The 72,089-nt window shown below is 46.9% G+C and overlaps 1 long non-coding RNA gene across 1 annotated transcript; it reads left to right on the top strand.

Moving 5' to 3' along the window:
• The first annotated feature begins 23,316 nt into the window (after positions 1 to 23,316).
• LOC142295454 (uncharacterized) lies at positions 23,317 to 53,016 on the top strand. The gene is made up of 4 exons (XR_012751462.1): positions 23,317 to 23,404; positions 52,464 to 52,528; positions 52,605 to 52,680; positions 52,938 to 53,016. It is a non-coding gene; the product is annotated as an uncharacterized LOC142295454 (long non-coding RNA).
• The last annotated feature ends 19,073 nt before the right edge of the window (positions 53,017 to 72,089 follow it).

Raw genomic sequence — 72,089 nt, 5'->3', positions numbered from 1 at the left:
CAGCCAGCCCCACAGGCCTCCATGTGTCATGCAGCCAGCCCCCCAGGCCTCCATGTGTCATGCAGCCAGCCCCACCAGGTGTCATGCAGCCAGCCCCCCAGGCCTCCATGTGTCATGCAGCCAGCCCCACCAGGTGTCATGCAGCCAGCCCCCCAGGCCTCCATGTGTCATGCAGCCAGCCCCACCAGGTGTCATGCAGCCAGCCCCACAGGCCTCTATGTGTCATGCAGCCAGCCCCACCAGGTGTCATGCAGCCAGCCCCCCTAGGGCCTCTATGTGTCATGCAGCCAGCCCCACCAGGCCTCCATGTGTCATGCAGCCAGCCCCACCAGGTGTCATGCAGCCAGCCCCCCAGGCCTCCATGTGTCATGCAGCCAGCCCCACAGGCCTCTATGTGTCATGCAGCCAGCCCCACCAGGTGTCATGCAGCCAGACCCCCAGGCCTCTATGTGTCATGCAGCCAGCCCCACCAGGTGTCATGCAGCCAGACCCCCAGGGCCTCTATGTGTCATGCAGCCAGCTTGCCCCGGGGCCTCTACGTGTCATGCTGCCAGCCCCCCAGCCCCACCAGGTGTCATGCAGCCAGCCCCCCAGGCCTCCATGTGTCATGCAGCCAGCCCCCCAGGCCTCCATGTGTCATGCAGCCAGCCCCACAGGCCTCTATGTGTCATGCAGCCAGCCCCACCAGGTGTCATGCAGCCAGCCCCCCAGGCCTCCATGTGTCATGCAGCCAGCCCCCCAGGCCTCCATGTGTCATGCAGCCAGCCCCACAGGCCTCTATGTGTCATGCAGCCAGCCCCACCAGGTGTCATGCAGCCAGCCCCCCAGGCCTCCATGTGTCATGCAGCCAGCCCCACCAGGTGTCATGCAGCCAGCCCCCCAGGCCTCCATGTGTCATGCAGCCAGCCCCCCCAGGGCCTCTATGTGTCATGCAGCCAGCCCCACCAGGTGTCATGCAGCCAGACCCCCAGGCCTCTATGTGTCATGCAGCCAGCCCCACCAGGTGTCATGCAGCCAGCCCCCCAGGCCTCCATGTGTCATGCAACCAGCCCCCCCAGGCCTCCATGTGTCATGCAGCCAGTCCCACCAGGTGTCATGCAGCCAGCATCCCTCCATATCACTCACACACACACTACACCCCCATATGTCACACACCCTGCCCCACATAACTCACCCTGCCTGTACCCCAAATTACCCCTCTCAAACACTCTGCACCCCTTCACATGCTTCTGTCGCAGTCTGCACTCACCCTGCAGCCCCTCCCCCTCATGTTTCCTCTTTTCTCATTACCAGTCATGTGTCCAAAGTATCGTCTCCTGCTTTCTCCCCGGCAATCCTGTGTCTCCTCCCACAGTCACATGGGCATGACATCATCGCAGGTCCTGGTAGGGATGGTTTCCGTCTGCCGTGCAGGAGCAGTCCTGCTCTGCTGCAGGTCAGGAACGCCTGGTGGCCTCTCCAGGTCAGGGGCCCCTATGCCCCCTGCTGACACCGGGCTCCCCTGACTCACAGGCCGGCCCCCTAACAGTCGCGCAGTCGGCCACTACACAGCGGCACTACACATAGGGGCCCGGCAGCCGGCTCTGCAGAGCGGCTGCCGGGCCCCTTTAACCCCGCGGGCCCGGTCGCAGTGGCGACCTCTGCGACCGCGGTCGTTACGCCCCTGTGTACCACTGTTTCTACATGTGGCAGATGCAATCAGAGAGGACGTACCACATGCAATGTTTGTGGTATGGAGGGGCATGCATTCAGAAATTGCACTGCCAGTACAAATCTAACACCATATGCTGAGGTGGGACTTTTGTTGTACGAAAGCCAATAGAGGTGGCACCTAAGATGGCAGTCACTGTCCAGGTGGAGGTGATTGAGGAATCAGTTGAACTGTCCTTGGAGGAAGTGGTGGAGGAAGCTCTTGGGGTAAAGATACACACCTCCACATTTCAGGAGCATCCCGCTCTTTGCCCTGATGTATCTGGAGAGGGTGAAGATGATCTCCCATGCCTCTGTGCCGCAAAGCATTAAACTGAAGTAAAGTGTCTTCAGCAGCAGCGGCTCCTGCACCTTATATGATCACCGAGGACTCTATGTGCCTGTGGTCCACAAGAAGCCGGTAAGAGGACACCGCGGGAACGGAGGACTGGTGAGAATATTTTTTTGTGAGTATGTGAACAACGGCATAATAGAGTACAAAAAGGGGGCCGGAATGTGGACATTACTAAAGGATGGGGCAGATTACTAGAGGGCTCATTACTACAGGGGACAATATGGGCACATTACTGCAGGGGAAAATATGGGCACATTACTATAGGGGACAACATGGGCACATTATTACAGGGGACAATATGGGCACATTACTACAGGATACAATATGGGCTCATTATTACAGGAGACAATATGGGCTCATTACTACAGGGGACAAAATGGGCACATTACTACCAGTAGCTACTGCATTTCCCACCCTAGGCTTATACTCGAGTCAATAAATCTTCCCAATTTTTTGTGGTGAAATTAGGTGCCTTGGCTTATACTTGGGTCGGCATATACTCGAGTATACTGTATATGGTAAATAAAAAATATATATATTGTGGAATTACAGTTTTATTGTAATTTTAATACACTTGGAATTTTTTTTCACGTTTTCCAGTACACTATATGGTAAAATTAATGGTTTCATGCAAGTACAACTTGTCCCACAAAAAAAAAGCCCTCCTACAGCTATTTTAACAGAAAAATAAAGATATGTCTTTTGGAAAAGGGGAGGAAAAAAATGAAAACAAAAAAAAGAAAAATGGCAGGGTTATGAAAGGGTTAAAAGTGTATGTCAACTTTAATCCTTAAAAAAGCATGCAAGAAAAAATACATAATCAATCCATAGTTTGCAACAAATCGGTGTTTCATGTATCTTCTTGAGTGGAATTGAGCAAAGAGTTATTTAGGACCCTGGTCCAGCGGCCATGTTAGGAGTTTGTGGAAATGATCGTGGAGTGATACACGCATGATGTTACTTCAGGCTTACTAATTAGAAGAGGTGCTGACAATGTCGGCTTGTAGAAGAAGGTTTGCAAGGCTCTGGTTCGGTGGCTATGGACTACCGGCATGGCCACTTTACCAGGAAAATGTCAATCTTTTTGCTAAACTCCATTCCTTGTACTTAGTATATAAATAATGACAATTAAAAATTAGATAAGTCATTGGTTCTTTTTCTCTAAAAGGAAAGTATGGCATATATTTTAACTGGTAATTTCATTATCCTTTACACATTCTTGTAGGTTTCCAGAACCCAGTTCTAAATTAAAGGAAATGACAGTAGTGTTGCTAAGAAACATTGCTAGTTACTTCGCATGCGAGAGACTTTGATAGTCAGCCGGGGAGAATCTACTTACATTAAGATATTTCATCTAGGAGGCAATGAAAGGTATAACGACCAGCGCATGTGGTATTAAATCAAATAATCAATGATGACCTGTAGTCATCACATTACGCAGCCAGGGCAGTTCAGATGAATCAATCCTTAGAAATGAACGAATCGGGGAAATTAACTCTATAAATGCAATTTATAAATTAAATAATATGTACCACATATGAAACACCTTGTGTTGTGTATTAATAAAATCTAAAGTTTACTGCAACATTTGCATAATTCACCATTTTATAGAAATTATGTGAAAGGACATAACCAAGATTTTACTATACAACCTAAGAGCGATATAAAGTAGGAGCAGAAACCCTGATACCAATTATGTATTACTTACTGGTATGCTTGCTGTCAATTTTATAAAATCCCTGTTTCATCTGCTGCAAATTTGCCAGTTCTATAAATATTGAGGCCAGTATAACCCTGCAAACACTACTGATTAGCAGCTGTGCATAGGCAGAAAGTTGCTAATCAGTGGTGGGGATAGGGTTATACACAGTGGGAGGACTACATGAAATGAGACAACTAGTCCTCTAGTGATAACCTCCTGCCCATAAAAGACTGATTTTAGTTAAACAACAGCACAAAGCCCAGTAAGTAACACATTTGTGATGCCCTGGCCTATCAGGTCGTCACAGGGTGTTGTGCAATCTGCCCTTCTGCACAGTATCCACCTCCTCCTTGGTTACGGACCCCTAACCATTTGTGTTGCCAAGAACAGCTAATTAAAATCCTAGGAACACTCTGCACCACACCCACCAGACACACCAGTGGATGGCCTGAGTGGAATAGGACTCTCGAGAGGAGAGGTCACGGAGTGGTGTAGTGTTGGAGGAGAGATAGAGGAGAGAACAGGAGCTGAGCTCCTTGGGACTACTAGGTGGCAGACGTTGGTCTGGACCTGGTAGGATCTGGACCCCGGACGCAGGGGATCGTGACAAGGGGCACGGACTGTCGAGGAGTACAGCCGCCAGCCTTGTGCCATCACCAGGCAGGGGCCAGGGCATGGCGGGGTATGTGGACCCTAGGTCAGGAAGAAGCTTCAGGCGTCTTGACAATTCACCTGACGAGGACGGAGCCTTCAAGATCCGTTCTCCACCCGCTCCAAAATCGGGGTACTAGCGCAACGATTGGGATAGGACTTTCCACCTACATGGTCCGGAAAATCCCAAGCGTGAACCCTGAGAGCAAGCTCACCCAGTTAGCCATACTGGTGAGTGGTACCCGACTAGTTTCATACTATAGGGACCAACTAGAAGACAAAGTGCCAAGGAAAAGGTCACAGACTAACAGGCAACACCAATGGGCACGGGATCCAGGCGTGCTCCCTCCAAGTGGCAGCGGTTTCCAGAACTTTGGTTTACCACAGTTGTCGGTGTCAGTGTTATTGGACTGAGTGAGTACACAAACGACACTCCAACTTTCCCAACGGCACATTCCCGTCACCTACACTGAGTCCCGGGGCATTCCCCCTACCAGTGGAGGAGTTAAACATCTGTCTGCCGACAGCATTGCCACCGGGTACTCCCCATTGCAGCGGTGGTACTCCATCTCACCACGCACCACAGGTAGCGTCACAAACTGTCCATACAATCCCCTGTAAATAACCCCCCTTTAATTCTGAGTGGCCGCGCGACCCCGACCCCGGTTCCGGAGACGCCTCGAGCCACCGGGGATCCGGATCCGAGCATCGGCGGCAGGCTGCTGACGTGGGGGCAGCACACATTGCTAGATTGAGATTACATAGCAAAAATCTGGCATGGGACATTATATAGGGCAACTACAGTACAGACCAAAAGTTTGGAAAGACTTTCTCATTCAAAGAGTTTTCTTTATTTTCATGACTCTGAAAATTGTAGATTCACATTGAAGGAATCACAACTATGAATTAACACATATGGAATGAAATACTTAACAAAAACTGTGAAACAACTGAAAATATGTCTTATATTCTAGGTTCTTCAAAGTAGCCACCTTTTGCTTTGATTACTGCTTTGCACACTCTTGGCATTCTCTTGATGAGCTTCAAGAGGTAGTCACTGGAAATGGTCTTCCAACAGTCTTGAAGGAGTTCCCAGAGATGCTTAGCACTTGTTGGCCCTTTTGCCTTCACTCTGCGGTCCAGCTCACCCCAAACCATCTCGATTGGGTTCAGGTCTGGTGACTGTGGAGGCCAGGTCATCTGGCGTAGCACCCCATCACTCTCCTTCTAAGTGAAATAGCCCTTACACAGCCTGGAGGTGTGTTTGGGATCATTGTCCTGTTGAAAAATAAATGATGGTCCTACTAAACGCAAACCAGATGGAATAGCATGCCGCTGCAAGATGCTGTGGTAGTCATGCTGGTTCAGTATGCCTTCAATTTTGAATAAATCCCCAACAGTGTGACCAGCAAAGCATCCCCACACCATTACATGTCCTCCTGCATGCTTCACGGTGGGAACCAGGCATGTAGAGTCCATCCGTTCACCTTTTCTGCGTTGCACAAACACATGGTGATTGGATCCAAAGATCTCAAATTTGGACTCATCGGACCAAAGCACAGATTTCCACTGGTCTAATGTCCATTCCTTGTGTTCTTTAGCCCAAACAAGTCTCTTCTGCATGTTGCCTGTCCTTAGCAGTGGTTTCCTAGCAGCTATTTCACCATGAAGGCCTGCTGCACAAAGTCTCCTCTTAACAGTTGTTCTAGAGATGTGTCTGCTGCTAGAACTCTGTGTGGCATTGACCTGGTCTCTAATCTGAGTTGCTGTTAACCTGCGATTTCTGAGGCAGGTGACTCAGATAAACGTATCCTCCGCAGCAGAGGTGACTCTTGGTCTTCCTTTCCTGGGGCGGTCCTCATGTGAGCCAGTTTCTTTGTAGCATTTGATGGTTTTTGCCACTGCACTTGGGGACACTTTCAAAGTTTTCCCAATTTTTCGGACTGACTGACCTTCATTTCTTAAAGTAATGATGGCCACTCGTTTTTCTATACTTAGCTGTTTTTTTCTTGCCATAATACAAATTCTAACAGTCTATTCAGTAGGACTATCAGCTGTGTATCCACCAGACTTCTACACAATACAACTGATGGTCCCAACCCCATTTATAAGTCAAGAAATCCCACTTATTAAACCTGACAGGGCACACCTGTGAAGTGAAAACCATTTCCGGTGACTACCTTTTGAAGGTCATCAAGAAAATGCCAAGAGTGTGCAAAGCAGTACTCAAAGCAAAAGGTGGCTACTTTGAAGAACCTAGAATATAAGACATATTTTCAGTTGTTTCACCATTTTTTGTTAAGTATTTCATTCCACATGTTTATTCATAGTTTTTGGGGTTTTTTTTAAAACCTCTTTTTTATTCAAATTTTTAAACATAACAAAAAAATTAAACAGTCAATTCCATGGTCAAATAGTAAACATTAGCATACACGAGATTGATTTGTTCGTCAATGCAACTGTAAACCTTGCAAAGGAAGAAAATATAAAAGGTAGTATCACAAACAAAGAATAAGAATGTGAGTGTGAACCCTTCCACAATTATGTTCTTGCTATGGTGTCGACTACCATCTCCATATGGTACATGCTAAGTGTCTAATGATGGTCCCAAAACCCCCAACGTCCCTCCCAGGTCTTCCAGACAATACCATTCTGTATGGCGGAAAGAGCTAATTATTTGCAGGATTTCCTGAGGATTATAATGAAAACCAATGAATTTTTTCCACAGCGGAAAAACTTTTCCTGCTGACTTTTCTTTACTCCTTTCTGCTTCTATCAGTTCCAGTCCCAATAGATGTTTCATCTGAGATATTATTGCTCCCATCGATGGAGTGTTTGGTTTAAGCCACTCACTAAACAAAGCCCGAAGAGCCACCACTAAAAATGTGTGGATGTTTCTAAGAATCTTTACTTTGTCTACCATACTCTGAGATTCAGATTCGGGAGGGGCGTAATTGGTGGAAGAGCAGAGCCTGTGGTGTTTGTGGAAGTTTCGTTCCCCAACATGCTTGAATCTGGTCCCTTACTCGCTTCCAATATGTTGTTACTTCTGTGCAATCCCACACCCCATGCCACAGATTCGTAAAGGGCACCTCACACTTAGGACACGCTGTAATCCGGCCAGGGCAGCTATGGGAAGGCGGGATGTTAAAGCCATACAGCGCTGTGTGCATGAGCTTGAAATAAGTTTCCCTCCATCTCTCACACAAGATGGATTTTCTCACCCGTTCCCACCCTTGTAATATTGTCTTCGCTAACTCCTCATCTCCTGTCCACCTCTCCCATGTTCTGAACATTTTGCTCTGTTTTAATTTAACAAATTTGTGCCTCATGGTGCTGTACAATGAGGTGATACTCGCCATTTGGGTGCGCGGGCCTATACTGTCATCTAAGGCATGAGAGACAGATTCCCTCTCCAACTTTCTGAGTCTGGACTGACAAAAAGAATGAAGCTGCAGGACCTGTATGAAATGTTTCCCGTGTATCTTAAATTTGTCCATAATTTCTTGTGGAGACATCCACCGTTTTTCCTCCTGGCACATAATGGACCCCGCTGTCTGTAACTGATCACAGCTCTGATCAATGATCCTCTTAATTTCAGCTCCCTGGGGGAACTCGGGGTGACCAAATATTGGCATATGTTTGGAAACCAGAAAGGGAAGCTTATGGGCCTTCCTCACTATCTTCCAACGCACTATGGTGTCCCTTAGTAAAAAGGAGGATCTCACTATCTGTGGCAGTTTAGCTTGTCTAGTGTGGATAAGAGCGGTCAGATCCCAAGGAGCGGCTAACTGTCGTTCTAGATGGGTGTTTGAGTAGCAACTAGTGTCGTGTATCCAGTCCACTACATGTCTAAATAAAGAGGCGATATTATAAGCACGTATATTTGGAAAATTAACCCTGCCTTCACTTCTCAGTAGCATCAGTTTTTCTAGTGCAATTCTGGGTCTTTTACCTGTCCAAATAAAATGTGTAAATGCCTTCTTCAGTCTATTTATGTCTAAATGTTTTAAAATCAAGGGCAGGGTTTGCAAGGGGTAGAGGAGCCTGGCAAAGCTAACCATTTTTTCTTTTTTTTTTTTTTCTTGTTTTTCTTTCTTTCTTTGTCTCCCTTTCATTTGCTCAGCATATACAACTTATTTTTTCCCCTTATTTTCAGGAGGACATGCTTCTGCTAGTGAAGTGACCCGCCTGACAGATTATTAGTTTTGATTCTTTATTTTTTGTTTATCATTTGCATGGCTATAATGTCAATTGATGAATTTATTCTGCCGTTCTGAATGCTAAGAATGTCATGAATATTTCTTTTTGGAGAAAATATTTGTATGATTCTAAATATATCTTTTTTCTGTTATAGTGTTAAACTGATGAAGGTCGGAAGACCGAAACATTTTTGACAATAATTGACACAAAATTGCGTTCTATAAAAATCAAAATAAAAATTACCTTATTTCATGCTTTGAGTGCTGGATTTTTTGACATTTTAACCAGGTGACATCTACCCAAAAAAGATATTGGTAAGTGATGCCACCACTGTAGTTCCCCCAATATGTTACCTATAAGGGGGGTGTAGTTAAGTGAATAGAGTTGATCTGGTCTCCTCCCTATCTTTATCCCCAAATACGTTATGTATGACTCTGAGACACGTAGGTTCAGACCTAGCTTGACCCATTGCTCCTGAGGTATTTTGTCTCCTAATTCTAGAAGTTCACTTTTGTTGATGTTAATCCTGTACCCCGAATATTCACTGAATTTCTGAATAAAGTCAAAGATTCTCCTCAGCTGCCCTAGTGGTCTTGATAAAAAAAAGTATGATGTCATCCGCAAATAGAGCAATCTTAACTTTATCTTTGCCTACTCTGATTCCGTCAAATAGATCTGACTCCTCCATAAATCTAGCTAGGTTCCATAGCCAGGTTGAACAGCAATGGTGACATTGGACATCCCTGTCTGGTCCCCTTGTGCAAGTGAAAAGAATCAGAGAGGAATCCTGGTGTGTGTACTCTAGCTGTAGGGCTATTCTAGACCCCATCCAAAAATGTTCTAAATTTGCCTTTTAAATTGAACGAGTCCAACGTCACCTCCAGCCACTCCCAACTAACATTATCAAATGCTTTCTCTGCATCAAGAGTTAGGAGGACTAGTCTGTCTCCTAAATGCTGCTGTCGTCCTACCTCGTCCAGCACTGTCAAGACTTTTCTTATGTTTTTAACTGCAGCTCTTCCCTTAACAAACCCCACCTAAGCTGGCTTCACCAGTTGGGGAAACACCATTGCTAAGCGGTCAGCCATTATTTTGGATATAATCTTTAGGTCTAAGTCAATAAGTGAAATAGGTCTATAGGAACCAGCCTCCAAGGGGTCTTTGCTATGCTTTGGAATTACTTTGATATATGTCTCTGTTACATCTCGTGGCTCTCCTGAGGCAAGGACTGAGGCAGTCTCCCATTCCTTGACTGCCACGAGCACTCCGGCTCAGCAGCGCCGAAGGTCTGCCAGACTGCGCAGTGTGCAGGAGATACCTTCTCAGAGAGGCAGCAGAAGGGTGACACCTAGTGGTTCTCCTGTTACAAGGAGTGAAGCGGTCTCCCATTCCTGGCCTGCCGCAGACTCTCCTGCTCAGCGGCCCCTAAGGTCTGCGAGGCTGCGCAATGTGCAGAGGTTTACTGCTCAGGGAAGCAGTGAGATTCCCGTTATCTCTGCACATTGTGAGACCGAGGATCCCGCCTCTATTTCCCAGAGGCAGGAGGGTGAGCATGTGCAATGCGTGGTGGGTCCTGATTCGCTCACTGACGTCACACGCCTTGATGACAAAGCTGGTGACGTGGTGAATCCTGACTGGCCAGGCTGGGACGTCGTGGACCCTGATTGGGTCAAGTCCGTCATCTCCGCCTCGCGCCCGCCCTCGGGTGGAGCTGCACCTCCTTAAAAGCTCCCCCTGCCATCATGGCGGCGCGCGACCGTCCTTCTATGTTTGGATGTCTGGCAGCGTGCTGCCACGCCACTGCTCAGGCATTACTGTCTCTTGTGGGCTTGGCCCTTGCTGCTCCGGCAGTACCTCGTTTGCAGGCCGTGTCCCTGCCTTTCTGCTCCGGCAGTACCCCCGTCAACAGGCCGTGTTCCTGTCCCAGGTGAGCTCCTCAAGTCTCCATTGGACTCACCTGGTTATTGAAAGCACACGTGCGTGGGCACCTCTGTGCTACCCTCGTGCCATATTCTCGTGACTTCCACTGGCACACGTGCGTGGGCACCTCTGTGCTTCCCCGTGCAACAGGTACACCGAGCCGTGAGATCTGTGCCATACAACCCTCACGGGTTAGGGCAGATCGGTGTACATAGATCGTCTGTGACATTCCAGACGATCGCTAGCAGCAACCCGCTCACTCTTCACCCACCATAGCGGCGGTCCCTTACACCGCACAGTGGACCTTGACCGGCGGAAGCAGTCCATTTCCCATCTTGGCACGCTTCCCCGGGTCCCCCTCGTAACATTACGGTCGCGCCAAAGGTCTGGCTATGGCTGAAGAGCAGCAGCAGTTGCTGCGTTATGTGCAGCAGTTGGAGTCACGATTGGCAGCAGTGGAGCAGTCTTCCTCCGATAAGACTACTCTGACGACAGTCGCCACCCAGACGGCTACCCAGGCTGTGCTATTGGGCGGAAGGTCTCCTCGCCTTGCGCTTCCAGAGCGCTTTAGCGGCAACAGCTCTGAGTGCCGTGGTTTTATAAACCAGGTTACCACCTACTTAGAGCTGTCCGCGACTCTTTACGCTACCGAGAAGGCGAAGGTAGCCTTCGTCCAGTCCCTGCTCACAGGGAGAGCGCTGAAGTGGTCCACGCCGTTGTGGGAGCGCGGAGATCGTGTGGTGGATAACTTAGCAGCTTATCTTGGGGCCATGAGAATGGTGTTCCTCGGGCCTCAAGTCACCCACGATTCCGCGCTGCGCCTCCTACGACTTCGGCAAGGGTCTGCTTCAGTCGGGGACTTTGCTGTACACTTTAGGACACTGGCCGCAGAGCTGGACTGGCCGGATAAGGTCCTTGTCCCTGTGTTTTGGGAGGGCATGGCAGGGTTTGTCAAAGACGCACTGGCCACACGTGAGGTGCCTGCCACTTTAGAGTCCTTTATTCAGGTTGCCTCTCGCATAGACATCCGCCAGGCGGAGCGAAGGCTCGAGGTCTCTTCAGCACCCACGTCTTCTCGGCCTAAAAAGCGTCTGACTCCCGTCTTCCATCAGACAGGTCCCCCAGCCAGTCCTGTAGGCGACTCCGTGGAGTCAATGGAGGTGTCCAAGGTGGTCTCCTCTGCCCCAGGTTCTCGGTCTTGTGTCATCTGCTTTTCCTGTGGGCAGAGGGGACACATAGCTACCCGATGTCCCAAACCGTCGGGAAAAGACAGCGTCTAGTTTCCATCAGAGGGGGGACTCTAGACGCTACTTCTCCCTCTAGGTTGACTATCAGCGCCCAGTTGCAGTTCGGCACTACTCTCTTCTCTGCCCTGGCTTGCTTGGACTCAGGCGCTGAAGGCAATTTTATCTCGACCTCCCTGGCAACCCAATACTCAGTTCCCCTGGTTCTGTTGCCCAAGCCACTCAGGGTCCGGGTAGTCGACGGGTCCATACTACTCGATCCTATCACCCAGATCACCATCCCTCTCAGGATGGATGTACCACCGGGACACCATGAGCAGGTGTCCTTCCTGGTGCTTCCAGGGGGGACGGATGAGATCCTACTGGGCCTTCCCTGGTTGAGACAGCATGCTCCTATACTCAACTGGGCAACAGGGGAGATCTCATCCTGGGCAGGATCCTGTACAGAGCACCTCGTGACTACCGAACCACCCGCTACCATTAGGTCGGTTGGGTCCTCAGGGAATACTGAGGGGCCGGGTTTACCGACACCTTATGAGGCCTACAGGGATGTCTTTTCCAAAAGGGCCGCAGATACTCTTCCTCCCCACCGGCCATATGATTGCCGAATAGACCTGAAGCCAGGCTCCGAGCCCCCCAGGGGCAGAGTGTATCCACTCTCTGCTCCAGAGACGGAGGCTATGTCCAAATATATTCAGGACAGCCTGGCGAAGGGGTTCATTCGCAAGTCTATTTCACCGGCTGGTGCAGGGTTCTTTTTTGTGCAGAAGAAGGAAGGGGATCTGCGCCCCTGTATCGATTACAGGGGATTAAATGCAATCACAATCAAGAACAAATACCCTTTGCCCCTCATTACTGAGCTATTTGATCGATTCCGCGGGGCAAAGGTCTTCACAAAGCTGGATCTACGCGGGGCGTATAATCTAGTGCGAGTCCGAAAGGGCGATGAGTGGAAGACCGCCTTTAACACCAGGGACGGTCACTACGAGTATCTAGTAATGCCCTTCGGACTCTGCAATGCCCCCGCCGTATTTCAAGACTTTGTGAATGACATTTTCCGGGATTTGTATCTTTCCGTGGTTGCATACCTGGATGACATTCTTATCTTCTCCCCCGATCTTGCCACCCATCGGAGGGATGTCATCCGAGTACTTAAGAGGCTCCGCACCCATTCGTTATATGCTAAGCTGGAAAAGTGCGTTTTTGAACAGGAATCCTTGCCGTTCCTGGGGTACATAGTGTCCAGTCAGGGATTAGCAATGGATCCGGGGAAGTTGGAGACAGTGATGAACTGGCCTGAGCCCCGCTCGCTGAAGGCGATCCAGCGATTCTTGGGGTTTATCAATTATTATCGCCAGTTCATTCCCAACTTCTCGACGGTGGCAGCACCCATCATTGCCCTTACCCGCAAGGGCGCTAATCCCAAAGCATGGACACGGGAAACGGTAGAGGCATTTCACACTCTCAAAACTCACTTCTCCAGAGCTCCCATCCTTCATCGTCCAGACATCTCCAAACCCTTCCTACTGGAGGTAGACGCCTCTTCGGTCGGTGCAGGTGCAGTCCTGTACCAGAAAAACGAACGAGGAAGGAAACATCCGTGTTTCTTTTTCTCCAAGACCTTTTCTCCGGCCGAGAGGAACTACTCCATAGGGGATAGGGAGTTACTGGCGATGAAACTAGCATTCCAGGAATGGCGGCATCTCCTGGAGGGTGCGAAGCATCCATTTGAGGTTTTTTCTGACCACAAAAACCTCACATACCTCCAGACAGCACAACGCCTGAACCCAAGGCAGGCCCGTTGGTCTTTATTCTTCTCCCGGTTCCGCTTTATTATCCGCCACCTGGCCGGTGAGAAGAACGTACGGGCCGATGCCTTGTCATGTTGTATGGTTGTGTTGGAGGAGGACGAGGAGGAGCCTCGTCTTATACTACCCCCGGACAGCTTGAGGATGGTCACTCCCACTTCTTTGGACCAGGTGCCACCTGGCAAAACCCTCGTTCCCCCTGAACTACGGAATGAGGTGCTATCGTGGGCCCATGCCTCCAAGGTCGGGGGTCACTTCGGGGTCAAAAGGACCAGAGACCTGGTGACCAGGCATTATTGGTGGCCGAGACTACCCCAGGACATACAGGAATATGTGGGAGCCTGTATGTCGTGTGCTCGGAATAAGCCGTCCCGGCAGAAACCGGCAGGTCTTCTTCACCCACTGCCAGTGCCGGATCGTCCCTGGGAAGTGGTAGGGATGGACTTCCTGGGAGATCTGCCCAAGTCAGCAGGGCACAGGGTCGTATGGGTCATCACGGACCACTTCTCTAAAATGGTCCACTTGGTGCCTCTCCCACGACTCCCGACGTCACGTGCTCTCGCCACCTTGTTCATTCGGCATGTATTTAGGTTGCATGGCATGCCTGACAAGGTGGTGAGCGACCGGGGTCGACAGTTCGCGTCTCGCTTCTGGAGAGAGCTCTGTAAACTCCTGCAGATAGAGCTGAACATCTCCTCCGCATACCATCCCGAGACCAATGGACTAGTGGAAAGGACTAATCAGACCTTGGTAACTTACCTCCGCCATTTTATATCCGCGCACCACGACAACTGGGCTAACCTCCTTCCTTGGGCCGAATTTGCCATTAACAATTCGGTCCATGAATCATCTGGCCAGACTCCGTTCCTACTCAATAACGGACAACATCCCAGAATCCCGGTTCCGATGCCCATTACGTCACCCGATACTAGAGTGGAGGATTGGGCGACCAAGGCCCGGGAGATCTGGGATGACACCCAAGAGGCTCTTAAAAGGGCTAAAGACCGGATGGTGACAACGGCTGATGTTCGCCGCCGCCCTGCACCATCCTTTGCCCCTGGTGACCTAGTATGGCTGTCCTCTAAGAATGTTAACCTACGGGTACAGGCAGCCAAATTCGCCCCTAGGTATCTGGGTCCGTTTAAAGTACTACAGCAGGTAAACCCAGTGGCATATCGACTCCAGCTCCCTCCACGCTGGGCTATAGCCAACACCTTTCACGTGTCCCTCCTGAAACCCGTACGACTTAATAAATTCTCGGGGTCCCTGCCGGCTCAAACCGACTCCCTGTCCGACGACCCTGAGGTGGCAAAACTTGTGGAGACAAAAGTCATACAGGGCAAGAGGTACTACCTCGTGGAGTGGGCCGGCCGTGGTCTGGAGCATAGATCCTGGGAGTTGGAGGATCATATCCGCGCCCCGGGTTTGATAGCGGCCTTCGAGCACGGACAGGGGGGGGGCCTAGACGGGGGGGTAATGTTACATCTCGTGGCTCTCCTGAGGCAAGGACTGAGGCAGTCTCCCATTCCTTGCCTGCCATGAGCACTCCGGCTCAGCAGCGCCGAAGGTCTGCCAGACTGCGCAGTGTGCAGGAGATACCTTCTCAGAGAGGCAGCAGAAGGGTGACACCTAGTGGTTCTCCTGTTACAAGGAGTGAAGCGGTCTCCCATTCCTGGCCTGCCGCAGACTCTCCTGCTCAGCGGCCCCGAAGGTCTGCGAGGCTGCGCAATGTGCAGAGGTTTACTGCTCAGGGAAGCAGTGAGATTCCCGTTATCTCTGCACATTGTGAGACCGAGGATCCCGCCTCTATTTCCCAGAGGCAGGAGGGTGAGCATGTGCAATGCGTGGTGGGTCCTGATTCGCTCACTGACGTCACACGGCTTGATGACAAAGCTGGTGACGTGGTGAATCCTGACTGGCCAGGCTGGGACGTCGTGGACCCTGATTGGGTCAAGTCCGTCATCTCCGCCTCGCGCCCGCCCTCAGGTGGAGCTGCACCTCCTTAAAAGCTCCCCCTGCCATCATGGCGGCGCGCGACCGTCCTTCTATGTTTGGATGTCTGGCAGCGTGCTGCCACGCCACTGCTCAGGCATTACTGTCTCTTGTGGGCTTGGCCCTTGCTGCTCCGGCAGTACCTCGTTTGCAGGCCGTGTCCCTGCCTTGCTGCTCCGGCAGTACCCCCGTCAACAGGCCGTGTTCCTGTCCCAGGTGAGCTCCTCAAGTCTCCATTGGACTCACCTGGTTATTGAAAGCACACGTGCGTGGGCACCTCTGTGCTACCCTCGTGCCATATTCTCGTGACTTCCACTGGCACACGTGCGTGGGCACCTCTGTGCTTCCCCGTGCAACAGGTACACCGAGCCGTGAGATCTGTGCCATACAACCCTCACGGGTTAGGGCAGATCGGTGTACATAGATCGTCTGTGACATTCCAGACGATCGCTAGCAGCAACCCGCTCACTCTTCACCCACCATAGCGGCGGTCCCTTACACCGCACAGTGGACCTTGACCGGCGGAAGCAGTCCATTTCCCAACTTGGCACGCTTCCCCGGGTCCCCCTCGTAACATGTCTCCTTGGATCTACCTGGAATATCTCCTGTTGTCAAAATGTTGTTGTAGTAAGTAGTCAATACTGGGGAAACCTGTTCTTTGAGGGCTTTGTAAAATTCCCACTATACCCATCAGGACCGGGTGCCTTTCCATTTTGAAGATTTTGAAGATGACTTATAGTTTGCTTCACTTCTTCTTCCGATATACAGTTAGGTCCAGAAATATTTGGACAGTGACACAAGTTTTGTTATTTTATTTGTTTACAAAAACATGTTCAGAAATACAATTATATATATAATATGGGCTGAAAGTGCACACTCCCAGCTGCAATATGAGAGTTTTCACATCCAAATCGGAGAAAGGGTTTAGGAATCATAGCTCTGTAATGCATAGCCTCCTCTTTTTCAAGGGACCAAAAGTAATTGGACAAGGGACTCTAAGGGCTGCAATTAACTCTCAAGGCATCTCCCTCGTTAACCTGTAATCAATGAAGTAGTTAAAAGGTCTGGGGTTGATTACAGGTGTGTGGTTTTGCATTTGGAAGCTGTTGCTGTGACCAGACAACATGCGGTCTAAGGAACTCTCAATTGAGGTGAAGCAGAACATCCTGAGGCTGAAAAAAAAGAAAAAATCCATCAGAGAGATAGCAGACATGCTTGGAGTAGCAAAATCAACAGTCGGGTACATTCTGAGAAAAAAGGAATTGACTGGTGAGCTTGGGAACTCAAAAAGGTCTGGGCGTCCACGGATGACAACAGTGGTGGATGATCGCCGCATACTTTCTTTGGTGAAGAAGAACCCGTTCACAACATCAACTGAAGTCCAGAACACTCTCAGTGAAGTAGGTGTATCTGTCTCTAAGTCAACAGTAAAGAGAAGACTCCATGAAAGTAAATACAAAGGGTTCACATCTAGATGCAAACCATTCATCAATTCCAAAAATAGACAGGCCAGAGTTAAATTTGCTGAAAAACACCTCATGAAGCCAGCTCAGTTCTGGAAAAGTATTCTATGGACAGATGAGACAAAGATCAACCTGTACCAGAATGATGGGAAGAAAAAAGTTTGGAGAAGAAAGGGAACGGCACATGATCCAAGGCACACCACATCCTCTGTAAAACATGGTGGAGGCAACGTGATGGCATGGGCATGCATGGCTTTCAATGGCACTGGGTCACTTGTGTTTATTGATGACATAACAGCAGACAAGAGTAGCCGGATGAATTCTGAAGTGTACCGGGATATACTTTCAGCCCAGATTCAGCCAAATGCCGCAAAGTTGATCGGACGGCGCTTTATAGTACAGATGGACAATGACCCCAAGCATACAGCCAAAGCTACCCAGGAGTTCATGAGTGCAAAAAAGTGGAACATTCTGCAATGGCCAAGTCAATCACCAGATCTTAACCCAATTGAGCATGCATTTCACTTGCTCAAATCCAGACTTAAGACGGAAAGACCCACAAACAAGCAAGACCTGAAGGCTGCGGCTGTAAAGGCCTGGCAAAGCATTAAGAAGGAGGAAACCCAGCGTTTGGTGATGTCCATGGGTTCCAGACTTAAGGCAGTGATTTCCTCCAAAGGATTCGCAACAAAATATTGAAAATAAAAATATTTTGTTTGGGTTTGGTTTATTTGTCCAATTACTTTTGACCTCCTAAAATGTGGAGTGTTTGTAAAGAAATGTGTACAATTCCTACAATTTCTATCAGATATTTTTGTTCAAACCTTCAAATTAAACGTTACAATCTGCACTTGAATTCTGTTGTAGAGATTTCATTTCAAATCCAATGTGGTGGCATGCAGAGCCCAACTCGCCAAAATTGTGTCACTGTCCAAATATTTCTGGACCTAACTGTATCTGCATTAATTACATCCTGCTGCTCCTGCGTGAGTTTAGGGAGAGATAAGCTTTGGAGGAAGGCTTTATCCTCTGTCGTATTTGTGTTTGAGAGTTTGTATAGATCTTTATAAAAATTTTGTAGAGTGGAATTTATTTTTTTGGGATCAGAGGTTACCTTTTTTTGTCCATCTTTTATTCTGACTATGGGTGATACTTGTAAACGTCCCTTTGCCAATTTCGCCAGAAGCTTACCCGCTTTGTTGCCGTATCTAAGTAATTCGACCTCTTGCCTAGATCTATATACCTGCTCCCTCCAGTCTATCCAAGTCTCAAACTCTTGTTTGGTCAGTATCCAATGTTCTCTGTTTTGAGTTGAGGTGTTCTGCAGGAACTCTGTATAGGCATGTCTGAGTTTTGCACTCGATTCAGAATACCCCTCCTTCACTTTTTTCTTAAGGGAAGAGACGTACATTAACCCTAGAACGCGCAAGCATAACAATCTACCATAGAAAACAAATGACCTAGCAGGCCTGCGAGGCCCCAGGTATGTGTTCTAGGGTTAAAATTCTGCCTCTCAGCACCATCTTTGCCGTGTTCCAAAACAGAGCAGTTTCATCTACGTGTTCTCTGTTTTCAGATACAAACTCATCCCACCAGCAGCGCAATTTGTCATTGAATCCCTCATCCTTTGTCAGGAAGGCTGGAAACCTCCATATAAAGTCTGTTCCCCTGACCACCCTGTCCGTCAGTTCCATACCCACTGGGGCATGATCTGATATAACCAAATCAAAAATTTCGACTGACTTCAACCTGTTTAATAGACTCTCAGAGGTCAGGAGGTAGTCAATTCTCAACCAAGACTGGTGGACATGGGAAAAGTGAGTAAATTCTCTAGCATCAGGATGCAGCCAGCGCCAGACATCCCTCAGCCCAGTCTGATTAAGTAGAGAGGTGAGTGCGTTCTCCTCTCTTTGGGGGGTCCTACCCTGACTCCTTCTATCTTCCTCTATCCTATGTACCGAATTAAAGTCACCTCCAGTAATTATCAAGGGAGAATTATCCAGGACCATTTTTTTCTCTATATCTTCAAAAAAGGATTTGTTTGAACCGTTAGGGCCATAAATGTTATCTATAGAATAGGTTTATCCTCCATGGTCTATAGTGACCCGTACCCATCTCCCCTGGTCGTCACACTCCTGAGACAATAATTTAAAAACGAAGTTGCAGTGGAACAAAATCACTACCCCTGCATGTCTACCCTGTGCTGCCGATCCCACTTATATCCCCACCCAGAATCTATTAAGCCTGAAAAAATCCTCTTCCCTTAAGTGAGTCTCCTGAAGTAGGACAATGTCTGGGGAGAATCGTTTAAGGTGCCTCAGTATGTTAAGGTGGTGTTGTCACACACAGTGACGGCGACAACGACGTCGCTGCTCCGTCACCATTTTCTGTGACGTAGCAGCGACGTCCCGTCGCTGTCGCTGTGTGTAACATCCAGCAACGACCTGGCCCCTGCTGTGAGGTCGCCGCTCGTTGCTGAATGTCCTGCTTCATTTTTTGCTCGTCGCTCTCTCGCTGTGAAGCACACATCGCAGTGTGTGACAGCGAGAGAGCGACGAAATGAAGCGAGCAGGGAGCCAGCGTCTGGCAGTCTGCGGTAAGCTGTAACCACGGTAAACATCGGGTAACCAAGAAGCCCTTCCCTTGGGTACCCAATATTTACATTAGTTACTAGCGTCCGCCGCTCTCACGCTGCCAGTGCCGGCTCCCTGCTCCCTGCACACTGTCATGAATGGCAGTAATGCAGATTCCATTTTTCACATTTTCACTCTTACATATAGCTATTGGATTTTTCAAGTCAGTATTCACACAGCAGTTTCTGCTATTTCATGTATTCCCCTTACATAGTCACTGGTGTGCATACCTTATCTCCCCATAACTTCTTTGTTGCTGTCATTAGAGTGTTCGGCAGATTCACTCATAAAGGCATTGTGAAGCGGTTGAGATATATCAACAGAGACTTGTTCTTCCAGGGGGCTCGGTGCCATTTCTTCCTCCCCTTTGCTGCTGGCCCTGTCTCTTACGTGAAAGTAGTCCATTTTTTGTGCACTACGTAGGAGGTACCGCTCCATAAATCACAGGTCTGTAAGTTGCAAAAGCACCGTCCCTTTAACGAGGGGAAACAATAAATTGTAGTGTGAGGGTCTTAGTATATGAGTGGCTTACTGTCAGCTCCTTCAGAAGCCAGCAATCAATTTACAAGATGCAGTTCTGTATGATGGCCACTAGAGGGAGGCAGTATCTTGCAGATGGCTTTGTGTGAGATGCACTATATTGTTTCACCCACTAGATGTCTCACTTCCTGCTTCCCGGGGATCCAGCAGTCGGGCAGTTTTCAAAGAGAAAAAAAAAATAAAAAATGGAGGTTTCCCGCCCAGAAATCTCTCTCCAGCCTGTGTCAGTGCTCAGCATGCAGCTTTCTCTGCCCTCCCGACCTCCCGCAATCCTCTCTCTTCAGCACAGGTGAGGACACTACTTAGCACAGTCTAGGGGGACAGAGGGACACCAGTGGGGACCTCAACCAGCAGTTCAGTGATCCGTGCTACCCGAGGGGGGAGCGTGGACCACCCCGACCTACCCCTGATACAGTCTCTGTCCCTGGCCTCAGCTCTTAATGGCAGGCTCCAGCCCAGCACTGCTGTGTTCTGTCTTGCTCACTGTAATCTGGCCACAGCGAGGGATATCAGCGGCAGTCTCCACAGCAGGAGTCCTGGGTCAGGGGATCCTCCGGTCTCTACCCCAGTGCAGTGCGTCTGCCAGACCCTCAATCTGTCTCTCACCCAGCTTTTTCTCAGGGAGTCTCTTGCAGAGGCAGCTATCCCGCAGCAGCTGTGTCTTTGGGGTGTTGGATGGGCACAGATCCGTCCCTGATTCTTAGGGGCACTTTGAACACTACGACATCGCAGGTGCGATGTCAGTGGGATCAAATTGAAAGTGATGCACATCCGGCGTCACAGGCGATATCGTAATGTGTAAAGCCTTTTTGATACGATTAATGAGCGCAAAATCGTCGTAATCGTATCATCGGTGTAGCGTCTGTCATTTCCATAATTTGGAAATGACCAATGTTACGATGTTGTTCCTCGTTCCAGTGGCATCACACATCGCAGTGTGTGAAGCCGCAGGAGCGAGGAACATCTCCTACCTGCGTCCTGCGGCTCACGCCAGCTATGCGGAAGGAAGGAGGTGGGCGGGATGTTTACATCCCGCTCATCTCTGCCCCTCCGCTTCTATTGGCCGCCTGCCGTGTGATGTCGCTATGATGCCGCACGACCCGCCCCCTTAATAAGGAGGCGGGTCGCCGGCCAGAGCAACGTCGCAGGGCAGGTGAGTGCATGTGAAGCTGCCGTAGCGATAATGTTTGCTACGTCAGCTATCACCATAATATCGCAGCTGCGACGGGGGCGGGGACTATCGCGCTCGGCATCGCAAGCATCGGCTTGCGATGTCATAGTGTGCAAAGTGCCCCTTAGTATGATCTCTTGAAGGTGTAGGAGCTCCTCACCACATGTCATACATCCTCAGCGCCGGAACAGGAAGTCTCAATTCATAGTTTTGATGCCTTCAATGTGAACCTACAATTTTCAGAGTCATGAAAATAAAGAAAACTCTTTGAATGAGAAGGTGTGTCCAAACTTTTGGTCTGTACTGTATATTACCACTGGTGATTCTAAATCAATCACATGATTCCTGTTACCCTTGGTATGGAGGAACAATAAACGATCGGTGAAAAGAGAGCAAGAGGGACTAGTCCAAGGACGTCAGCGGTGGCGGGGGTCCGACTCCGTGACCCTGGCGGTGTCTTTTTAAGAAAGGGGATGATGATTATTTACAGTGGAATAAAGTTTGTGACGCCACCTGTAGTTTTTCAGCTATGTGGGCCGCTGCTGCGTTGTGGGTTCCCCGAGGCTGGTGATGATGCTGCAACTGAGGTGTTCTTCCTCCCCACAGGTGGAGCGGGACCCCGGGGCGACTGTTGGGATTTGAAATGTCTGTCAGGGCAGGCTGTGATGCAGGAGAAATGGAGACGACACCAGGGCTTTGCAATAAAAGTCTTTTACTCACTGAACCAGTTCTTCAGGTTGACAGCAAATTTATTCCATCATGGTATGCTGGGATCCCTGGTGATGGGCAAACGCCGATCCCGAGTAAGTCTGAGGCCAGTACCTTTTCTCCCTTTGTTTGCCTTCCCTGGCTGTCTCTCTGCGCTGACTTTCACCCTCCTGTTCTGAGCCTCTACACAAAGTGCCCTGAGCCAGGGGCTGCGGACCTGTAAAGGGACTTCTGCCTGCCTGGCTCCCTCTGGAGGCCTTCAAAGGGATTTCTGCCTGCATGGCTCCCTGGTCCTCTGTGGCCCCCTTCCAGCGGATTTGTGTGCTGCTTGTGGCCCAAAGGTGTGTACAGCCACCCTGGCCTCTGGTGTTACTAGGAAGTCCTGAAGTATCGTCCTAGCCTATGGTCTGGAACCCCATTTGCAACCAATCCCTTCACCTTGAGCTATTGTTGGTGAAACGTGACTATAGGGGTGTCTGACACACTTCCCCCAAGTCACTGGGATTCTTACTTCCATCTCCTCAGAGTTGAACAGGACCCCTGGGGTCCTCACCCCTAGTCGGTCTCCTCCCTCCTCTGACTGACTGAGTCTGTCAACGGTCAACTGTCAACTTTCAAACTTAGCTCCTCCCATTTTACCTCAGACTGCTCACCCACTAAGCTCCACTCTTTGGATGGTTTTAGAGACATTGCACGAGGCGTAAGTGCCATAACCAGACTACTGGTCACTACGCATTAATGGGACCTGCCTCGGCCCTGATCTAAAGTGTGAGCTAATAATTGGGTGTCCGCAGGTTTTTGGTGCATGAACCAATAGGTGGCCTCTTTCGTACCCAGGATGGGGCACCACACCTCTGACTGAGGTGCAGTATCTCTGTGGTGATGGTAGCCTCAGGGGCGCTACACTCTCATGCAGCCAGCCATAAACAGAGCACTTCCGGGGGCGAGGGAGGGCAGGATTTTTCAATTTTTTCTTTTTGGTGCACACTACATCAGATAACGCTTTTGTTATCCCCAGTGAGAGCCATTTAAAAACTGCAAGTGTCTTGTACTGGGCTAAGAACCAAGCGTACCCGAGCACAGCAATGCTTGAGCGAGTGGTTAGCATATGTAAAGCACCCGAAGTCCAAACTCGAACACTGGGTTTTTTTGTTTTTTGAAAAGTCTGTGTTCAGTACGAATAGCATACTTTACTTTTCAGGATTGCTAATCTCTAGTGACCACCCTTTTTCTTATAGGTTGAAATACAGTCATTAATTGAAACACAAACAGCTGTGTAGGAGGCTTAAAACACGGTGAGGAACAGCCAAATGCTGCTACAAAAGGTGAGGATGTAGAAGACAGTTACATGTAACAGATCATACACCATGGCAAGACTTAACCAAAAAGAAGGACCAAAGATCCATATCTGTTTACACTTTGAGCAATGCAGATTCCACCATATTACTCATATATGAAACCAAAAGGGGTGTTTCTGCACATAAGAATTCCATCCAATATTCATCATGGTTTAGAAAAAATATCAAATTTTATTTAGTCATAATTGAAGTACAACATTATATTATTATTTTATTATTCGCTGGTATACACAGAATTTAAAAAGACCCTACCCCATAAAAACAACCAAAGAAAAACTGGTGCGTTGTGGAACAAGACATAATATCAAAAAATTCATGTATCATACATATATAGATTCCTGGGTATGAGTAGGCAAGGGCACATCTAATGATTGCCCACAACTATATTAAGGTGCCAGTAAAGCTCAATGTGTTTTTAAACCTTAAACCTGCAGTTTACATTCCATGTTGTGGCCAAATCTATGATTCATAACTATATGGATGGAATAAGGCTATTTTTCAGTTGGCAGAGTTGATATATACATCATTTATAGGGGACACAATCTTCAAAGACAATATATATGTATATAGTACAATCCAATACACAAGGGCACAAGACTGCGTTATTACATAGGGTATATCCCAACATTTAAAGATGTTTTGTATTTTGTCAACCTGATATTTGCCTTATGTCATAAATGGATTATCCCCATCAAGGTTGAAATAATTCAGAGGGCCAAGGTTGATGTCCCCAACAGGTGAACCACAACGCCCAGCACCTCAATATAAACACTGGTACGTTATGGAATAACCATGATGACAGTGCTTCCCATATCACATATATAATTATGAGTTGCTAGATGTAATTATAAATAGGTGAGGACACCTCCAGAGATTTCCCACAAGATCTTATATCAGAGGCAAAAACACCTCCGTTAAGGTTTAGTACAAATCAAGGAGCCATAGTCTGTATACCCAGGTGACGAACCACAACGCCCAGCACCTCGACGCGCGTTTCGCCTCTCGCTTCGTCAGGAGGTGCTGGGGTAGCCGTGGAGTCACTCTTATATAGTGAAAGCCCACCTGGTGTCTTAGTACGGCGCGCGCCGCACAGCGGAGGTCGCATCGCCCACTTCCGCCGGCGTCCCGGAAGGCGCTCTGCGCATGCGCAAAGAACAACCCACAATTGGGCGCCGGCAGAGGGGGCGAGGCAGACCCCGATGTGCAGAGCGCGCTCTGACATCAGTGTGGCCGAGTGGCCATATTAGATGGGGGCAAAAGTACTGGCAACATTCAAACCAAATCCACATGCATGTTGTGGCTTTCAGGGCGGTGATTTTAGTTAACAATTGTATATAACATACAGCCTAAGCGCATATGAGAAGGAAAACCTTGGAAACCATGACGAATTCAATAAGAATTATCCGGGAAGCATAATTAAGCATGTTTATGAACATCTGACCTCTGGTGGAGAGACCCCTGTACAACATCAAAATATACCCAATGGTAAGTAGAAAAGGGGGTATGATACACAAATACCAGAACTCATATATTAGCAGATATTCACCCACCACATTAACATATATAGCAACATTCGCAATATAAATGAAATGGGATAATGATTTTTGCTTCCAGATGTGCAATCCCTCAAGATATAATTCTCATAATCCAAGGGAGCCTTCTCATGCAGTTGTCACTTCATTCCGTCCCTATGCAACATACATGTGGAACATTCTACATAAAAAGAAAACAAAAAGGTACAAAAAAACACATAATTAGAGTGACCAAAAAGTTATTAAAAAGTAAGATACAAGGCGGCAGGCAATCCGGTAACAGAATCAATAGTCAGTGCCAAATCAAAAATACATATTATATGTATATATTTGATCATAACAAGGGGGCCAGCAAGATGAGGACAAAGGTCAGCAAAACAGAGGATGAGGGCAGGGGGACCACATGGCGGAGAAGGAGCCAACGGAGGCAAAGTCTTATAAAAAAGGTTTAAAGGAGATAGAATCATTTAACCCCCTCGGTTTCTCCGTCTCCAAAACCGTGATCCACCTGACCTCCCTCTGTGCCAGGATTCTCTTAGGATCACCCCCCCTGGGACTCAGATATATTCTATCAATCCCCCGGAACTTAAGAAGCCGCCAATTGCAATTATGACTCTCCCTAAAATGCTTCGGGATGTTCTTCAATAGCTCAAGTTCCTCAGGTTTCACCACCCCAGCAGCCCTCTTTATGTCCCTAATGTGCTCCAAGATCCTTACTCTAAACTCGCGAGAGGTAAGCCCCACGTAAATGAGTCCGCAGGGACATTTTGCCCAGTACACCACATACGTCGTCCTACAGTTGATATTGTGGACGATTTTAAACTCTTTGTTGTTTGCAGAGTTATGGAAGGTAAAGGTCCTTTCCATTTGTGAGCAAGCCCCACAGTCTCCACAACTGAAGGAGCCCCATCTAGGACCCCCAGTCCTCTCCAAAAAATTTTTTTTTTTGAGGGTGGTGGTATGTAGTGACTCCTCACTATCATATCCCCCAATGTTTTGGATCTTCGAGGAGTGATTTGTGGTCTATCTGATAAGACAGATTTCAAGTCTTTATCAGACAATAAAATGGGCCAATACCTCTCTACAACTTCCTTCATTTTGCGCCGCTGGGAGTGATAAGGTGTAATTAACCTCACTTGGTCATCCGCTTTCTTCTTTTTTGATGGAACCAAGAGGTCATCCCTAGGGGTCGCTCTAGCCCTATCATATCCCTGTTGGATTGCCCTATTAGTATAATGCCTGTTCCTAAAGCGTTTTTTCAAATCCAGGGCTTGCCCCTCAAACAGGTCAACATTTGAGCATATGCGTCGAGCCCTAAGGAACTGACCTGTTGGAATTGAGTTGATGACTTGTGGCGGATGGGATGACTTGGCACTCAGGAGAGAGTTCACAGCTGTGCTCTTTCTGTAGATGTCCGTTCTTATTAAACCGCCCTCGTCCTTCACAACCCTTACGTCCAAAAACTCAATAGAATCCATGCTGGAATGGTAAGTCAAATTTATATTGAAAACATTATCATTCAATGCCAGCATGAATGAATCAAGCTTTTCCCGCTCACCCTGCCAGATAGCAAAGACATCGTCTATAAACCTCACCCACATCAGTACTGAGCCACAGTCCTCCTCAGGGAATTGTATCAGGCGCTCCCAATATCCCAGGAAGAGGCACGCATACGAGGGCGCACAAGACGCCCCCATAGCGGTGCCCCTCTCCTGGAGATAGTAGCGCCCCCTGAAGAGGAAGTAGTTGTGGGTGAGGATAAATCTAAGCAGGGTGAGGAGGAGATCAATCAACGACCTGTCAAGGGATGTGGTACATAGAAAAAATTCTACTGCCCTTAACCCATCTCTATGAGAGATGGACGTATAAAGAGACTCCACGTCTGCAGTGAACATTATAGTATCACTGTCCAGATGTAACTCCTGCAGACGGACCAAAAAGTCAGTGGAGTCTCTTATATACGAAGGCAGATCCATCATTAAGGGCTTCAAGTAATAATCCAGAAAGACACATATGGGTTCACATAGACCATTGATGCCCGAAACGATGGGTCTACCGGGCGGATTTTCAATGTCCTTGTGGACCTTTGGTAGAAAGTATATGGTCGGTGTTGTTGGAAGCCTGTTAATTAGTCCATCAAAGACTGATTGTGGTATGATATTATCTTCAAGGGCTTTTTTCAAAATCCCCTCCAATTCATTTAAGAATGAGACAGTTGGATTACTGTCCAATTTTCGGTAACATGATCGGTCATTCAGTTGCCTGAATGCCTCATGCTCATATTTAACAGTGGGCCAAACCACGACGTTGCCCCCTTTGTCGGCCTGTTTTACCACAATGTCCCTCATCCTAGATATTTCGTTAATTGCTTTTCGTTGGTTTGGATTCAAGTTGTCATGTGATCGTACCTCAGGAAGTTTTCGCAAATCCTGAACAACTAATCTAGTGAAGAGTTCTACTGTGGGACAGGACGACAAGGGAGGAAAGGCCGTGGATCGTTTTTTAGCTGTTTGTGGAAATTTTGTCCCAGTTGGTTCAACTTGTTCAGCCAGTAACGATTCCAAAAGGCTGACAATCTCCCTATCTTGTTCAGATAGGCCAGCCAAATCTCCTCCATCCCTACTTCTTGCGAAGTGTTTTTTATATAGGAGCTTACGGCTGAACAGTTGAACATCTTTAATAGCCATAAAGCTGTCAAATTTGGCCACTGGTGAAAATGAAAGTCCCAACTGTAACACTTCAAGTTGTTCTTGAGTGAGTAATCTATCTGAAAGGTTAATTACCTTAAGATTATCCTTAGGAGCAGAATCCTTCAAGCCTCCCATTGGGTAGTTTGCCTTCTTCTTAGAAGAGTTGCATGTCGTTACTCCTCCCATCCCAGATCTCTCAGGGGGGTCATTAGATGGTATATGATCTAAATTGGGATGTGGGCTCCTTGAGCGGTCATCAGAAGAAAGAGAACTATTTCTCTGTTGGGATCTTGATCTAGATCTTAAGCCGAATCTCCTCGTCTGATGCCATCTGAACACATTATTAGTTTCATGATCCGTGATGTCCCGCTGGAACTTTTTGAGTTTAAATTGTTTTATGTCATTCTCCCATTCTGCACTTTCTTTATGTATGTCCTTCTCAAGGGCATCAATCGCCTCCTTAGACATCTTAGATCTGATTTCATTATTTACTTGTTCAATTTCGGTTTCAAGGGATTCTATTTTTTTCTTATCTAGACCGATCAAAAGTTCAAGCATTGTACGAGAACAAAGACTACAGGCTTCCTCCCATCTTTTCTTAAAGACATCATCTGAAATTTCAAATGAGGGAAAAACCTGAATTCTGAGTCCCCTGGGCGTAATCCCTCGAGATAAATATTGTTCCAGGGATGCTTTATTCCACCAGGCCCTCATCCGCCTCCTCAGCAGATCTTTAATTTTTGTCTGTAACTCACGATTTGGCAATGAAAACTGAGCACTGCTCTGTCCGGTGCCGCCACCAAATATCTCACCGATCTGTGAGGCCCAGCAACCATCACGACTTTTATAGTCCATTTTGAGATCTAGATCCAAAAAAGAAAACACAATATTAACCAAAAAGAAGGACCAAAGATCCATATCTGTTTACACTTTGAGCAATGCAGATTCCACCATATTACTCATATATGAAACCAAAAGGGGTGTTTCTGCACATAAGAATTCCATCCAATATTCATCATGGTTTAGAAAAAATATCAAATTTTATTTAGTCATAATTGAAGTACAACATTATATTATTATTTTATTATTCGCTGGTATACACAGAATTTAAAAAGACCCTACCCCATAAAAACAACCAAAGAAAAACTGGTGCGTTGTGGAACAAGACATAATATCAAAAAATTCATGTATCATACATATATAGATTCCTGGGTATGAGTAGGCAAGGGCACATCTAATGATTGCCCACAACTATATTAAGGTGCCAGTAAAGCTCAATGTGTTTTTAAACCTTAAACCTGCAGTTTACATTCCATGTTGTGGCCAAATCTATGATTCATAACTATATGGATGGAATAAGGCTATTTTTCAGTTGGCAGAGTTGATATATACATCATTTATAGGGGACACAATCTTCAAAGACAATATATATGTATATAGTACAATCCAATACACAAGGGCACAAGACTGCGTTATTACATAGGGTATATCCCAACATTTAAAGATGTTTTGTATTTTGTCAACCTGATATTTGCCTTATGTCATAAATGGATTATCCCCATCAAGGTTGAAATAATTCAGAGGGCCAAGGTTGATGTCCCCAACAGGTGAACCACAACGCCCAGCACCTCAATATAAACACTGGTACGTTATGGAATAACCATGATGACAGTGCTTCCCATATCACATATATAATTATGAGTTGCTAGATGTAATTATAAATAGGTGAGGACACCTCCAGAGATTTCCCACAAGATCTTATATCAGAGGCAAAAACACCTCCGTTAAGGTTTAGTACAAATCAAGGAGCCATAGTCTGTATACCCAGGTGACGAACCACAACGCCCAGCACCTCGACGCGCGTTTCGCCTCTCGCTTCGTCAGGAGGTGCTGGGGTAGCCGTGGAGTCACTCTTATATAGTGAAAGCCCACCTGGTGTCTTAGTACGGCGCGCGCCGCACAGCGGAGGTCGCATCGCCCACTTCCGCCGGCGTCCCGGAAGGCGCTCTGCGCATGCGCAAAGAACAACCCACAATTGGGCGCCGGCAGAGGGGGCGAGGCAGACCCCGATGTGCAGAGCGCGCTCTGACATCAGTGTGGCCGAGTGGCCATATTAGATGGGGGCAAAAGTACTGGCAACATTCAAACCAAATCCACATGCATGTTGTGGCTTTCAGGGCGGTGATTTTAGTTAACAATTGTATATAACATACAGCCTAAGCGCATATGAGAAGGAAAACCTTGGAAACCATGACGAATTCAATAAGAATTATCCGGGAAGCATAATTAAGCATGTTTATGAACATCTGACCTCTGGTGGACAGACCCCTGTACAACATCAAAATATACCCAATGGTAAGTAGAAAAGGGGGTATGATACACAAATACCAGAACTCATATATTAGCAGATATTCACCCACCACATTAACATATATAGCAACATTCGCAATATAAATGAAATGGGATAATGATTTTTGCTTCCAGATGTGCAATCCCTCAAGATATAATTCTCATAATCCAAGGGAGCCTTCTCATGCAGTTGTCACTTCATTCCGTCCCTATGCAACATACATGTGGAACATTCTACATAAAAAGAAAACAAAAAGGTACAAAAAAACACATAATTAGAGTGACCAAAAAGTTATTAAAAAGTAAGATACAAGGCGGCAGGCAATCCGGTAACAGAATCAATAGTCAGTGCCAAATCAAAAATACATATTATATGTATATATTTGATCATAACAAGGGGGCCAGCAAGATGAGGACAAAGGTCAGCAAAACAGAGGATGAGGGCAGGGGGACCACATGGCGGAGAGGGAGCCAACGGAGGCAAAGTCTTATAAAAAAGGTTTAAAGGAGATAGAATCATTTAACCCCCTCGGTTTCTCCGTCTCCAAAACCGTGATCCACCTGACCTCCCTCTGTGCCAGGATTCTCTTAGGATCACCCCCCCTGGGACTCAGATATATTCTATCAATCCCCCGGAACTTAAGAAGCCGCCAATTGCAATTATGACTCTCCCTAAAATGCTTCGGGATGTTCTTCAATAGCTCAAGTTCCTCAGGTTTCACCACCCCAGCAGCCCTCTTTATGTCCCTAATGTGCTCCAAGATCCTTACTCTAAACTCGCGAGAGGTAAGCCCCACGTAAATGAGTCCGCAGGGACATTTTGCCCAGTACACCACATACGTCGTCCTACAGTTGATATTGTGGACGATTTTAAACTCTTTGTTGTTTGCAGAGTTATGGAAGGTAAAGGTCCTTTCCATTTGTGAGCAAGCCCCACAGTCTCCACAACTGAAGGAGCCCCATCTAGGACCCCCAGTCCTCTCCAAAAAATTTTTTTTTTTGAGGGTGGTGGTATGTAGTGACTCCTCACTATCATATCCCCCAATGTTTTGGATCTTCGAGGAGTGATTTGTGGTCTATCTGATAAGACAGATTTCAAGTCTTTATCAGACAATAAAATGGGCCAATACCTCTCTACAACTTCCTTCATTTTGCGCCACTGGGAGTGATAAGGTGTAATTAACCTCACTTGGTCATCCGCTTTCTTCTTTTTTGATGGAACCAAGAGGTCATCCCTAGGGGTCGCTCTAGCCCTATCATATCCCTGTTGGATTGCCCTATTAGTATAATGCCTGTTCCTAAAGCGTTTTTTCAAATCCAGGGCTTGCCCCTCAAACAGGTCAACATTTGAGCATATGCGTCGAGCCCTAAGGAACTGACCTGTTGGAATTGAGTTGATGACTTGTGGCGGATGGGATGACTTGGCACTCAGGAGAGAGTTCACAGCTGTGCTCTTTCTGTAGATGTCCGTTCTTATTAAACCGCCCTCGTCCTTCACAACCCTTACGTCCAAAAACTCAATAGAATCCATGCTGGAATGGTAAGTCAAATTTATATTGAAAACATTATCATTCAATGCCAGCATGAATGAATCAAGCTTTTCCCGCTCACCCTGCCAGATAGCAAAGACATCGTCTATAAACCTCACCCACATCAGTACTGAGCCACAGTCCTCCTCAGGGAATTGTATCAGGCGCTCCCAATATCCCAGGAAGAGGCACGCATACGAGGGCGCACAAGACGCCCCCATAGCGGTGCCCCTCTCCTGGAGATAGTAGCGCCCCCTGAAGAGGAAGTAGTTGTGGGTGAGGATAAATCTAAGCAGGGTGAGGAGGAGATCAATCAACGACCTGTCAAGGGATGTGGTACATAGAAAAAATTCTACTGCCCTTAACCCATCTCTATGAGAGATGGACGTATAAAGAGACTCCACGTCTGCAGTGAACATTATAGTATCACTGTCCAGATGTAACTCCTGCAGACGGACCAAAAAGTCAGTGGAGTCTCTTATATACGAAGGCAGATCCATCATTAAGGGCTTCAAGTAATAATCCAGAAAGACACATATGGGTTCACATAGACCATTGATGCCCGAAACGATGGGTCTACCGGGCGGATTTTCAATGTCCTTGTGGACCTTTGGTAGAAAGTATATGGTCGGTGTTGTTGGAAGCCTGTTAATTAGTCCATCAAAGACTGATTGTGGTATGATATTATCTTCAAGGGCTTTTTTCAAAATCCCCTCCAATTCATTTAAGAATGAGACAGTTGGATTACTGTCCAATTTTCGGTAACATGATCGGTCATTCAGTTGCCTGAATGCCTCATGCTCATATTTAACAGTGGGCCAAACCACGACGTTGCCCCCTTTGTCGGCCTGTTTTACCACAATGTCCCTCATCCTAGATATTTCGTTAATTGCTTTTCGTTGGTTTGGATTCAAGTTGTCATGTGATCGTACCTCAGGAAGTTTTCGCAAATCCTGAACAACTAATCTAGTGAAGAGTTCTACTGTGGGACAGGACGACAAGGGAGGAAAGGCCGTGGATCGTTTTTTAGCTGTTTGTGGAAATTTTGTCCCAGTTGGTTCAACTTGTTCAGCCAGTAACGATTCCAAAAGGCTGACAATCTCCCTATCTTGTTCAGATAGGCCAGCCAAATCTCCTCCATCCCTACTTCTTGCGAAGTGTTTTTTATATAGGAGCTTACGGCTGAACAGTTGAACATCTTTAATAGCCATAAAGCTGTCAAATTTGGCCACTGGTGAAAATGAAAGTCCCAACTGTAACACTTCAAGTTGTTCTTGAGTGAGTAATCTATCTGAAAGGTTAATTACCTTAAGATTATCCTTAGGAGCAGAATCCTTCAAGCCTCCCATTGGGTAGTTTGCCTTCTTCTTAGAAGAGTTGCGTGTCGTTACTCCTCCCATCCCAGATCTCTCAGGGGGGTCATTAGATGGTATATGATCTAAATTGGGATGTGGGCTCCTTGAGCGGTCATCAGAAGAAAGAGAACTATTTCTCTGTTGGGATCTTGATCTAGATCTTAAGCCGAATCTCCTCGTCTGATGCCATCTGAACACATTATTAGTTTCATGATCCGTGATGTCCCGCTGGAACTTTTTGAGTTTAAATTGTTTTATGTCATTCTCCCATTCTGCACTTTCTTTATGTATGTCCTTCTCAAGGGCATCAATCGCCTCCTTAGACATCTTAGATCTGATTTCATTATTTACTTGTTCAATTTCGGTTTCAAGGGATTCTATTTTTTTCTTATCTAGACCGATCAAAAGTTCAAGCATTGTACGAGAACAAAGACTACAGGCTTCCTCCCATCTTTTCTTAAAGACATCATCTGAAATTTCAAATGAGGGAAAAACCTGAATTCTGAGTCCCCTGGGCGTAATCCCTCGAGATAAATATTGTTCCAGGGATGCTTTATTCCACCAGGCCCTCATCCGCCTCCTCAGCAGATCTTTAATTTTTGTCTGTAACTCACGATTTGGCAATGAAAACTGAGCACTGCTCTGTCCGGTGCCGCCACCAAATATCTCACCGATCTGTGAGGCCCAGCAACCATCACGACTTTTATAGTCCATTTTGAGATCTAGATCCAAAAAAGAAAACACAATATTAACCAAAAAGAAGGACCAAAGATCCATATCTGTTTACACTTTGAGCAATGCAGATTCCACCATATTACTCATATATGAAACCAAAAGGGGTGTTTCTGCACATAAGAATTCCATCCAATATTCATCATGGTTTAGAAAAAATATCAAATTTTATTTAGTCATAATTGAAGTACAACATTATATTATTATTTTATTATTCGCTGGTATACACAGAATTTAAAAAGACCCTACCCCATAAAAACAACCAAAGAAAAACTGGTGCGTTGTGGAACAAGACATAATATCAAAAAATTCATGTATCATACATATATAGATTCCTGGGTATGAGTAGGCAAGGGCACATCTAATGATTGCCCACAACTATATTAAGGTGCCAGTAAAGCTCAATGTGTTTTTAAACCTTAAACCTGCAGTTTACATTCCATGTTGTGGCCAAATCTATGATTCATAACTATATGGATGGAATAAGGCTATTTTTCAGTTGGCAGAGTTGATATATACATCATTTATAGGGGACACAATCTTCAAAGACAATATATATGTATATAGTACAATCCAATACACAAGGGCACAAGACTGCGTTATTACATAGGGTATATCCCAACATTTAAAGATGTTTTGTATTTTGTCAACCTGATATTTGCCTTATGTCATAAATGGATTATCCCCATCAAGGTTGAAATAATTCAGAGGGCCAAGGTTGATGTCCCCAACAGGTGAACCACAACGCCCAGCACCTCAATATAAACACTGGTACGTTATGGAATAACCATGATGACAGTGCTTCCCATATCACATATATAATTATGAGTTGCTAGATGTAATTATAAATAGGTGAGGACACCTCCAGAGATTTCCCACAAGATCTTATATCAGAGGCAAAAACACCTCCGTTAAGGTTTAGTACAAATCAAGGAGCCATAGTCTGTATACCCAGGTGACGAACCACAACGCCCAGCACCTCGACGCGCGTTTCGCCTCTCGCTTCGTCAGGAGGTGCTGGGGTAGCCGTGGAGTCACTCTTATATAGTGAAAGCCCACCTGGTGTCTTAGTACGGCGCGCGCCGCACAGCGGAGGTCGCATCGCCCACTTCCGCCGGCGTCCCGGAAGGCGCTCTGCGCATGCGCAAAGAACAACCCACAATTGGGCGCCGGCAGAGGGGGCGAGGCAGACCCCGATGTGCAGAGCGCGCTCTGACATCAGTGTGGCCGAGTGGCCATATTAGATGGGGGCAAAAGTACTGGCAACATTCAAACCAAATCCACATGCATGTTGTGGCTTTCAGGGCGGTGATTTTAGTTAACAATTGTATATAACATACAGCCTAAGCGCATATGAGAAGGAAAACCTTGGAAACCATGACGAATTCAATAAGAATTATCCGGGAAGCATAATTAAGCATGTTTATGAACATCTGACCTCTGGTGGACAGACCCCTGTACAACATCAAAATATACCCAATGGTAAGTAGAAAAGGGGGTATGATACACAAATACCAGAACTCATATATTAGCAGATATTCACCCACCACATTAACATATATAGCAACATTCGCAATATAAATGAAATGGGATAATGATTTTTGCTTCCAGATGTGCAATCCCTCAAGATATAATTCTCATAATCCAAGGGAGCCTTCTCATGCAGTTGTCACTTCATTCCGTCCCTATGCAACATACATGTGGAACATTCTACATAAAAAGAAAACAAAAAGGTACAAAAAAACACATAATTAGAGTGACCAAAAAGTTATTAAAAAGTAAGATACAAGGCGGCAGGCAATCCGGTAACAGAATCAATAGTCAGTGCCAAATCAAAAATACATATTATATGTATATATTTGATCATAACAAGGGGGCCAGCAAGATGAGGACAAAGGTCAGCAAAACAGAGGATGAGGGCAGGGGGACCACATGGCGGAGAGGGAGCCAACGGAGGCAAAGTCTTATAAAAAAGGTTTAAAGGAGATAGAATCATTTAACCCCCTCGGTTTCTCCGTCTCCAAAACCGTGATCCACCTGACCTCCCTCTGTGCCAGGATTCTCTTAGGATCACCCCCCCTGGGACTCAGATATATTCTATCAATCCCCCGGAACTTAAGAAGCCGCCAATTGCAATTATGACTCTCCCTAAAATGCTTCGGGATGTTCTTCAATAGCTCAAGTTCCTCAGGTTTCACCACCCCAGCAGCCCTCTTTATGTCCCTAATGTGCTCCAAGATCCTTACTCTAAACTCGCGAGAGGTAAGCCCCACGTAAATGAGTCCGCAGGGACATTTTGCCCAGTACACCACATACGTCGTCCTACAGTTGATATTGTGGACGATTTTAAACTCTTTGTTGTTTGCAGAGTTATGGAAGGTAAAGGTCCTTTCCATTTGTGAGCAAGCCCCACAGTCTCCACAACTGAAGGAGCCCCATCTAGGACCCCCAGTCCTCTCCAAAAAATTTTTTTTTTTGAGGGTGGTGGTATGTAGTGACTCCTCACTATCATATCCCCCAATGTTTTGGATCTTCGAGGAGTGATTTGTGGTCTATCTGATAAGACAGATTTCAAGTCTTTATCAGACAATAAAATGGGCCAATACCTCTCTACAACTTCCTTCATTTTGCGCCACTGGGAGTGATAAGGTGTAATTAACCTCACTTGGTCATCCGCTTTCTTCTTTTTTGATGGAACCAAGAGGTCATCCCTAGGGGTCGCTCTAGCCCTATCATATCCCTGTTGGATTGCCCTATTAGTATAATGCCTGTTCCTAAAGCGTTTTTTCAAATCCAGGGCTTGCCCCTCAAACAGGTCAACATTTGAGCATATGCGTCGAGCCCTAAGGAACTGACCTGTTGGAATTGAGTTGATGACTTGTGGCGGATGGGATGACTTGGCACTCAGGAGAGAGTTCACAGCTGTGCTCTTTCTGTAGATGTCCGTTCTTATTAAACCGCCCTCGTCCTTCACAACCCTTACGTCCAAAAACTCAATAGAATCCATGCTGGAATGGTAAGTCAAATTTATATTGAAAACATTATCATTCAATGCCAGCATGAATGAATCAAGCTTTTCCCGCTCACCCTGCCAGATAGCAAAGACATCGTCTATAAACCTCACCCACATCAGTACTGAGCCACAGTCCTCCTCAGGGAATTGTATCAGGCGCTCCCAATATCCCAGGAAGAGGCACGCATACGAGGGCGCACAAGACGCCCCCATAGCGGTGCCCCTCTCCTGGAGATAGTAGCGCCCCCTGAAGAGGAAGTAGTTGTGGGTGAGGATAAATCTAAGCAGGGTGAGGAGGAGATCAATCAACGACCTGTCAAGGGATGTGGTACATAGAAAAAAATTCTACTGCCCTTAACCCATCTCTATGAGAGATGGACGTATAAAGAGACTCCACGTCTGCAGTGAACATTATAGTATCACTGTCCAGATGTAACTCCTGCAGACGGACCAAAAAGTCAGTGGAGTCTCTTATATACGAAGGCAGATCCATCATTAAGGGCTTCAAGTAATAATCCAGAAAGACACATATGGGTTCACATAGACCATTGATGCCCGAAACGATGGGTCTACCGGGCGGATTTTCAATGTCCTTGTGGACCTTTGGTAGAAAGTATATGGTCGGTGTTGTTGGAAGCCTGTTAATTAGTCCATCAAAGACTGATTGTGGTATGATATTATCTTCAAGGGCTTTTTTCAAAATCCCCTCCAATTCATTTAAGAATGAGACAGTTGGATTACTGTCCAATTTTCGGTAACATGATCGGTCATTCAGTTGCCTGAATGCCTCATGCTCATATTTAACAGTGGGCCAAACCACGACGTTGCCCCCTTTGTCGGCCTGTTTTACCACAATGTCCCTCATCCTAGATATTTCGTTAATTGCTTTTCGTTGGTTTGGATTCAAGTTGTCATGTGATCGTACCTCAGGAAGTTTTCGCAAATCCTGAACAACTAATCTAGTGAAGAGTTCTACTGTGGGACAGGACGACAAGGGAGGAAAGGCCGTGGATCGTTTTTTAGCTGTTTGTGGAAATTTTGTCCCAGTTGGTTCAACTTGTTCAGCCAGTAACGATTCCAAAAGGCTGACAATCTCCCTATCTTGTTCAGATAGGCCAGCCAAATCTCCTCCATCCCTACTTCTTGCGAAGTGTTTTTTATATAGGAGCTTACGGCTGAACAGTTGAACATCTTTAATAGCCATAAAGCTGTCAAATTTGGCCACTGGTGAAAATGAAAGTCCCAACTGTAACACTTCAAGTTGTTCTTGAGTGAGTAATCTATCTGAAAGGTTAATTACCTTAAGATTATCCTTAGGAGCAGAATCCTTCAAGCCTCCCATTGGGTAGTTTGCCTTCTTCTTAGAAGAGTTGCGTGTCGTTACTCCTCCCATCCCAGATCTCTCAGGGGGGTCATTAGATGGTATATGATCTAAATTGGGATGTGGGCTCCTTGAGCGGTCATCAGAAGAAAGAGAACTATTTCTCTGTTGGGATCTTGATCTAGATCTTAAGCCGAATCTCCTCGTCTGATGCCATCTGAACACATTATTAGTTTCATGATCCGTGATGTCCCGCTGGAACTTTTTGAGTTTAAATTGTTTTATGTCATTCTCCCATTCTGCACTTTCTTTATGTATGTCCTTCTCAAGGGCATCAATCGCCTCCTTAGACATCTTAGATCTGATTTCATTATTTACTTGTTCAATTTCGGTTTCAAGGGATTCTATTTTTTTCTTATCTAGACCGATCAAAAGTTCAAGCATTGTACGAGAACAAAGACTACAGGCTTCCTCCCATCTTTTCTTAAAGACATCATCTGAAATTTCAAATGAGGGAAAAACCTGAATTCTGAGTCCCCTGGGCGTAATCCCTCGAGATAAATATTGTTCCAGGGATGCTTTATTCCACCAGGCCCTCATCCGCCTCCTCAGCAGATCTTTAATTTTTGTCTGTAACTCACGATTTGGCAATGAAAACTGAGCACTGCTCTGTCCGGTGCCGCCACCAAATATCTCACCGATCTGTGAGGCCCAGCAACCATCACGACTTTTATAGTCCATTTTGAGATCTAGATCCAAAAAAGAAAACACAATATTAACCAAAAAGAAGGACCAAAGATCCATATCTGTTTACACTTTGAGCAATGCAGATTCCACCATATTACTCATATATGAAACCAAAAGGGGTGTTTCTGCACATAAGAATTCCATCCAATATTCATCATGGTTTAGAAAAAATATCAAATTTTATTTAGTCATAATTGAAGTACAACATTATATTATTATTTTATTATTCGCTGGTATACACAGAATTTAAAAAGACCCTACCCCATAAAAACAACCAAAGAAAAACTGGTGCGTTGTGGAACAAGACATAATATCAAAAAATTCATGTATCATACATATATAGATTCCTGGGTATGAGTAGGCAAGGGCACATCTAATGATTGCCCACAACTATATTAAGGTGCCAGTAAAGCTCAATGTGTTTTTAAACCTTAAACCTGCAGTTTACATTCCATGTTGTGGCCAAATCTATGATTCATAACTATATGGATGGAATAAGGCTATTTTTCAGTTGGCAGAGTTGATATATACATCATTTATAGGGGACACAATCTTCAAAGACAATATATATGTATATAGTACAATCCAATACACAAGGGCACAAGACTGCGTTATTACATAGGGTATATCCCAACATTTAAAGATGTTTTGTATTTTGTCAACCTGATATTTGCCTTATGTCATAAATGGATTATCCCCATCAAGGTTGAAATAATTCAGAGGGCCAAGGTTGATGTCCCCAACAGGTGAACCACAACGCCCAGCACCTCAATATAAACACTGGTACGTTATGGAATAACCATGATGACAGTGCTTCCCATATCACATATATAATTATGAGTTGCTAGATGTAATTATAAATAGGTGAGGACACCTCCAGAGATTTCCCACAAGATCTTATATCAGAGGCAAAAACACCTCCGTTAAGGTTTAGTACAAATCAAGGAGCCATAGTCTGTATACCCAGGTGACGAACCACAACGCCCAGCACCTCGACGCGCGTTTCGCCTCTCGCTTCGTCAGGAGGTGCTGGGGTAGCCGTGGAGTCACTCTTATATAGTGAAAGCCCACCTGGTGTCTTAGTACGGCGCGCGCCGCACAGCGGAGGTCGCATCGCCCACTTCCGCCGGCGTCCCGGAAGGCGCTCCGCGCATGCGCAAAGAACAACCCACAATTGGGCGCCGGCAGAGGGGGCGAGGCAGACCCCGATGTGCAGAGCGCGCTCTGACATCAGTGTGGCCGAGTGGCCATATTAGATGGGGGCAAAAGTACTGGCAACATTCAAACCAAATCCACATGCATGTTGTGGCTTTCAGGGCGGTGATTTTAGTTAACAATTGTATATAACATACAGCCTAAGCGCATATGAGAAGGAAAACCTTGGAAACCATGACGAATTCAATAAGAATTATCCGGGAAGCATAATTAAGCATGTTTATGAACATCTGACCTCTGGTGGACAGACCCCTGTACAACATCAAAATATACCCAATGGTAAGTAGAAAAGGGGGTATGATACACAAATACCAGAACTCATATATTAGCAGATATTCACCCACCACATTAACATATATAGCAACATTCGCAATATAAATGAAATGGGATAATGATTTTTGCTTCCAGATGTGCAATCCCTCAAGATATAATTCTCATAATCCAAGGGAGCCTTCTCATGCAGTTGTCACTTCATTCCGTCCCTATGCAACATACATGTGGAACATTCTACATAAAAAGAAAACAAAAAGGTACAAAAAAACACATAATTAGAGTGACCAAAAAGTTATTAAAAAGTAAGATACAAGGCGGCAGGCAATCCGGTAACAGAATCAATAGTCAGTGCCAAATCAAAAATACATATTATATGTATATATTTGATCATAACAAGGGGGCCAGCAAGATGAGGATATATATGTATGATACATGAATTTTTTGATATTATGTCTTGTTCCACAACGCACCAGTTTTTCTTTGGTTGTTTTTATGGGGTAGGGTCTTTTTAAATTCTGTGTATACCAGCGAATAATAAAATAATAATATAATGTTGTACTTCAATTATGACTAAATAAAATTTGATATTTTTTCTAAACCATGATGAATATTGGATGGAATTCTTATGTGCAGAAACACCCCTTTTGGTTTCAACCATGGCAAGACTGTACACAGCAACAATACACAAGGTAGTCATACTGCATCAGTAAGGTCTCTCTGGGGTTTCAGGATGTGTTGCTGAAGCTCTTTTGAAGAAGCACCGAGAAATCTTCAACATTGAGGACTATAGACACAGTGGTCGGCTAAGCAAACAGCAGCAGATGAAAAACAATCAGCTAAGAACTGTCAGGAAGCAGTGGGATCCTGCTACACTCATCTACTGTTTGAAGAAATATGGCCAAAAATGATTTTCATAGAAAAATTGTGTCCAAAAAGTCATAGTTTCTCCATGGAAACAAGGACAAGAAACTCAACTATGCATGAAAACATATCAACTTGGGTGCAGAAAAATGCCAGCAAATATTCAGGATCAATGATGGGTGGACCCCGACTGTCACAGTCTGGATCCGCATGGCTTCAAACTTACCCGAGTACCGGATCCGGCAACTCGGGAGATAAAAACATAAAGGAAAAATAAACAAAATAAGAATGAAGCAAGCACTTGATACTTACCGAAGCTTCATTACAGCTGTACACTGCTTCCGCAGTCACCCATTCATGTCCGGGGCCACTTATTAGCCTCATGCATATGCCCTGCTTTCTCTGCCCACCAACATCTGTGATTGGTTGCAGGCAGACGCGCCCCCAGCCTGTATGACTGCGTCTGCAAGCAACAAATCACAAGCACTGTCTGCGGGTCTATATCTTACAGAAAAAAATAATAGATAAAATATTTGGCGTAGAGTCCCGCCATTCAAACAGAATTTTATGATACCCAGCATAGATAAAGCATACGGCTACAGGCTGCAGTCCCCATTGTGCGCTTATTTTGGCTGTGTATCAAAATAAGAGGAACCGCATGTGACTTTTTTTTTTAAATTTTTAAATAAATCATTTAAAAAAACAGCGTGTGGTCCCACCAATTTTGGTACCCAGCTTTGATAAAGCCCGACAGCTGGGTTGCTGCAGGCTGCTATTTATAGGTAGGGAATCTGCCCAATAAGCATGAGTCTCCCCAGCCTGACAATACCAGCTCCCAGCTGTTGGGCTTTATCTTGGCTGGGTATCAAAATTTGGGGGACCGAACTTTTTCTTTTTAATCATTTATTTAAATTATTAAAAAAAAGCTGCATTTAGTTCCTCTTATTTTGATATGCTGCCAAGATAAGCGCATGGCTGGGAGCTGCAGCCTATAGCAATATGCTTTATCTGTGCTTGGTGTCATAATATGGAAGGGCCCTATGCCAATTTTTTTATTTATATGTTTATTTTTATACCACGATAGACGCACATTGCATCTGTAATTGGAAGGAGTCAGCTGACACACTGACGCTAAGGGTGGGGTGTGTCTTACTGCAACCAATCACAGACGCCGGTGGGCGGGGAAAGCAGTGCATATGCAATGAAGGATAATGTGCAGCCCTGGAAGTGAATGAGTGGCCTAGGAGTAAATACAGTCACAACAAAGACTTGGTAAGTACAGTGTGCTTGCTCCTATCCCCCTTTTCTTTCTGCTACCATTTTTAATCACCGGATTCTAGTCCCAATAGACTTATATGGAGACCGGATTTTGAAAACCAGATAACCGTGACCCTTGTTAGAGATGAGCAAACCTGAGGTTCGATGTTTTGCGTTTGTACCGAACACAGACTTTACAACAAAGATAGAGTTTGAGTTTGGATTCAGAGTCTAGGTGTGTAATACTATTGTATGTTTTGAGGATTTCGATAGCGTTAGGGCAATGACAGCCAGAGACGAGTTTGTGGTACAAGATGTTTTTATGATATGTAACCACGGTAGATACACAACGGAAATACACAGTATAACAAACACAAAAATAATACCTTTCTGAAACGGAGCGAAGGGGATTCCCGGGGCCACGCACCGGACTCCCCCAGGGAGACCACCAGAGCGAACCCCTATACAGGGACTGTCCGGCAATCAACCCCGGAAGGCCTAAATGCGCCGCAGCCGGGACACAAGGGGCAAGCGGTAAAGTCCAGAAGTGTCCGTACGGAATGAAAGTCCAGAATGGTTATGAACCGGAAGAAACCGGGCAGACGTGCTGACAAAAGACGGCAGACGGAGTCCGGGCACAGTTTGAAGAAACCGGGTATGGTCCAGAGTCGGTCGGTAGATTTCCAGGAGGATCCAAAGGTAATCAAGTAGCAGCAGCAGCAAAGCAGGAGCACACAGCAAGCAGTATACTCAGGCACTGGACTAAGCTTAGAGGCGGCCTTTTAAGCAGCTGGACAGGAAGTAGGGCAACAGAACACAAAACTCCATGTTAACCGAGGGCGAGCTTTTTCAAAAGAGGACTGGAAAACCCGGAAACCTGACATTACTCCCCCCCCAGAAACGGCCTCAGGACGGGTCAGGGCCCGGCTTGTCCGGGTACCGTCGATGAAACTGAGCGATCTTCCGTGGTGCTCGAATGTTACCCACCGGTTCCCAGGAATCGTCCTCGGGGGCGTACCCCTGCCAACGTACCAGATACTGAAGCCGACGACGATGAAGCCGGGAGTCAATAATGTCCTCAACCACAAACTGCTCCTCGCCGTCGACCATCACAGGCGGAGGAGGAGGCACGACACGACCATGAAACGTATTGGGAGAGACGGATTTGAGGAGAGAAACATGAAAGACCGGGTGTACCTTTAGATGGTGCGGTAACCGCAGCCGACAGGCCACAGGGCTCACGATCCCGGTGATCTTGAACGGACCGATGAATTTTTGTCCCAGTTTCTGCGAAGGAACACCCAATCTCAGGTTCTTGGTGGACAACCATACAGAGTCCCCTACCTTATACATGGGTGCCGGTCTCCGGTGAGCGTCTGCCGACCTCTTGTAACGCTCCTGAGCTGTAGCCACAGTGTCCTTCAGAACCTCCAGATTTTGTCGTAGCTCTGTTAATCTGTCCTCCACCGCAGGCACTGAGACCGCAACCGGTGACCTAGGCAAAATAGTCGGATGGTAACCCAAGTTAGCAAAGAAGGGCGTTACCTTAGTGGAGCTGCTCTGAGTGTTGTTATACGAGAACTCCGCCAACGGAAGCATCTTCAACCAATCGTCCTGCAGATGGCTGACATAACAGCGAAGGTATTGTTCCAGTGTTTGATTGGTCCGTTCGGTTTGCCCATTTGTCTGAGGATGGTATGCAGAAGACAAACAGACATCAATCTGGAGTGCCGTACAAAACCCCTTCCAGAACCTAGACGTGAACTGCACGCCCCGGTCAGAGATGATCTCGTCTGGTACCCCATGCAATCGGAATACGTTCTGGATAACCAGATCCACTGTCTCTGCGGCTGAGGGAAGACCGGCACACGGAATAAAGTGAGCAGCTTTAGTCAACCGATCCACCACCACTAAAATGGTATTGTGACCGTCTGAGACGGGCAACTCCACAATAAAATCCATTGAGATAGACCCCCAAGGGCAAGATGGCACGGGTAACGGTTGGAGGAGTCCTGTAGGAGCCACACGAGGGACCTTGCACCGGGCACAAACCACACATGAGTGGACATAGTCCTTTACGTCCTTTAAACAGGTAGGCCACCAGAAAAAACGGTTCAGAAATTCCTGCGTCTTCTGTACCCCCCTATGACCAGCCAACACGGAGTCATGGACCAACTTGAGAACCCGAAGTCTTACGGCCTCCGGGACATAAATGCGTCGCTCTCTCAACCACACACCATTCCGAAGAACAAGAGTTACATCATTCGGGGGGGCAGCAAGAAATACGTCACCATCATAGGCCAGCTTGATGTCCTTCCACAAGTCCTGGTCCTGGATTACTCCAACGAAATTGGCATCCGATAACACGGTCTGAGACGGGGTTCCAGGCACGGAGTCCACGGCGTGGATTCGGGACAAGGCATCGGCTTTCCCATTACGTGAACCTGGACGGTATGTAACGACAAAATTGAACTGGTTAAGGAATAGGCTCCAACGGGCTTGCCGTGGAGACAGGCACCTGGCAGACTTAAGAAATTCCAGATTACGATGATCTGTGAGTACTATCACTTGCTGCGCGGCTCCCTGTAAGTGATGTCTCCATTCCTTGAAAGCGGAAATAATCGCTAACAATTCCTTGTCCGCAATGTCATAGTTCCTTTCTGCAGGGGACAACCGGCGGGAAAAGAAAGCACACGGATGTAAGAGACTCTTGTCCCCAGTCCTTTGTGAAAGGATGGCCCCTAATGCGTAGTCGGAAGCGTCGACTTCCACGATAAAGGGAAGTGCGGGATTCGGATGTGCCAATATAGGCGCTGAGGTAAAACAAACCTTGAGACGATGGAAAGCTTCCTGGGCCTGGGCGGACCACACAAACGTCTGTCCTTTCTTGGTTAACAGAGTGATGGGACGAACGATCTCTGAAAAATTACGGATAAAACGTCGGTAAAAGTTGGCAAAACCGACAAAGCGTTGTACCTCCTTGATGTTCCCCGGTTCCGGCCAGTCTAGAATTGCTTGTATCTTGCCAGACTCCATGTTCAGTCCCTGAGGAGAGATGACATAACCTAAGAATTGTATTTGTGAGCAGTGGAACTCGCATTTCTCCAGTTTGATGTACAGGTGGTTTTCCCTCAGCCGGGTAAGTACGGTCTTGACGTGTTCCTGGTGTTCCTGTAGGGAATCAGAAAAGATTAGGATATCGTCCAGATAAATCACCATGAATTGGTCCATGATATCCCTAAAAATATCGTTAACTAGATGTTGGAAAGTCGCGGGAGCGTTACAAAGTCCAAAAGGCATCACTAGGTACTCAAAATGTCCATACCGACATCGGAACGCGGTCTTCCACTCGTCTCCGGGACGTATACGGAGTAGATTGTATGCCCCACGGAGATCCAATTTGGTGAATATTTTTGCCTGTTGGACCCTCTCCAATAGCTCAGGAATCAACGGTAACGGATACCGGTTCCGGATAGTTATTTTATTCAGTTCCCGGTAGTCAATACAGGGTCTCAGAGTCCCCTCTTTCTTTTTCACGAAAAAGATGGGTGCCCCTGCTGGTGAGGTAGACCGACGAATGAATCCCTTAGCTAGACTTTCATCAATGTATTCTTTTAGTGCTTCTAGCTCAGGTGCCGCCAACGGGTAGACATGACCAAACGGGATCTCCGCCCCTGGGAGTAAGTCTATGGGGCAATCATACGGTCTATGTGGGGGAAGCCGATCGGCTTTTCTTTTGTCGCATATATCCGCAAAGTCATTATACACCGGGGGTAGAACAGGTACCTGTACAGTGCCCTCCGCATTCGGTGTTACTGGAACCGGAACAGTTGGACTAATGGTCGGAATACTCTGCGGTGGGAAGGATATTTCCTTAGTTTCCCAATCGATGACCGGATTTGTAGACCGTAGCCACGGAATACCTAGAATAATCGGAAAATGAGGAGAAGAAATTAACATGAAAACAAGGGTCTCCTGCTGACCTGGCTTCATGACGCATTCTAGCGGTACGGTTTCCCGATCAACTGGTCCAGAGATTAATGGAGATCCGTCAACCGTCTCCATGGTAACCGGTGAGGATCTTAGCTGAGTCCGGATACCGTGTTTCCTGGCAAAAGAGGAGTCCATGAAATTTCCCCCTGCCCCAGAATCTATCATTGCAGAGGTAGGTATTAGCTGTCCCTCCCACCGGATCTGCATGGGGAGCGAGCAATGGGTATATTTCCCTTCCGAGTCCTTCGGTGAGGTTGACATTACAGTCAAGGGAAATACCGCATCCAGGTGTCCACTTGCCTCAGAGATATCGGACTCTGCGTCCGTGTTGTCACACTCTGCCATTGCTGCCAGTACCTTATTTGGGCGATTCGGACGTTTCGGGCAGTCGATCAAGAAATGGTCCGATTGACCGCAATAGAAACACAAACGCTTACGGAGCCGGTGTTCGCGACGTTCATTGGTCTCTCGCTTTTGCAGAGAGTCCACTTGCATAGGAACGTCCTCGGCCTCCCGTGGCGTCCTGAGAGCGGGTTCTCTGGAAGGAAAGGCAAAGTTGTTTACACGGTTTACAGCTGCCCATTTTTCCTGTCTACGTTCGGTCAAGCGGGTATCAATACGCACACAGTGCTGGAGAAACTGTTCAAACTCCCCTGGAGATTCGGAACGAGCTAACTCGTCTTTGATGGTACCGGACAAACCCTTTCTGAAAACAGACAATAATGCATTGTTTCCCCAGTCGGTGTCTACCACTAACCTCTTAAATTCAGTGGCGTATTCAACGACAGAACGCTTTCCCTGACGTAAGGAAAGGAGAGCCGATTCAGCGGTAGCACGGCGATTCGGATCATCAAACATCTGCGCCATTGCGGTCAGAAAGTCCTCTAGGTGATTTAAACGGATGTCCCGGTTCTCTATCATAGGATTAGCCCAAGCCAGTGCTCGTGAGGTTAATAACATAATTATACATAACACTTTGGACCGGTCAGAACGGTAATAATCAGCATGTACATCAAAAAACAGTATACATTGGTTCACAAATCCACGAAACTGACTACGGTCACCATTGAAACGGAATGGGGGTAACCTAGGCATACCGGCAGCTGATACGGACGTAGTGGGGCCGGCTTCCTGAGCCTCCACTCTGACTTGCAAATCCTGTATAGCCGGACCCAGTACCTGGTGATCATGGCCCAGCTGTGTCTCCACATCTCTAAGTTTAGTCTGCACCACCTCCATCTCCTGCTGCAAGGAGTTAATCATAGAAAAGAGCTGATCTACTCGTGTCTCAGTCATTGCCCCAGCGAAATCCTCTTATGGCCTGAGTATAATGTAATACTATTGTATGTTTTGAGGATTTCGATAGCGTTAGGGCAATGACAGCCAGAGACGAGTTTGTGGTACAAGATGTTTTTATGATATGTAACCACGGTAGATACACAACGGAAATACACAGTATAACAAACACAAAAATAATACCTTTCTGAAACGGAGCGAAGGGGATTCCCGGGGCCACGCACCGGACTCCCCCAGGGAGACCACCAGAGCGAACCCCTATACAGGGACTGTCCGGCAATCAACCCCGGAAGGCCTAAATGCGCCGCAGCCGGGACACAAGGGGCAAGCGGTAAAGTCCAGAAGTGTCCGTACGGAATGAAAGTCCAGAATGGTTATGAACCGGAAGAAACCGGGCAGACGTGCTGACAAAAGACGGCAGACGGAGTCCGGGCACAGTTTGAAGAAACCGGGTATGGTCCAGAGTCGGTCGGTAGATTTCCAGGAGGATCCAAAGGTAATCAAGTAGCAGCAGCAGCAAAGCAGGAGCACACAGCAAGCAGTATACTCAGGCACTGGACTAAGCTTAGAGGCGGCCTTTTAAGCAGCTGGACAGGAAGTAGGGCAACAGAACACAAAACTCCATGTTAACCGAGGGCGAGCTTTTTCAAAAGAGGACTGGAAAACCCGGAAACCTGACAAGGTGCTTTACATATGCTACCACTCACACAAACATCACTGTGCTCGGGTACACTTGGTCCCCAGCCCAGTGCAAGTCGCTTGCAGTGATTGAATGGCTCCAACGTCCAGGTAACAACAGTGTATTCGGGTGTAGTGTTGTCACTTATGACAGCGTGGCACTTGCGTTCAGACCAACGGGGAGCCTGACACTCGATAAATATACAACAAACAATACAACAAGTATGGAGGGACGCAATAACAATGGTGGACCCTAGCTCTAGTGAGAGGGATAAATGGGACACCTCCTATTCTCACCTATATCTGTCTCTACTCTCCTAGCCAGGCCCTATACAGTCTCCTCAACTGTCGCAGAGCAGGAATCAGTCTCCTCAACTGTCGCAGAGCAGGAATCTGAGACACTGAGAAAACCCTGGCTAGTGTGTTGGCATGTTGGCAGGTGGGAGATGATAGCCCCACTGCTGCACTAATTCTACACAAGGAAAGGTAAGACAAACAGGGGAAAACAGCAACAAAAAGGATAAAGTCCGCTTTTTTAACACTCCTTCACAGGACCTTCCACCAAGGTGGCCAGAATTCAATGGATTTGTATCTTCAACAAGGACTGCTGGGAAAACACCACTACTTATACTTGAGGGGTGCATAGCTACAAAGCAACTGCAGCTGAAATGATCTGCTTTAAACTGCTGGCAACAAAATTGACATTATTCCTTAGGTCCCAAAGGAAATGCAACTATGCTTAAATATAAAGCCTAAGATGGTAATGAGTGACTCTAGTCCTGAACCTGTCATGAGTCTTCAAAGATACAGAGACGACCGTGGCAAGTATGTACAAAAAAAATGGAATAACCCTGCCCACCACCCCTGGAAGTGATCGTTTTATGGCTGGCTGCATGTGGGCGGAGGCCCAAACTGCCCTATTAGTGACTTCCATTGGCGGTCAGGTCAAGTCCGGGTCTCAAACCAAACTTTATCTAAAGTCCGGTTGAAGCCACCAAACTGAACTTTCCACTCATCTCTAATCTTCATATATAAGTGAAATGATTTCTAATTGAATTCTGCATGTAATATTGGAAGCCAATCATAGAGCAGCAAAGGCAGTAGGCAAATCAGGATACCGCAAGAACATGTGCTCATGTTTTTTTGTACATAGGTAAAGTATGACCATGACACAAAAAATAGTACACCACCTTGATTCTGCCCTAAAAAAACAATGTATAAACATGATACTCGAACTGCTGTGTGTGTCAAAGGCTTATTCATTCCAGTAGTGATGGGAATATTGAAAATAATATTTATTTTTATTTTAGCCTTGTTAAATATGAGAAAGTGATAATAAACTGAAAATTGAAACCTATAAAGAATTTCCAAACTTCATACAAAAGTGGTCCTGTGAGATTGAAGCGCAAAGTCCTGGTGATGCCAAATGTCAGTGCTAACCATAACCACTGCAGTCCTATGTGTAACATCACATGGAATTAATTAGAAAAATATTATGTGTAAAAAGGATATGCTTACATAGGAATTGTTAAATACACTCTCCTGCCACAAATATTAATCTAAAGATACATGATTTGCCTAGTATATAACACTGAGCCTCTACGGCTGCAGCTCGATACTACAACACTGTTATACTTTCCTTATGCCCCACACTAAGCTTATCTCCGGAGGTTCTCTCTGACTGGTGCTGACAGGATAAATCTGGTGTTTAGAGATAAAATAGACCTGTTTAGCATCTATATTCCATGCACTTATTTCTTTATTTAGGGAGAAAAAAAAACGTGAAAAAAATCTAGCATGATATAAAAAAAACCTAAAAAGTAACTTCTCATCAATAAATAGATTTATTGCTCTCAGAAGGAGAAACAAAAAATAATCTTGTTGTTCTGATACATTTTAATGGCTTACAAAAATAAAATAAAAGATGTTACAAAGCAAGCTTTTGAGACTTCTCAGGTCTCTTCATCAGGCATGGTATAACAAAGTATCTGAAGAAACACACACACATATATATATGTCCGCCGCTTTGGAAAACAGTGCAATCTGTTTCCCATAGACTTGTATTGCGCATTGCGACTAATGGCCTTGCGTTGCATCCGCCGGCCAACGGCCAGTCGTAAATATGACTGCGCGACGGCCGGAAAGAATGCAGCATGTAATGTTTTTTGGAGCATCAAAATGACGCACCGCATTGCGGTATCCGCCGCGAGGTATAAGGGTTGTCTATGGTGTCGGATTCCGTCGCAATGCGCTGTATGGCGGAATCCGGCACTGGATTCCACTATTTTCTACTGAGCATGCCCAGAATGTAACCAATCACCTTGGCAAGGCTCCAAATTTGGAAAGGTATATTAAGAAGCCCTAATTAGACTCAGACAATGCTGTATGACCCTGACACCTGGAGACACTAAGACACGGAGACCCTGAGAGAGATGCAGAGACCCTGAGAGAGATGCAGAGACCCTGAGAGAGATGCAGAGACCCTGAGAGAGATCCGGAGACCCTGAGAGAGATCCGGAGACCTTGAGAGAGACCCGGAGACCTTGAGAGAGATCCGGAGACTCTGAGACTGCCGGAGGAACAACCAGTGCCAGGGTGAGAAAAATCAGATACCCATTGTCCCCCATATTTTGTTGACCTCTCCCTTTTTTAGTTTTTTTTCACAAATGTATGCATTTATTCTGTAACTCTCCCTTTTTTGTTTTCACCCAGACAATGCTCTATGAGCCTGAGACCTGGAGACACTGAGACCCTGAGAGAGACCCAGAGACCCTGTGAGAGACCCTGACACTGCCGGAGGACCAACCAGTGCCACGGTGAGGTAAATCAGATACCCATTGTCCCCCATATTTTGTTGACCTTTGCCCTTTTTTTTTTTCTTTACAAATGCATGCATTTATTCTGTAACTTTCTTAAATAAACAGCTAATGCTACTTTTTTTTACCGGTTCAAAACAAAAAAAAACCTATTAAAAATTTGCCTAATTTGTGTTAGGTTGCCTAATTTTCCGCCTTTTTATATTTTCTATTTGGTGTAAATTTTGGGTTGTGTAAAAATCATTGGTGTACTTGTGGATTTATCCACATGGTTTGAAACATAAAGGGTAATGCATTTTTGCTGCTGGGTTAATTAAGGTTTAAACGGATCCAATTCAAACTGCTTGTTCTCACCCACAAAGCTCTCCACAGTGCGGCACCCCCCTACATCTGCACGCTCCTCTCTGTCTATCATCCCACCCGTTCTCTACGCTCTGCAAATGACTTTCGAGTAACATCCACACTAATTCGAACCTCCCACTCCCGAATCCAAGACTTCTTCCGAGCTGCACCAAACCTCTGGAACGCTCTTCCCCAAGAAGTTAGGACAAATCACAACTTACTCAGCTTCAGACGCTCCCTAAAAACGCATCTTTTTAGGGCAGCCTATCACACTCCCTAGCCAAACAAATTTCACCTAATCCCTCTACAACTTCTCAGAACACAACCCCACGTCAAACTCCATGGCACCCAAATGCATCTCAAGGCTCTGGCCAACTGGTCCAGGAAGCCATTATCTATCCCCCATTTCCTTGAGATGGCTGGATTGTCATTGTAAATAAGCACTTCTACCTTGCCCCTCCCCCCATCTCATTGTAGATTGTAAGCTCTCACGAGCAGGGTTGCCTTTTTTTTCCCTTTTAAATATTGTATCTTCTATAATTGTTACTTGTTTGTATATGTTTATGTATATGATATGTATATGCACTGTATATGAGCCTCCTGAATTGTAAAGCGCTGCGGAACATGTTGGCGCTATAGAAATAAAGATTATTATTATTATTATTATTAAACAGTACCCAGGGTGGGCGGATAGCTTGTTGAGGTGGGAAAAATTAAATTTCAGAGGGAAGGAAACGTGGGTTAGGTTTGGGATACTGAGCGGGAATGTGATTAATGGGGGAAGGTGGGTTATGGTGGGTATATTGATTGTTAATGGGAGTACTGGGGGAAGGTGGGTTATGGGATTATTGAGGGAAGGTGGGTTATGGTGGGCATATTGAGGGTTATTGGGATTATTGGGGGTGGGTTTAAAATGTTAACGCAAAGTTTTGCTTTTCCTGAAATGTTATTTGTGTAATTTATTTTTCTGCAAAACTTTGCACTTGTACGTACACAGAAGCTTTATTAATGTGTTCTCTTTTTCCAGTAGCCAAAACGAACCAAATAATGTCTTCTATTGAGAGCCCCCCTCCAAGGCGTCAGCGATTGCATGTAATTTTAGACAAAATTTTTTATTTTTAATCTGTTGATAACAACTACAAATTAAAAATGTCAAATTTGCATATAGGAGGAGGAAGCTGCAGCAGAGGCCCTCCAGAAGAAGGCGAACGGGGTGGAGAAATGCATGGAAAGGCTCGCAGGATGTAAGTATATCCACTTGATTCACATCCCCTTGAGTGACATCACAAACATTACACCACACAATACATAACACGACACGACACACATCACAAACCAGTGACAAGGCGCTACCATTAACATACGATCGTGGTAAGTTGAGAACATACATCACAGCACATACTGTACATGCTTGCACAACACATAGCTAAAAGTAGATGACAAATATTACATAACAATTAGCTAACGTCTTTCTCTAGCTAATGTTGTGATTCATTTTCAGGTTGAACTTCCTGTCCGCTGTAGAGATCCTCCAAGCGGCTCCAGGGTCGTCATGAGCGCGGCAGTGGTCGCCAGCGTGTCAGTTTGTTTTGTATCAATATTTTTTATTTCTGGGGGTATTGGCAATTTTGAAAATGCATTAATACTGAAATGATGGTTTTTAATTTAAATTTGGGTCCATTCCACAGGTTTCACAGCGGAGGCAGGACGAGGAAACTGATGGGGAAGAATCTGGAACAGACTTGGACCCCCTCATCAACCTCATTCATGCTCGGCAGCCGTTGTGGGACACACAAGACCACCGCCATGCAGATTCTGTAATCACCCGGCGGCTCTGGGAAAAGGTTGTAGTTGAACTTATTGATGGGTGGGGAGATCTCAAAAGGCAGGGATGGCTCATCAGTCTGTGGAAGCGGTCTGGGTGGTGGGAAGTGAAAATGATCTCCATACAAATTCCGGCCCACGGCAGATGTTTTAAAAACCTGAGTCGTTACCTTGTCCATACACTCCGATATCAACCACAACAAACTGATATTCAGCATTTGCAATCGCCATCAGCACTACAGAGAAGTATTTTTTTATAATTGAAATACTCCGACCCCGTGCATGCTGCCTTCACAATCTGTTTTCTGTCTACGGCACCACAACAATTTGGGAAGTGACATATGTCCGAAAACTTTGATGCAGTGGCCATTCAAGTTTCTTCTATTGGTTGAGGAATACATTCAGCATTCAACGATTCCCACAATGCACGTCAGGTTGTGGCGACAATTCCCAATATTGTAGATATGCCAAGACGGAATTGAAATTGCATTGATGAATAGGACTATCCTGTTGCTAGAAATCTGTAAAATAAAAACAAAAAATTAATCATCGCTCTCAACAGTACAGCCATTACATTATGATGGGTACCACCAGGGCTGTATTTTGCCTTCATGCTGCCCTAGGCACTTTAAGTGGTCGCGCCCCTTAGTGACAACGTAAAACTGAGTTTTCGCATATGACATCTAGTTAAGGCAGATCTACTCTGTAAAACACTTTAAAAAGTATCAATGAGAAACGAAGGGCACTAACCCCCCCCAATGGGGATCACCACAGGCACATCAAAACATAGCATGAGTATAAAATATTCCCACCACACCGTCCCCACTTATATACTGTGACTGTGACACTGCCCCTAATAAACTAAAACACCACACTGCCCTCACTTATAAATTATACCTACCACACCTTCCTCGATTATGAAATATGATCTGTACATTGTGAGGAGGGAGCAGCATGATGTGAGGACAATGTCCCATGCATACTGCCCCCTCCTGACAATGTCCCATGCATGCTGCCCCCTCCTCACAGTGTCCAATGCATGCTGCCCCCTCCTCACAATGTCCCATGCATACTGCTCCCTCCTCACAATGTCCCATGTATGCTGCCCCCTCCTCACAATGTCCCATGCATACTGCCCCCTCCTCACAGTGTCCCATGCATGCTGCATGCTGCCCCCTCCTCACAGTGTCCCATGCATACTGCCCCCTCCTCACAGTGTCCAATGCATACTGCTCCCTCCTCACAGTGTCCCATGCATGCTGCCCCTCCTCACACTGTCCCATGCATGTTGCCCCCTCTTCACACTGTCCCATGCATGCTGCCCCCTCCTCAGTGTCCCATGCATGCTGCTCCCTCCTTACAGTGTCCCATGCATGCTGCCCCCTCCTCACAGTGTCCCATGCATGCTGCTCCCTCCTCAGTGTCCCATGCATGCAGCTCTCTCACAGTGTCCCATGTATGCTGCTCCCTCCTCACAGTGTCCCATGCATGCTGCCCCCTACTCACAGTGTCTCATGCATACTGCCCCCTCCTCACAGTGTCCCATGCATGCTGCCCCCTCCTCACAGTGTCCCATACATGCTGCCCCCTCCTCACAGTGTCCCATGCATACTGCCCCTTCCTCACAGTGTCCCATGCATGCTGCTCCCTCCTCACAGTGTCCCATGCATACTGCTCCCTCCTCACAGTGTCCCATGCATACTGCTCCCTCCTCACAGTGTCCCATACATGCTGTCCCCTCCTCACAGTGTCCCATGCATGCTGCTCCCTCCTCACAGTGTCCCATGCATGCTGCCCCCTCCTCACAATGTCCCATGCATACTGCCCCCTCCTCACAGTGTCCTATGCATGCTGCTCCCTCCTCACAGTGTCCCATGCATGCTGCTCCCTCCTCACAGTGTCCCCTGCATGCTGCCCCCTCCTCACAGTGTCCCATGCATACTGCTCCCTCCTCACAGTGTCCCATGCATGCTGCCCCCTCCTCACAGTGTCCCATGCATGCTGCCCCCTCCTCACAGTGTCCCATGCATACTGCTCCCTCCTCACAGTGTCCCATGCATACTGCCCCCTCCTCACAGTGTCCCATGCATACTGCCCCCTCTTCACAGTGTCCCATGCATGCTGCCTCCTTCTCACAATGTCCCATGCATGCTGCCCCCTCCTCACAGTGTCCCATGCATGCTGCCCCCTCCTCACAATGTCCCCTGCATGCTTCCCCCTCCTAACAATGTCGCATGCATGCTGCCCTCTCCTCACAGTGTCCAATGCATGCTGCCCCTCTCCATGAGCTCCTAATGCTGCCTTCCTCTTTTCCATAATGACACCTCCATTTTGCCCCACTCAAGCTAAGACCACCACACTAGCGCTTATGCTGAGACATCCCCACACACACACACTACCCCACTCTTGATATTGACTCCCCTACATTGCTCCACTCCATACTGAGCCCACACATGCTGCCCCTTCTCCATAATGAGCTCCCAATGCTGCCCCCCTCTCATTCTGAGCCCTTACACCCCTCCCCACCAATCGATTTTGTCATTGCACTATCCCTCAACCCTTGTCTCCTGTCTCTAGCATTAGCCCCTCTCTCCCACTCCACCAGCAGCAGCCTCTCTCCCCCCGCCTCCAGCAGCAGCCTCTCCCCCAGCATCAGCCTCTCTCCCACCAGCCTCCCCCAGCATCAGCCTCTCTCCCCCAGCATCAGCCTCACTCCCCAGTCTCCGCCAGCATCAGCCTCACTCCCCAGTCTCCGCCAGCATCAGCCTCACTCCCTAGTCTCCGCCACCATCAGCCTCACTCCCCAGTCTCCGCCAGCACCAGCCTTTCTCCAGCCAGCCTCCGCCAGCATCAGCCTCTCCCCCCCATCCTCCGCCAGCATCAGCCTCTCTCCACCCAGCCTCCTCCAGCACCAGCCTCTCTCCAGCCAGCCTCCGCCAGCATCAGCCTCTCCCACCAGCCTCCGCCAGCATCAGCCTCTCTCCCACCAGCTTCCCCCAGTATCAGCCTCTCCCCCCCAGCATCAGCCTCCCTTCCCCAGCCTCAGCCTCTCTCCCCCAGCCTCAGCATCAGCCTCTCTTCCCTCAGCATCAGCCTCTCTCTTCCCTCAGCATCAGTCTCTCTCTTCCCTCAGCATCGGCCTCTCTCTTCCCTCAGCATCAGCCTCTCTCTTCCCTCAGCATCAGCCTCTCTCTTCCCTCAGCCTCAGCCTCTCTCCCCCAGCCTCCCCAAGCCTCAGCCTCTATCTTCCCTCAGCATCAGCCTTTCTCCCCCAGCATAAGCCTCTCTCCCCCAGCCTCAGCCTCTCTCTTCCCTCAGCATCAGCCTCTCTCTTCCCTCAGTATAAGCCTCTCTCTTGCCTCAGCTTCTCTCCCCCAGCCTCCCCAAGCCTTAGTCTCTATCTTCCCTCAGCATCAGCCTCTCTCCCCCAGTCTCAGCCTCAGCCTACCCCCAGTATCAGCCTCTGCCTGCCTCCAGCCTCCCCCCAGTATCAGCCTCTGCCTGCCTCCAGCCTCCCCCAGTATCAGCCTCTGCCTGCCTCCAGCCTCCCCCCAGTATCAGCCTCTGCCTGCCTCCAGCCACCCCCCAATATCAGCCTCTGCCTCCCTCCAGCCTCCCCCCAGTATCAGCCTCTGCCTCCCTCCAGCCTCCCCCCAGTATCAGCCTCTGCTTCCCTCCAGCCTCCCCCCAGTATCAGCCTCTGCCTCCCTCCAGCCTCCCCCCAGTATCAGCCTCTGCCTCCCTCCAGTCTCCCCCCAGTATCAGCCTCTGCCTCCCTCCAGCCTCCCCCCAGTATCAGCCTCTGCCTGCCTCCAGCCTCCGCCCATCAGCCTCTGCCTCCCTCCAGCCTCCCCCCAGTATCAGCCTCTGCCTTCCTCCAGCCTCCCCCCAGTATCAGCCTCTGCCTGCCTCCAGCCTCCCCTCAGTATCAGCCTCCGCCTGCCTCCAGCCTCACCCCAGTATCAGCCTGCCTGCCCCTCCCCCCACTATCCTCACATTGCAGCCTCTGCATGCCCCTCCCCCACTATCCTCACATTGCAGCCTATGCCTGCCCCTCCCCCCACTATCCTCACATTGCAGCCTCTGCCTGCCCCTCCCCCCACTATCCTCACATTGCAGCCTCTGCCTGCCCCTCCCCCACTATCCTCACATTGCAGCCTCTGCCTGCCCCTCTCCCACTATCCTCACATTGCAGCCTCTGCCTGCCCCTCGTCCACTATGCTCACATTGTAGCCTGCCTGCCCCTCCCCCAGAATCCTCACTTCACAGCACTGGAACTCTGTCAGTGGTTACCTGCTCTTGTGCCTCCCGCCTCCTCTTGCTGCTGCCGCTCCTCTTACGGTGTCCATCATCCTCCTGCTGCTGCTGGCTCTGGTGAGTGTTCTGTCCTCTGCGGCATCTGCACCATTGGATGCCACAGCACGGAGCTGATTGGCGCGTCTCTGACCCCGGAAGTGCAGGCGCCGGCACTTCCGGGGTCAATCAGCTCCCTGTGCCTGGCGGCGCCCACAGTTTATCTGTATTTGCGTCTTAAAGACGCAGATACAGATAAATGGAAGTGCGTCTCCCACCCCCACTCCCTCCGAAAACACAGCGGATTTAATAGACTGTCCGGAGGGGGAGAAGATGTAAAAAAAATTAAAAATTTTTTTTTAATTTTTTTTTTTTTTTGCAGCAAGAAAGTGCCGCCCCCCCGCAACATGGCGCCCCAGGCAAGGGACCACGGGTGCCTAATGGTAAATACTGCCCTGGGTACCACATATGCTAATATATAATTGGCTACCAGAGTGTTATCATGAGCCGCTCTGCTCTAGTGATTGCCAGCCGGCAAAACATATTGCTGCGATGTATCAGTGGGTCCACCCGCTCCACCAACTGGTCAAACATGTCTGCAGACATACGGATGTAACTGATGAATTTTTCAGGGTGTCTTCTTAACTCCATATAAAGTGTTGTAAAAACGCCCCGGGACATACGCCCAAAGTTAATGGGGTGTACCCAAAAACACAGGCGAAGTCACTGGGATGTAGCCACAACCCTTGTCTGATGCTCCTCGGCTGGATGGAGGCAGCGCACACTGCATGGCGTCATTATAACACACATAGTCTCGCACAGTGAATTGCACATGGCCATGTCTCCTGTATTGTGATGTGGCCGGACACACTGACAGGCGCAGACAATGCTGACCGGCTGCATAGTACAGGAGAGACGGCCGCGCGCAGTTCACAGTGCGCGGCCATGTGTGTTATAATGACATCGGGCAGTGCGCGGTGCCTCCATCCAGCCGAGGAGCATCAGACAAGGGTTGTAGCTACATCCCAGTGGTTAGGAGCTGCCTGGGTAGTGGGCGTGACCAGCTTTGTTAGTGGCCGTGGCCATGTTGCCTCCCATCCACTATAATCATGCAGGCTTCACGCCCCCCTGCCCCCCCATCTGGATGTCTTACCTCAGACCCCCGCTTCTATTATAATGAACTCCAGGACACCTGGAGTTTCTTTCTGTTATCAGCTGTGTTGCTGAGGCCCCGCCCATTCTGATCACATGGGTATGACATTACCACAGGTCCTTTAGCCTACAGGGATTTACCATCAAACAAGTCTGTGGCCGCACGGGAGAGAAGAAGAGAGAAGTGTACCCCCCTCATAAACAGTAAAAAGTCCCCCCAGTATGTCTGAGTGTATAGGATTGTGTCTGTCTTTTGTGTATGATTATTTGTATGTGACTGTTTTCAAATATGTATACACTTCTATGTGACTATATCTGTGTACGTGTGTCTATACAGCTGTATGCAGGTGTCTGTATGTGTATACGGCTGTACGCAGGTGTCAGTATGTGTATACGGCTGTATGCAGGTGTGCGTAGGTGTATACGGCTATACGCAGGTGTGCGTGGGTGTATACGGCTGTATGCAGGTGTGCGTATGTGTATACGCAGGTGTGCGTAGGTGTATATGGCTGTACACAGTTGTGCGTAGGTGTATAGGGCTGTACGCAGGTGTTCATAGGTGTATACGGCTGTACGCAGGTGTGCGTAGGTGTATACAGCTGTACGCAGGTGTATGTGGGTGTATACGGCTGTACATAGGTGTGCATAGGTGTATACGGCTGTATGCAGGTGTGCGTAGGTGTATACGGCTGTACGCAGGTGTGCGTAGGTGCATTCGGCTATACGCAGGTATGTGTAGGTGTATACGGTTGTACGCAGGTGTGCGTAGGTGTATACGGCTGTACACAGGTGTGCGTAGGTGTGTACGGCTGTATGCTGTGTCTACACATCTCTGTATTGTATGTTTACATGTCCGTGTTTCTGGGGTTGTGTATGTGTGTAAGATGCCTGTATGTAAGGCTGCGTGCTCACTATCAGGGTTCACAGCATTTTGGATTCAGAGTGTTTTCGCTGCATTGTACAGGTGCAGTGAATGGGATTTCTAGAAATCCTATGCCCATTGTTCGTGTACAGCCCACAGCGAAAACTGACCTGTGGTGCGGCTTCCTGAGCCCTGGCATGTCAATTTATTGCTGTGTAGTCACAAGTGTCTCCACAGAGAGAACAGAAGTGAGAGACCACAGCGGCCCGAAACCTGACTGTGGGCACAGTCCGCTGGTGTCCCTGTGGAGAGCACTCACGGCCCCGCAGGAGAGGACATGCTGCGTCCAGGAGACAACATGTCCAGACCGTGGGCACGTAGCCTTATAGTGTATTGTGTTTGTGTAAAATGTATCTTTAGGGAACAACATTAAATCTATACGGGTGAGTGCCCACCACCAGGCGTCCTCACGGTCTGGATGCAGCGTACTTTCTCTGGTGGAGACGCTAGTCCCCTGGGCGGAGATCACGCTGTCGGTGCACACCATCAGAGTGATAGTCAGAGGATGTTTGCTGTATTCTCCCGCTCAGAGCACTAGCATCGCTGTTAGAATAAATTCACATGCTGAGGATAGGAAAGGAGCGCCACACGTCAGTTTATGGAGCGTCTAAAAGAGCCCAGGGGGCCGGAGATTTCTATAAATCCATCCACTGTGCCTGTACTGTACAATGCAGCATTTTGGACTCAGTGAAAACACTTTGCGTCCAAGACGCTGCTGACACTGATTGTGGGCACGGGCCCTAAGGGCTCACTCACATATGTGTTAGAGAATTTCATTTGTGTTTCCATGTTTATGAAAAGAAGTGAAATTAACCCCTACACTGTGACGTAGCTATGTCACCACCTTATGTCCTCCTTCACGTGTCTGTATCTGGTACGCGTTGTATCCGTTTTTTTCATTGTCACCACGCGTACCCATTATAATCTATGGTGCAACTCGCATGTTCGCGTGTTTACACAGACCGTGTGTGATCCCTATGGAGACATCTGTTTTTTTTTTCCCAGCAGCGAACATAACAAGGGCAAATAGAAGTCTATGGGGCCGTGAAAAACACATACAGCACACAGATGGCATAAGTGTATAAGTCCATGTGCCAACCATGTTCCGTACGAGTTTAACATTGGAAATATAGGATAAAGTTTGTAATTGCTGTATATGTAGTTAGCTTGGTTATGGTACTGTATATATGTAGCAAGTGTGGTTTTCCTCCTATATCAATACAGTAAGCTCAGTTATGGTACCATATTTAAGCAGTAAGCTTAGTTCTGCTACTATGTTTATACAGTAAGCTTGTTCTGTTCCCGTAGCTATTTAAGAGGCTTGGTTCTGTTGCTGTTTCTATGTAGTAGACTGAGTAAGTACGATTTTGATCCTGTATGAGTACAGCAAGCTTGGTTCTGCTCCTTTCTCTGTAGTAAGCTTGGTTCTGCTCTCATATCTCTGTAGTAAGCTTGGTTCTGCACCCTTATTTTTGTAGTAAGCTCAGTTCTGATCTTGTATCTCTGTAGAAAGCTTGGTTCTGCTCCCTTATCTCTGTAGTAGGCTCGGTTCTGCTTCCATATCTCTGTAGTAAGCTCGATTCTCCTCCCATATCTCTGTAGTAAGCTTGGTTCTGCACCCTTATCCCTGTAGTAAGCTCGATTCTGCTCCCTTATCTCTGTAGTAAGCTCGGTTCTGATCCCTTATCTCTGCAGTAAGCTCGGTTCTACTCCCAAATCTCTGTAGTAACTCAGTTCTGCTCCCATATCTCTGTAGTAAGCTCGGTTCTGCACCCTTATCTCTGCAGTAAGCTCAGTTCTGCACCCTTATCTCTGCAGTAAGCTCGGTTCTGCACCCATATCTCTGCAGTAAGCTCGGTTCTGCACCCTTATCGCTGCAGTAAGCTTGGTTCTGCTCCCATATCTCTGTAGTAAGCTCTGTTCTGTTCCCTTATCTCTGTAGTAAGCTCGGTTCTGCTCTCTTATCTCTGTAGTAAGCCTGGTTCTGCTCCATTATCTCTGTAGTAAGCTCGGTTCTGCACCCTTATCTCTATAGTAAGCTCAGTTCTGTTCCCATATCTCTGGGGTAAGCTCGATTCTGCGCCAATATCTTTGTAGTAAGCTCAGTTCTGCTCCCGTATCTCTGTGGTAAGCTCGATTCTGCTCCCATATCTCTGTAGTAAGCTCAGTTCTGCACCCTTATCTCTGTAGTAAGCTCGGTTCTGCACCCTTATCTCTGTAGTAAGCTCAGTTCTGCTCCCGTGTCTCTGTGGTAAGCTCGATTCTGCTCCCATATATCTGTAGTAAGCTCAGTTCTGCTCCCATATCTCTGTATTAAGTTCAGCTCTGCTCCCATATCTCTGTATTAAGCTCGATTCTGCTCCCTTATCTCTGCAGTAAGCTCGGTTCTGCTCCCTTATCTCTGCAGTAAGCTCGGTTCTGCTCCCTTATCTCTGCAGTAAGCTCGGTTCTGCTCCCTTATCTCTGTAGTAAGCTCGATTCTCCTCCCATATCTCTGTAGTAAGCTTGGTTCTGCACCTTTATCCCTGTAGTAAGCTCGATTCTGCTCCCTTATCTCTGTAGTAGGCTCGGTTCTGATCCCTTATCTCTGCAGTAAGCTCGGTTCTGCTCCCAAATCTCTGTAGTAACTCAGTTCTGCTCCCATATCTCTGTAGTAAGCTCGGTTCTGCACCCTTATCTCTGCAGTAAGCTCGGTTCTGCTCCCATATCTCTGTAGTAAGCTCTGTTCTGTTCCCTTATCTCTGTAGTAAGCTCGGTTCTGCTCCCAAATCTCTGTAGTAACTCAGTTCTGCTCCCATATCTCTGTAGTAAGCTCGGTTCTGCACCCTTATCGCTGCAGTAAGCTCGGTTCTGCTCCCTTATCTCTGTAGTAAGCTTGGTTCTGTTCCCTTATCTCTGTAGTAAGCCTGGTTCTGCTCCATTATCTCTGTAGTAAGCTCGGTTCTGCACCCTTATCTCTATAGTAAGCTCAGTTCTGTTCCCATATCTCTGGGGTAAGCTCGATTCTGCGCAATATCTTTGTAGTAAGCTCAGTTCTGCTCCCGTATCTCTGTGGTAAGCTCGATTATGCTCCCATATCTCTGTAGTAAGCTCAGTTCTGCACCCTTATCTTTGTAGTAAGCTCGGTTCTGCACCCTTATCTCTGTAGTAAGCTCAGTTCTGTTCCCATATCTTTGTAGTAAGCTCAGTTCTGCTCCCGTGTCTCTGTGGTAAGCTCGATTCTGCTCCCATATATCTGTAGTAAGCTCAGTTCTGCTCCCATATCTCTGTAGTAAGTTTGGTTCTGCTCCCTTATCTCTGTAGTAAGCTCAGTTCTGCACCAATATCTCTGTAGTAAGCTCGATTCTACTCCCTTATCCCTGTAGTAAGCTTGGTACTGCACCCTTATCTCTGCAGTAAGTTCGGTTCTGCTCCCTTATCTCTGTAGTAGGCTCAGTTTTGCTCCCATATGTCTGTAGTAAGTTCGGTTCTGCTCCCTTATCTCTGTAGTAAGCTCAATTCTGCACCATTATGTCTGTAGTAAGCTCGATTCTGCTCCCTTATCTCTGTAGTAAGTTCGGTTCTGCTCCCTTATCTCTGTAGTAGGCTCGGCTCTGCATCCATATCTCTGTAGTAAGCTTGTTTCTGCTCCCATATATTTGCAGTAAGCTCGGTCCTGCACCCTTATCCCTGTAGTATGCTCGATTCTGCTCTCTTATCTTTGTAGTAAGCTCAGTTCTGCTCCCATATCTCTGTAGTAAGCTCAGTTCTGTTCCCTTATCTCTGTAGTAAGCTTGGTTCTGTTCCCTTATCTCTGTAGTAAGCTCGGTTCTGCTCCCTTATCTCTGTAGTATGCTCCGTTCTGCTTCCTTATCTCTGTAGTAAGCTCAGTTCTCCACCCTTTTCTCTGTAGTAAGCTCAGTTGTTATGATCCGGAACCATGGAAGGCCACCACAAATCATTGGCAAAAGGTGACAAGAGCATTGGCAACTCATCTGGCCGCCATCCCCTTACTAACTATCACAACTAGAAGTAGTCGAGGGGTGAACTAACATCCTGTGCACTGTGAACCCAGCCGGAGAACTAACTATCCTAAAGGTAGGAAAGATGAATAACTCTCTGCCTCAGAAAATAGACAAGAATAGCTAGCCCCCCACATTCAAAGACTGCGGTGATATAGGAAAAACAAAATACACAGGTAGATGACAGGATTAGCAAAAGGTGAGGCCCCCGCTGACTAAAATAGGAAAGGACAGGAAAGGGACTGATGGTGGCCAGAGAAAAACCCTGCAAAATATCAACTTCCTGATAGTTCAAAAAGGCCCTCAGATCGCACGATCTGAACTCCGTCCTATACCAGGTGCCCTTGTCATACCAATGAACAGAAAACAAGAATCACAACAAATTCAACAAGCCACAAACACATGAACCCAAAGGAGCTATACTCCACACAGAACTGCAGGGAGTTCCCCAACAAACCACTGAGGGGGAAAATCCCTGCAAGCAAATAAACTGAAAACAACCACAGCAAATGACAAACCCAGATAAGCAAAAGAACCAGACAATAAATAACGAGCAAGCACTTATCTGGAGTAGATGTGGTGTAGAGCAGGATGAAGCAGGCTGGAGATACAAAGAACAACTGACATCCAGCAACAGCCTGCAATCAGACCAGGTTTTAAATAAGCAGAGAGTTAGCAAAGGAAACATCCATTGCACAACACACCTGGTCCAAGTCCAAACCATTCCTGGCCACCAGAGGGAGCCTCCCAGCAGCCAAAACATAACTAACATTCACAACACTAAGTTCTGCTCCCTTATTTCTGTAGTAAGCACGGTTCTGTTCCATTATCTCTGTAGTAAGCTCGGTTCTGCTCCCTTATCTCTGTAGTAAGCCCGGTTCTGTTCCATTATCTCTGTAGTAAGCTTGGTTCTGCACCCTTATTTCTGCAGTAAGCTCGATTCTGCTCCCATATCTCTGTAGTAGGCTCAGTTCTGCTCCCGTATCTCTGTAGTAGGCTCGGTTCTGCTCCCATATCTCTGTATTAAGCTCGGTTCTGCTTCCTTATCTCTGCAGTAAGCTCGATTCGGCTCCTATGTCTCTGTAGTAAGCTCAGTTCTGCTCCCTTATCTCTGTATTAAGCTCAGTTCTGCTCCCATATCTCTGTAGTAAGCTCGGTTCTGCTCCCATATCTCTGTATTAAGCTCGGTTCTGCTCCCTTATCTCTGCAGTAATCTCGGTTCTGCTCCTATATCTCTGTAGTAAGCTCACTTCTGCTCCCTTATCTCTGTATTAAGCTCGGTTCTGCTCCCTTATCTCTGTAGTAAGCTCGGTTCTGCTCCCTTATATCTGTAGTATGCTCGGTTCTGCTTCCTTATCTCTGTAGTAAGCTCAGTTCTGCTCCCTTATCTCTGTAGTAAGCTCAGTTCTGCTCCCATATCTCTGTATTAAGCTCGGTTCTGCTTCCTTATCTCTGCAGTAAGCTCGATTCGGCTCCTATGTCTCTGTAGTAAGCTCAGTTCTGCTCCCTTATCTCTGTATTAAGCTCAGTTCTGCTCCCATATCTCTGTAGTAAGCTCGGTTCTGCTCCCATATCTCTGTATTAAGCTCAGTTCTGTTCCCTTATCTCTGTAGTAAGCTCGGTTCTGCTCCCTTATATCTGTAGTATGCTCGGTTCTGCTTCCTTATCTCTGTAGTAAGCTCAGTTCTGCTCCCTTATCTCTGTAGTAAGCTCAGTTCTGCTCCCTTTTCTCTGTAGTAAGCTTGGTGCTGCAACCTTATTCTGTAGTAAGTTTGGTTCTGATCCCGTATCTCTGTAGTAGGCTCGGTTCTGCATCCATATTTCTGTAGTAAGCTTGATTCTGCTCCCATATCTCTGTAGTAAGCTCGGTTCTGCACCCTTATCTCTGCAGTAAGCTTTGTTCTGCACCCTTATCCCTGTAGTAAACTCGATTCTGCTCCCTTATCTCTGTAGTAAGCTCAGTTCTGCTCCTATATCTCTGTGGTAAGCTCGATTCAATCCCATATCTCTGTATTAAGCTCGATTCTGCTCTCTTATCTCTGTAGTATGCTCGGTTCTGCCTCCTTATCTCTGTAGTAAGCTCGGTTCTGTTCCCTTATCTCTGTAGTAAGCTCAGTTCTGCTCCCTTATCTCTGTAGTAAGCCTTGGTTCTGCTCCATTATCTCTGTAGTAAGCTCAATTCTGCTCCCATATCTCTGTAGTAAGTGTGACGCCCTGGCGCCGCTAGGTGGTCACAGAAGAAAACTACACCCCACATAACACCATCCCACACTGGGTTCCATCAGCCACCAAATACTAGCCACCACCCCAGGGTAAAAAGGACACACCAGTGGGCAGGACCAGGCAGATTGGGAGCGCCCGCCTAGGGGTCTTGAGGATCCGGGGGCGGGAACACAGCAGTGTGTAGTAGTAGTCGGAGTAAAGTTCAAGTGGAAGTTGGAGGTCAAGGCTGAGCCTAGTAGAGGGTAGCCAGGGTTGAGGCCCTGGTCTATTGGCTAGGTGGCAAGCAGTGGATCATGTCCAAAGGCGACGGGAGTGCGGTCGCGGGAGATCCAGAGTGGCCTGGGACAGGGCTGGAGCCTGCCGATACCGACCGCGGAGATCCGGTCCCGAAACCGTGCACATGTGGGGTACCTGGACCCTAGTTAGAAGACGGTTGCAAGCCCCTTCTCTAATTCACCAGGCCGGGAGCAGGTTTCCAGCCTAGCTCCAGAAGTGTTAGCCCAGATAGAGCGAAGTGACAGCCCACCACGGGGGATAGGGTATCCGCAACACCCACTGAAATCCCAAGGGTCAGTTTTCGCGGGCACGTCTCCCAACCAAAATATACCGGGAGTGGACTTCCCCCGTTCCAGACGGAGTCGTCCAAAAGCGAGGAAAAATTACACAGTGTCGGGAGAAGGGACATTAGTACACCAGCTGGGTGTGTGACCCGAGTATACCAGGACGCAGCAGCCGGCCACTGACACCTTGGTTTACCAACGGACTCGTGTGCAATTCTTCAGCAGTGAGTACACCAACATTCCCCGGTCCGGCCCAGCACTCCACCTCCACCTGGTGGAAGTGTGCCTTGTTTTTGCACTGTAAACAGTGATCTGTTTGAAAAATTTTTGACATCCGCCATTTTGCCGCTATTTTTGGGCGCGAAAAACAACAAGCCAGGCATCTGCTTCCCCAGAAAAGGGCGCAAAGTTGAAGCCCCACCCCGTGGGAACACGGGCGGAAGTTGGCGACTCCCCAAACATGAAGCGCAAAGGACAGTGGGTCCCGCGAGACTGCTGCCGAAAAACCAAGGGGGAAGAACCGGAGAGATGTCGGCGCCCGAAAATGATGGTGGAGCAGCGGTCCCCGCTGGAGCGGAAGCACCCGCAACAGAGCTGAATGACGGAGAAGCGATGGCTCTCGCTCCGGTCGCAAGAGCGGTGAACCCCATGACCCCAGTAGTCGCTCAGGTAGCATCGCTCTTTTCAGCTGGGGAGACCGCGATCACTAAACACTAACCGTAGCCCTAGCAGTAACTCCCAGGGCTTTAGCCGGCGGTGACCACCCCACAACGGTGATTGTGACGGCTCCGGCAGTCCGCCCGGCCGCGACGGAGATGACGACGGCCCCGGCAGTCCGCCCGGCCGCAACGGAGACGGCACCCGGCCCGGAGGACCCTATGGCTGTGGGATTGGAATCGAAGGTGACGGATGAGAGCGAGTCGGGTACTAGCACCCCGGAAGCTGCGTGGGTTCCTCGATTCGGCGGGAGCAGATATTGGATGGCCCTATCGTCCCGAGCGCTTCATACGCTGGAGATGTATGAGGTGGAAGCAAAATCCACCTCTGAGGATGAGCCCCCATCTGCAGCTGAGGGAGAGGTGGTGCCAATATGCCGGCGTGGTGGTCTGCCTGGGCACTTTAACAGGCTGAGCCTAGTAGAGGGTAGCCAGGGTAGTGGCCCTGGTCTACTGGCTAGGTGGCAAGCAGTGGACCGTGTCCAAAAGCGACGGGAGTATGGTCGCGGGAGATCCAGAGTGGACCGGGACAGGGCTGGAGGCTGCCGGTACCGACCACGGAGATCCGGTCCCGAAACCATGCACAGGCGGGGTACCTGGACCCTAGTTAGAAGACGGTTGCAAGCCCCTTCTCTAATTCACCAGGCCGGGAGCAGGTTTCAAGCCTAGCTCCGGAAGTGTTAGCCCAGATAGAGCGAAACGGCAGCCCACCGCGGGAGATAGGGTATCGGAAAACACCCACTGAAATCCCAAGGGTCAGTTTTCGCGGGCACGTCTCCCAACCAAAATATACCGGGAGTGGACTTTCCCCATTCCAGACAGAGTCATCCAAAAGCGAGGAAACTTACAGCGTGCCGGAGGAAGGGACATTGGTACACCAGCCGGGTGTGGGATCCGAGTAGCCGGCAGCCGGCCACTGACACCTTGGTTTACCAACGGACTCATGTGCAATTCTTCAGCAGTGAGTAGACCAACATTCCCTTGTCCGGCCCAACACGCAACCTCCGGCCTACATTGCTCCCCGTATCCTGGACACTGAGCCCCGGGCCATCCACCCCTACCCACGGAGGGGTTAACAACCAGCTGCCATTCCATCGCCCCCAGGTGCCTCCCAACAGCAGCGGTGGTACCCTATATTACCACACACCGTGGGTGGCGTCACAAAGTATCTACAACAATCCCCGTACATATACGTCACCTTTTTATTTGAGTGCCCGCGTGACCCCCGAGTCTGGAAACCCCTCGAGCCACTGCGGATCCGGATCCAAGCAGCCCGACTGCTGACGTGGGGGCGGCACATAAGCTCAGTTCTGCTCCCATATCTCTGTAGTAGGCTCAGTTCTGCTCCCGTATCTCTGTAGTAGGCTCAGTTCTGCTCCCATATCTCTGTGGTAAGCTCGATTCTGCCCCATATCTCTGTAGTAAGCTCAGTTCTGCTCCCATATCTCTGTATTAAGCTCAGTTCTGCTCCCATATCTCTGCATTAAGCTCGGTTCTGCTCCCTTATCCCTGCAGTAAGCTTGGTACTGCTCCTATATCTCTGTAGTAAGCTCAGTTCTGCTCCCATATATCTGTAGTAAGCTCAGTTCTGTTCCCTTATCTCTGTAGTAAGCTCGGTTCTGCTCCCTTATCTCTGTAGTAGGCTCAGTTCTGCTCCCATATCTCTGTGGTAATCTCGATTCTGCTCCCATATCTCTGTAGTAAGCTCAGTTCTGCTCTCATTCCTCTGTAGTAAGCTCAGTTCTGCTCCCATATCTCTGTATTAAGCTCGGTTCTGCTCCCTTATCCCTGCAGTAAGCTCGGTTCTGCTCCTATATCTCTGTAGTAAGCTCAATTCTGCTCCCATATCTCTGTAGTAAGCTCAGTTCTGTTCCCTTATCTCTGTAGTAAGCTCCGTTCTGCTCCCTTATCTCTGTAGTAGGCTCAGTTCTGCTCCCATATCTCTGTGGTAATCTCGATTCTGCTCCCATATCTCTGTAGTAAGCTCAGTTCTGCTCTCATTCCTCTGTAGTAAGCTCAGTTCTGCTCCCATATCTCTGTATTAATATGGAAACTAGAAAAGAGAAGCGCTGATAGGGTTTTACCAGATTACACATACGGTTTAGCATATATCACAATACACTCACCGATTCAGGTTGTGAGAGGTCACAACCACCATAGATAGCATCAGATAATGGCGGCTGCAGCGGCCCCACGTGTTTGCAGATCAAAGTGGAGAAGGAGAAGGGGTTAAACCCGCGCAATCCGCCAGATAAATTCAGAGGAGATGTTGATAATTCAGAACATTCTTTTATTCCATGGGTCTACGCGTTTCAAGGTCTGTGACCTCTTCTTCAGGACCAGTAAATCAACACTACATGTACATACAAATGAAGCTCTTTTATACCTGTGGTAACCACAAAGTACCGCCTCCCGGCACTTTGAAAAAAGTCAGAAGGGAAAGAAAAAAAAACAAAAAAACCAAAACATCTGCATGCATGATACAGCGTTTTTCACAGATATCATATACTTTGTAGAATGCTATTATACTGGTCATAAAAACAATTTATATGAGAAATACACATTCATAAAATGGAAAATTATAAAATAAAAAGAAAAGGAAAGAAAAAAAGTCAAAAATCAGGACACGAACTCCAAGAAAGTTGCCCATAAGGTAACCTTCGATTTTTGTGGTGTACGCCACCAGTAGTTCTCAAAAACCTGTGTATCCCTAAAGTTATGTTCACAAGGTTGTGATATATGCGTACAATTAAATAAAACATATGTTTAATAAATATATTAAAAACATTTCAATATAGAAAAAATGATAAAGGAAAGAGATGAAATAAAATAATAAAAATGCATAATTTTCTGTGAACTTTTTATATAGAATAAAAATTCTTTCACCCAGGAGTACAAAGTGATGTGTATATAAATATATGTGAATAAAAATTTATAATATAATGTGTGCTATATTCTTTGTTTGTGTGTTAAAGAGGATGTGATATTTACTTTTTCTTTTTCAAAGAGGATCATAGTATCAACGAGCTTAAGGTTATTAGCGGGCATAAGCGTGGGAAAAAATATATATATGTATGCGCATGCTCTTGACCCTACCATGAGGACACATAGTACAGCGGTACGGAGTAGATGCCAGAACTGGGACCGTGGGAATAAAATCTAAGGCGCCTGGGCCAGGGATATAGCTGGTTCAAGGTGGCTGTGTATGCAGTTATTTAAATTCTGAAGAGCAACATATAAATTAATAGATATAAAAACATAATATAAACAGTTATTTCTCTAAAAAATATATATATATACATAGAGCCTATAAAAAGGGGACAATAATAAAAGGAGTCAGAATGAATAAAAACTCCCAAATGGCACAACAGATCAGTAAAACAGGTCAGTTACTTCATTAAGTCCAGTTGGTTTCAATGTATCCAATCTATAAATCCAAAAAGTCTCTTTTTTATTTAAAACCTCTATTCTATTAGGAGTATCAATAGGGATTTGTTCAATTGGTGTTATAATGATGTCTGCCTTTTTTCCATGTACCAAAGTGCAATGTCGGGACAATCCATGTAAGAGGAACCCTTTCTTGATGTTATGTCTATGGGAATTTAATCTGTTATGTAGGGGCTGTCTAGTCCTTCCTACATATTTTTTACCGCATGCACAATCAATGAGATACACCACAAAATCAGAATGGCATGTGAGATGTCCCTTGATCGTATATTTATCTGGTTCCTCAGCTGTACCAAAAGCCTTTCTTTTGTGTGCAATGGATGTACAGCATAGACAATTTTTGCTGTAGCATTTTGAGACCCCAATAGAGCGTTCCTCTTCTTTAGAATTAATAGGAACTCTCAACCTACTGGGTGCCACAATATTCCTAATAGTCGGGGCTCTCCTGTAAGTGATGCCTGGATGGGATGGAAGAATCTTCTTAAGCACAGGATCACCCAAAAGGATCTCCCAGTGTTTATTAAGGGTCTTCTTAATTAACGCATTATCATGACTAAAAGTGGTAATAAAATTATAGCTAAAATCAGAGGGTCCATCACGAGGAGACATTTTATTGGAGGTTATAATCAAATCCTCCTGTCTCAGGTTCTTGGTTTCTTTAAAAGCACGGGTTAAAAGTTTTTTGGGGTAGATCTTTTCATTAAAACGGTCATATAAAACTCCAGCTTGTATCTTAAAATCATCATCTAGTGTACAATTTTTCCTAATTCTCCGATACTGATTAATGGGAATGTTTAGCAGCCATTTATTATAGTGGCCGCTATTAAAATGTATGTACCCGTTTGTGTCTACTTTTTTAAAAAAGGTCTTAGTAAAAATCTTATTTTCCTTGTGTGCAGTAAAAATCTTATTTTCCTTGTGTGCTATAAAAGATACATAGATGACTTATTTATAATTTGGGACAATAAGGAGGATAACGTGTCTAATTTTATTTCTCATATAAAAAGAATAATTGGGGTTTATCTTTCTCCTCCACTATTAATAAGGATACAATAGATTTTCTTGACCTCACAATTGCACACAAGGAAAATAAGATTTTTACTAAGACCTTTTTTAAAAAAGTAGACACAAACGGGTACATACATTTTAATAGCGGCCACTATAATAAATGGCTGCTAAACATTCCCATTAATCAGTATCGGAGAATTAGGAAAAATTGTACACTAGATGATGATTTTAAGATACAAGCTGGAGTTTTATATGACCGTTTTAATGAAAAGATCTACCCCAAAAAACTTTTAACCCGTGCTTTTAAAGAAACCAAGAACCTGAGACAGGAGGATTTGATTATAACCTCCAATAAAATGTCTCCTCGTGATGGACCCTCTGATTTTAGCTATAATTTTATTACCACTTTTAGTCATGATAATGCGTTAATTAAGAAGACCCTTAATAAACACTGGGAGATCCTTTTGGGTGATCCTGTGCTTAAGAAGATTCTTCCATCCCATCCAG

Source organism: Anomaloglossus baeobatrachus, chromosome 3 (genome assembly GCF_048569485.1).
Source record: "Anomaloglossus baeobatrachus isolate aAnoBae1 chromosome 3, aAnoBae1.hap1, whole genome shotgun sequence".
NCBI classification, from domain to species: Eukaryota; Metazoa; Chordata; class Amphibia; order Anura; family Aromobatidae; genus Anomaloglossus; species Anomaloglossus baeobatrachus.
This window is presented reverse-complemented; position numbering and strand designations above follow the sequence as displayed.